Raw genomic sequence first — 67,862 nt, forward strand, 5'->3', positions numbered from 1 at the left:
AGAAATAATAAAGACTAGAGCAGAAATCAATGAAATAGAACCCAGGAGAACTGTAGAACAAATCAATGAAACTAGGAGCTGGTTCTTTGAAAGAATTAATAAGATTAATAAACCCCTGGCCAGATTATCAAAAAGAAAAGAGAAAAGAAAAAAGAAAAGAAAATCATTAAGGAAAGAGGAGAGATCACAACCAACACCAAAGAAATACAAACAATTATAAGAACATATTATGAGCAACTATATGCCAGCAAATTGATAATCTGGAAGAAATGGATGCATTCCTAGAGAAGTATACTACCAAAACTGAACCAGGAAGAAAGAGAAAACTTCAACAGATCATAACCAGTAAGGAAATTGAAGCAGTAATCACATATCTCCCAACAAACAAGAGCCCGGGCCAGATGGCTTCCCAGGAGAATTTTTTTTTTAATTTTTATTTATTTATTTGTCAGAGAGAGAGATCACAAGTAGGCAGAGAGGCTACAAGTAGGCAGAGAGGCAGGCAGAGAGAGGGGGAGAAAGCAGGCTCCCCAGTGAGCAGAGAGCCCGATGTGGGGTTCGATCCCGGGACCCTGAGATCATAACCTGAGCCAAAGGCAGAGGCTTTAACCCACTGAGCCACCCAGGCACCCCTTCCCAGAGGGATTCTACCAAACATTTAAAGAATTAATACTTATTCTCCTGAAACTGTTTCAAAAATAGAAATGGAAGGGAAACTTCCAAACTCATTCTATGAGGCCGGAATTACCTTGACCCCAAAACCAGACAAAGACCCCATCAGAAAGGAAAATTACAGATCAATATCCCTGATAAACATGGATGCCAAAATACTCACCAAGATACTAGCCAATAGAATCCAGCAGAACATTAAAAGGATTATCCACCAGGACCAAGTAGAATTTATTCCTGGGCTGCAACATCTGTAAATCAATCAGTATGATAGGTCACATTAATAAAAGAAAAGACAAGCACCATATGATCCTCTCAATGATACAGAAAAAGCATATGAGGGGCGCCTGGGTGGCTCAGTGGGTTAAAGCCTCTGCCTTCGGCTCAGGTCATGATCCCAGGGTCCTGGGATCGAGCCCCATGTTGGGCTCTCTGCTCAGCAGGGAACCTGCTTCCTCCTCTCTCTGCCTGCCTCTCTGCCTACTTGTAATCTCTGCCTGTCAAATAAATAAATAAAATCTTTTAAAATTTTTTGAAAAAGAAAAAGCATTTGACAAAATACAGCATCCTTTCTTAATTAAAACTCTTCAAAGTGTAGGGGTAGATGGAACATACCTCAATGTCATAAAAGCCATCTATGAAAACCTTACAGCGAATATCATTTTCAGTGGGGATGAGTGCTTTTCCTCAAGGTTAGGAAAATTACAGGGATGCCCACTCTCACCACTATTGTTCAACATCGTACTAGAAGTCCCAGCCTCAGCAACCCAACAACAAGAAGAAATAAAGGCATTCAAATTGGCAAAGAAGAAGTCAAACTCTCACTCTTCACACATGACAGGATACTTTATGTGAAAAACCCAAAACCTACCCCAAAATTGCTAAAACTCATACAGCAATTCAGCAACATGGCAGGATACAAAATCAATGCACAGAAATCAGTTGTAGGGGCACCTGGGTGGCTCAGTGGGTTAAAGCCTCTGTGTTTGGCTCAGGTCACTGGGATCCAGCCCCGCATCAGGCTCTCTGCTCAGCAGAAAGCCTACTTCTCTTCCTTTCTCTCTGCCTGCCTCTCTGCCTGCTTGTGATCTCTATCTGACAAATAAATAAATAAAATCTTAAAAGAAAGAAAGAAAGAAAGAAAGAAAGAAAGAAAGAAAGAAAGAAAGAAAGAAAAGAAATCAGTTGCATTTCTACACACTAACAATGTGACTAAAGAAAGAAATTAAGGAATTGATCCCATTTACAATTGCACCAAAAACCATAAGATAACTAGGAATAAACCTAACCAAAATAGTAAAGGACCTGTACTCCAGAAACTACAGAATAAATATAAAAGAAATAGAGGAAGACACAAAGAGATGGAAAAAGCTTCCATGCTTATGAATTGGAAGAATAAACATTGTTAAAATGTGCTGTCCAGAACAATCTACACATTCAATGCAATCCCTATCAAAATGCCATCAACATTTTTCACACAGCTGGAAAAAACAATCTTAAAATTTGTACAGAATCTGTACAACACCTGAACACCCTGCGGGGCTACTACAACCAGAGCGAGGCCAGTGAGCGACAGGGTCGGGTGCAGATCACGACCCCCATTCCCCACCCACGTACACGGTTCCGAGTTCCAAGCGTCACCGGGAATTGAGAGAACCCTACCGGGAACTCTGGCCCTCCCCGAGCCAGCGGTAACGTTTAGGCAGTTTTACTTGTGTTTGGACTTAAAACCCTGCCTGTTGGGGCGGGGAGGGTCTCACACCTACCAGTGCATGTACGGCTGTGACGTGGAGCCGGAGGGGCGCCTACTCCGCGGGTACAATCAGGACTCCTACCACCGCGCGGATTAAATCGTCGTGAGCCAGGACCTGCGCTCCTGGACCACACTCCGCTGGTGACGCGGGGCTCTATAGGAACTATAGGAACTACGTGGAGGGCAGGGGCGTAGAGTGGATCCCAAGGTACCTGGAGAACCCAAAGGAGACCTTGCAGCGAGCAGGTACGAGGGGCCACGGGGGCCTCCCTGATCTCCCCTCCCCTGGGGCTGGCTTCCCTCCAGGGAGAGGAAATGGACTCAATGTCAGAACACCACCCTCCCACGGGTGGGGAGAGGGAGGTCCGCCTGGGTGTTCAGGTTCCTACTGGAGAGTGACTCACCCAGAGGGCTGCTTTTCTCTAAAGGACAATTGAGGAATCCAGTCTCTCCCAGGAGGCAGGTGGAGGCCATTCCTGAAATAACCCATCAGCCTTTCCCTTTAACCCTGGCAGCTACCTTGGAAATCATGACTTTCCCCTCTCAATGCCTTTTTCTCCAATGATAGCATCTTTGGTGTTCCGACTCTGGGTTTCCTGACTCATTCACCCTGCACCACAGTCAGGACTACTAGTGTGGTCTCCCTCTTAGACCTCCTACCCTGGGTTCTCTCCATGATTCTAGAATTCCTAGATTAGGAGATCCCAAAAGTTAGGTTGATGACTGGGCTTTGTGCTTCTTCAATCCAAAACAGTGGCCCAGCATTGGTGGTATAGTGGTGAGCATAGCTGCCTTCCAAAACAGTGGCCCTGGTCACATGAATGCCCTTTCAGTGGCCGATAAAGGTAAGCCCGAGTGTGGTGGATTTTCTGATTCTCTTCCTCAGAAGCCCCCAACACATGTGACACCCACCACCCCATCTCTGACCGTGATGCCACCCTGAGGTGCTGGGCCCTGGGCTTCTACCCTGTGGAGATCACCCTGATCTGACAGCAGTGAGGGAGAGGACCTGACCCAGGAAACAGAGCTTGTGGAGACCAGGTCAGCAGGAGATGGAACTTTCCAGGAAGTGGGCGGTTGAGGTGGTGCCTTATGGAGCAGAACAGATAAACATGCCATGTGCAGCATGAGGGGCTGCCCGATCCCATCACCAAGAGATGGGGTAAGGAGGGTTTGGGGTCGAGCCTCTTCTCAGGGAAAGCAGAAGGCCTTCTGGAGAATTCCAGCAGGGTCAGGATTCAAACCAGAGGTCTGGAACCCCCACTGTCCCTTCCCTTTCCAGAGCTGCCTCGTCCCACCATCCCCATCATGTGGATCATTGCTGGTCCGGCTCTCCTTGTGGTCGCTGTGGTATTTGGAGCTGTGATCTGGAGGAAGAAGTGCTCAGGTAGGGAATGGAGTGGAAGGATCTGAGGTTTCTTATCCCACTGGGGGTTTCCTAGGTAGCAGACCGTCCTGCCTTGTAACTGGAAAGTACCATCCCTTGCACATGTACTTGCCCACTCTGGAGCCGATCACTAACACTGACTCTGTAGCAAACACTTGTGACAATGAAGGATACATTTTCATCTTGACAGTTCTGGTGATGGGGACCTGACTCCCAGCAGTCACAGGACAGAGAGGAAGGATCCTGCTGAGAACAGACCTCCAGCAAGTCAGGTAACCCAGTGACCCCACACCTCATTCTTCATGTTTCCTGATCCTGTCCTGGGTCTTCAGGCACAATTCTGGAAACTTCAACTTCAACCAGGACTAGGAGTTTCCTCTAGGATCTCATGGCCTCTCCTTGTCCTCAGCCTCTAACATGATATTTTCTTCCCACCAGAGGAAAAGTACCAGCCCGATACCAGGCTCCTTGCCCGATACTCTGCCTCTCCTTCTCTCTCTGCCCCTCCCCCTGTTCGTGCTCTCTCTCTCACTCTCTCAAATAAATAAAATATTAAAAAAACAACAACAAATAGGGGCGCCTGGGTGGCTCAGTGGGTTAAAGCCTCTGCCTTCAGCTCAGGTCATGAACCCAGGGTCTTGGGATCTAGCCCCGCATTGGGCTCTCTGCTCGGCAGGGAACCTGCTTCCCTTCCTCTTTCTCTCTCTGCCTGCCTCTCTGCCTACTTGTGATCTCTGTCTGTCAAATACATAAAATATTTAAAAAAAAAAAAAAAGAAAGAAAGAAAGAAGAAGAAGAAAAGAAAAGAAAAAACAAATAGAGCGCCTTGGTAGCTCAGTGGGTTAACCCTCTGCCTTCAGCTAAGGTCATGATCTCAGGGTCCTGGGATCGAGTCCTGCATCAAGCTCTCTGCTTAGCAGGGAGCCTGCTTCCCCCTCTCTCTGCCTGCCTCTCTGCGTACTTGTGATCTCTCTCTCTCTGTCAAATAAATAAATAAATAAAATCTTTAAAAAAAAAAATACTATTCAGCAAAAATACTCAGCAGTGAGGGGCATATGGGTGGCTCACTGGTTAAGCCTCTGCCTTCTGCTCAGATCATGATCCCAGGTCCTGGGATTGAGCCCTGCATCGGGCTCTCTGCTCAGCAGGGAACCTGCTTACCCTTCCCCTGCCTGCCTCTCTACCTACTTGTGATCTCTCTCTGTGTGTCAAATAAATAAATTAAAATCTTTAAAAAAAAAAAAAAGGCAGTGGAATTACCGATAGTTCTATTTTAATTTTTTGAGGAATCTCCATACTGTTTTCCATGGTGGCTGTACTGATTTACATTTCTGCTATAATGCATGAGAGGGGTATCTGGGTGGCTCAATGGGTTAAGCCTCTGCCTTCAGCTCAGGTCATGATCTCAGGGTCCTGGGATTGAGCCCCACATCAGGTTCTCTGCTCAGTGGGGAGCCTGCTTCCCCCTCTCTGAATCTGCCTGCCTCTCTGCCTACTTGTGATCTCTGTCTGTCAAATAAATAAAATCTTAAAAAAAAAAATAGTGCATGAGGGTTTGCTTCTCTCCACATCATCCCCAACACTTGTTATTTCTTCTTGTTATTTCTTATCCTTTTTTTTTTTAAAGCAAACTCTATAACTAAAGGGGGCTCAAACTTACAACCCCAAGATCAAGAGTGGCATGCTCTACCGACTGAACCAGTCAGGCTCCCTCTTGTGTTTTTGGTACTGGCTATTCTGACTGGTATGACATAATATCTCAAAGTGGTTTTGATTTGCATTTTGATGGGTAAGGAAACACAAATTGGTAAGTACAACATGTATGCATGCTTGATGGACAGATACATAGACCACAAGCTCTAACCAAGAGTCCCAAAACCTCATAAAAGAGATAACATGTGAGCTGCATTTGAGGCATGAGTAGAAACCCAAAGGACACCCAGCACAAGTGAATGCTGTTCAGAAGTGTCTTTGCCTGGACCAGGCCTGGATTCAGATGAAGCCGACCGAGGTGCCAGGTGCTTTCGGGTTAAGAAAGTGTCCTGAATTCTGACTATTCAGAAGTCACAGCTACTACATGTTGAAACGTGAAAGTCTGATTTTTTCTGAAAAGCAAAATCCTGCTAAAAGGCATGTTAAAAAGCAGAGTGCTGGGCCCTGACCCCTGGACTTTCTGATTCTATAGGGCCTGAAATCTGCATTTCTCACAAGTTCCCAGTTTGGGAGCTTCCCAGCTTGCCCCAAGTCCACACTTTGAGAACCTTAGTCCTAAGCCTGTCTGGTTTGGTTTCTAGTATCAGAAGAGGTCTGGAAAAGGACTGGGGCAGAGGCGTAGGATAAACTAAACCATACCTGCCCCTCCCTCAAGAACCCTACTCGCACCGCAGATATCCAGTGTGGATTGCCTTGGGTTCCAGGAAGGGCAGGCACCCAGGTCACACCCAGATGCAGAGGTCTAAGAGTGTCATCCAGAAGCAGTGCTTTACACACAGCACCTGGGGCTTCCTAGGACTCTACAGATGGGCTCCTGCCCCTCAGACCCTTCCCTGCCCTCACAACATTGACCTCCAGGCCTTGCTCTATCATACCTCAGCTGCTGGGACCTATGATGTGACTGGAGGAACACTGAGCATACTTTCCAGTCCAAATATAGGGTAACGTAGCCTGATAATTTTTTTTCTTTTTCATAGCCTGACAATTATAAGACAGCTAACAAAGATAAAAGAATGGGCTAACAATGATGGTCTTGATATTTTGGCAAAGGGCTTCAGTAAGATGTCCTAGACTAAAACCACCGAAGTGATTTATTTTTGAGTCACTGGGACTTTCAACCCACTTGGACACTAGAGGGCGTCCTGAGATTTATAAAGCTACAAGGGTTGTGTCTAACTACCAAAAAAGTCTTGGAGATTGGGCTTTCCTGCTTAAACCAAGATTTGGTCCACTTCCTTGACCAAACAAATTGCATTTATTGAGTAATCATGCCCTTATTTTACCCTTTTATGAATGAAAGACAATTTTTTTTACATAATGTATAAATTTTAATTTAATTTTTTTATTATTAACATATAATGTATTATTTGTTTCAGGGGTACAGATCTGTGATTCATCGGTCTTATAAAATATGCAGCACTCCCCACCACATATGCTGCCCTCCCCAATGCCCATCACCCAGCCACCCCATTCCTCCCACCCCCTCCACTCCAGCAACCCTTGGTTTGTTTCCTGATATTAAGAGTCTCTTGTGGTTTGTCTCCCTCTCTGGCTTCACCTTGTTTCATTTTTTTCCTCCTTTCCCCTATAATCCTCTGCCTTGTTTCTCAAATACCATATATCAGTGAGATCATGTGATAATTGTCTTTCTCTGATTGACTTATTTCACTTAGCATAATATCCTCTAGTTCCATCCCCGTCATTGCAACTGGCAAGGTTTCAATTTTTAGTGGCTGCTTAATAGTCCATTGTATATATATGCCACTTTTTCTTTATCCATTCATCTGTTGATGGACATCTGGGCTCTTTTCATAGTTTGGCTATTGTGGACATTGCTGCTATAATCATTGGGGTGCATGTGCCCCTTTGCATCACTACATTTGCATTTTGGGGGTAGATAGCCAGCTGTTCAATTGCTGTGGTGGTAGAGTAGCTCTAATTTCAACTTTTTTGAGGAACCTCCATACTGTTTTCCAGAGTGGTTGCACCAGCTTCCCACCAGCAGTGTAGGAGGTTTCCCTTTCTTTTTTCTCTTTTTTTTTTTTTTAAGATTTTATGTATTTGACAAAGAGAGATCACAAGTGGGCAGAGAGGCAGGCAGAGGGAGAGAGAGAGAGAGGAGGAAGCAGGCTTCCTGCCTAGCAGACAGCCTGATGTAGGACTTGATCCCAGGACCCTGAGATCATGAGCTGAAGGCAGAAGCTTAACCCACTGAACCACCCAGGCGCCCCAGAGGTTTCCCTTTCTCTGCACCTTTGCCAACATCTGTCGCTTCTTGACTTGTTAATTTTAGCCATTCTCACTGGTGTGAGGTGTTATCTCATTGAGGTTTTTTTTTTTTTTTTTTTTTTTTTTTTTTAAATTTAAAGATTTTATTTATTTAACAGACAGAGATCGTAAGTAGGCAGAGAGGCAGGCAGAGAGAGAGAGGAGGAAGCAGGCTCCCTGCTGAGCAGAGAGCCCGATGCGGGGCTCGATCCTAGGACCCTGGGATCATGACCTGAGCTGAAGGCAGCGGCTTAACCACTGAGCCACCCAGGCGCCCCCTCATTGAGGTTTTGATTTTTATTTCCCTGATGCCAAGTTACGGCCCTTTTTCACGTGTTTGTTGGCCATTTGGATGTCTTCTTTGCAGCAATGTCTGTTCATGTCTTCTACCCATTTGTTGATTAGACTGTTTGTTCCTTGAATGTTGAATTTCGTTAATTCTTTTTTTTTTAAGATTTTTATTTATTTATTTGACAGAGAGAGAGCACAAGTAGACAGAGAGGCAGGCAGAAAGAGAGAGGAGGAAGCAGGCTCCCTGCCAAGCAGAGAGCCTGATGCAGGACTCAATCCCAGGACCTTGAGATCATGACCTGAGCCAAAGGCAGAGGCTTAACCCACTGAGCCACCCAGGGGCCCGAATTTCATAAATTCTTGATGGATTTTGGATGCTAGCCCTTTATCTGACACGTCATATGCAAGCATCCTCTCCCATTCTGTCAGACTTTGAACCTATATGGACATCCTGAGATTTATAAAGCAACAAGCGATTGTGTCTAACCACCAAAAAAGTCTTGGAGATTGGGCTTTCCTGCTTAAACCAAGATTTGGTCAACTTATTTGACCAAATTACATTTATCGAGTAATTATGTCCTTATTTTACTTTATTTTAAAGAATGAAAGAAAAATATATAAAGAAAGATAAAGCGTTTAAAAAGAAAATAACGAGGGGGTGCCTGGGTGGCTCAGTGGGTTAAAGCCTCTGCCTTTGGCTCAAGTCATGATCCCATGCTCCTGGAATTGAGTCCTGCATCGGGCTCTCTGCTCAGCAGGTAACCTGCTTCTCTGTCTGCCTCTCTGCCTACTTGTGATATCTCTCTGTCAAATAAATCAATAAAACTTTTTTAAAAAGAAAGAAAATAAAAGAACATGCTGAGTTAAAATGGTAGTAAACACCCTTATTCAAGGACTGATATAATTTTCAATTGTTTATCTTAACAAAGGTGAAGGAATTATTCCTGTCATGTATTTTCCAGTTTTTTTATTTTAAGTTTTCCAATTTCATTTGTTTTGTCTCATTTGGAATTATTATTTGTTTTATGTTTTTTTTTGTTCTTATTTTTGTTTTATGTTTTGATTTAGTTCAAAATTCAAGAGCTTCAAAAAGGTAAGTAGTCTCTCTCTCACCCTTCTCCCATTCCTGACAAGCAACCACTGATATTAGTTCCTTGCTTATTTTTCCAAAGACACATTATGCTTATGCAAGCAAACATTAATTAATATAATAATGTCTAATATATACATTTTCCCTTTTACACAAATTTTGACATTTGCTTCCCCACACCTTGCTTTTTTACACTTAACCATGTACCATGGATACCCTCCCATAAGGACATCTTAAGAGTTTTCTGTGTCTTTTCTATTGTTCATTTTAAAGATTTATTTATTTTTTTGAGAGAGAGAAAGCAGAGGGGAGGGTGGAGGGAGAGGGAGAAAAAAAACTCAAGCAGACTTCTCCCTGAGTGTGCAGCCCTACCAGATCTCAGGACCATCAGACCTGAGCCCAAAGCAAGAACTGGATGCCAAACTGAATCAGCCACCCAGGAGCCTCATGTCTTTATTTTTTAATGGTACTCCATTGTATAGATAGACAATGCTTCTTTTTTTTTTTTTTTTAAGATTTTGTTTATTTATTTGACTGAAAGAGAGAGAGAGCATGCACAAGCAGGTTCCCCACTGAGCAGGAAGCCCAATGTGGGCTCCATTCCAGGACCCTGGGATGATGACCTGAGCTGAGAGCAGACACTTAACCACTTAACTGACTGAGCCGCCCAGGTGCCCCAACACACAGTGCTTCTTAACCAGTTCCCTACTGAGATTATTTATGTTTTTCTGTTTTTAAAATAGATGCTGCAGGGGCGCCTGGGTGGCTCAGTGGATTAGGCCTCTGCCTTTGGCTCAGGTCGTGATCTCAGGGTCCTGGGATAGAGCCCTGCATTGGGCTCTCTGCTCCGGGGGGAGCCTGCTTCCCCCTTTCTCTCTGCCTGAGTCTCTGCCTACTTGTGATCTCTCTCTGTCAAATAAATAAAATCTTAAAAAAACAAAACAGAACAACAACAACAAAAAAAAAAAACAGAGCAAGCAGCCAAGATACAGTTCTTAAACATGCCAGTATTCAGAGGAAAGTGAGTCAGCAAAGGGAGTCAAAGAAAACTAGAGCTGTATAAGGCACACGGGTTTGGACTGGGGGGCGGGGAAGCAGAACTCTACAATAATAGGGCCACTTCAGAGAACAATTTAGCATCATGAGGTAGCAATGTGCAGTAATTCCACTCCTATAAATATATCCTAGGGGAACTCCCACAAGGCACCAGAGAAGCCCCAGAACATTCATTATAGAAAAAACTAAAGGTCCGTGGAGGGGATAAACTGTAGCATATGCATAGCATGGATCCCTTCTCACAGTGAAAATACATGAACTATTTGTGCAAACATGGATTCATCTCATATATAATGTTAACTGAAAAAGCAAGGTATAGAATGATACATTCAGAGAGAAACAATTTATACAAAGTCTTAAAACATGCTAAATAAAGGAATTCTTTAAAAAATCTTGGTAAGGGGTGCCTCGGTGGCCGGGTTAAGCAACTGCCTTTTGCTCAGGTCATGATCCTGGAGTCCTGGCATCGAGTCCCACATCTGGCTCCCAGCTCCATGAGGAGTCTGCTTCTCCCTCTGACCGTCTGCTCTCTCATGCTCTCTCTTACTGTCTCTCTCTCAAATAAATAAATAAAATCTTTAAAAAAAAAAAAAAAAAGGTCTGGGTAAGGCGGGGCACTTGGGAGGCTAGTTGGTTAAGCCACTGCCTTTGGCTCCTGAAGTCCCTCAATGGAGTCCCACATGGGGCTCCGAGCTCCAACAGGAGTTGCTTCTCCTTCTGACCTTCTTCCCTCTCATGCTCTCTCTCACTCGCTCTCAAACAAACAAACAAATAAATAAAAATCTTAAAAAAAAAAAAGTCTTGGTAAGGGTGTCTGGGTGGCTCAGTTGTTAAGTGTCTGCCTTCAGCTCAGGTCATGATCCCAGAGTCCTGGGTCCAGTGCCACATTGGGCTCCTTGCTCAGCAGGGGGCTCCTACTTCTCCTTCTGCAGCCACTCTCATTCACACTCTCTCTCTGACAAATAAATAAACAAATAAAGTCGTCTAAAAATAATAATAAATAAATAAATAAAATACTTAAAAAATAAAAAATAAAAATTTTATTTAACCAAGAGCAAGAGCTAGAGCACAAGGGGTGGGGACACAGACAGAGAGGGAGAAGCAGACTCCCTGCTGAGCAGGAAGCCCCACCAGGGTTTATCTGAGCCCAAAGCAGTCCCTTAACTGACTGAGCCAAACATGTGTCCCTAGAGTTTACTTTTAAGGAATAAAATAGAATGAAAGTCTTCATAAAATCATAGATATAGGAGTGCCTGGGTGGCTCAGTGGGTTAAGCCTCTGTCTTTGGCTCAGGTCATGATCTCAGGGTCCTGGAATTGAGCCCTGCATCAGGCTCTCTGCTCAGCAGGGGGCCTGCTTTCCCACCCCCACCCCCCACCCCCGCCTTTGCCTGCCTCTCTGCCTACTTGTGATCTCTATCTCTGTCAAATAAATAAATAAAATCTTAAAAAAAAAAAAAAAACCAAAACCATAGATATATACCAAATACACACACACACACACACACACACACACCAGGCAGCCCTTGCCTATGCAGTGTTAACAAAGCACATGCATATTACAACCATGCAAAATGAGGACATATATCTCTATTACTCACTATGTATACTACATAGAGGACATAACATAAAAATGTTAAAAATTGACAAACCTGATTGGTGACTCCATAAATCTTTCTTAGAATTCTTTACAATTTTCTTACAGCTAGAATAACTTTGTAATAAAACTTTTGAAGTAAATCCAAAGGAATTAAGCAAAATAAGTAAAATGAAAGAGTTGTGAGTGCAGTTAAAGCCACTGAAGAGGACGCCATTTGAAGTGACAATACTGGGTATGTAAATTCGTGATCCTGACCAGCGCAGAGTTCCTGAGGAAATCTAAGCAGAAGCCAGAATGAAGAGGACAAGACCAAGAAAAATGAAGAAGTGTGGACTACAGGGGCCTCACACTCTGGGGGTGTGGTAAGGTGTGGAGGACTGGGAGACAGAGTTGGGATTCTGAGCTTTCTTCTTTGGGTCCAAAACTTAGAAGAAAAGAAATGAACATTTACTTAGTTCTTTCCAGAACATTCAAAGAGATCTTCTGAAATAGGTTGTTTTTTTGTTTTGGTTTGGTTTTTTCTGAAGTAGTTTTTGCAAACTGAAAGTTTACAAACTGTTTCTCTAATAGTTCCTGGGTCCCTGAAAGAAATTAGGTACTTTGGGAGGCCTGGGTGGCTCAAGAGGTTAAAGCCTCTACCTTCCGCTCAGGTCCTGATCCCGGGGTCTGGGGATCAGGCTCTGCGGCAATCTGCTAGGTGGGGGGCATGCTTCCCCCTCTTTCTCTCTGCCTGCCTCTCCACCTACTTGTGACCTCTGTCTGTCAAATAAATAAATAAATAATTTTTTTTTTTTTTTAAAGGAAAGAAAAGGAATTAGGTACTTTGTCCTTGCTTTCTGAATACAAAGAAGTTCTTGGGGCTGGACCTCACAATTTGGGCAATCTTTTTTTTTTTTTTTTAAGATTTTATTTATGTATTTGAGAGAGAGAGAGAGAACATAAGCAGGGGGAGAGGGAGAGGAACAAACAGACTCCCAGCTGAGCAGGGAGCCTGATGCAGGGCTTGATCTCAGGACCTTGGGAACATGAACCAAGATGATGGCAGATACTTAATGCACAAGCCACCAGGTGCCCTGGGCCATGATTTTTAGTAATGTGTGGAAAAATCAGTAGATTTTGTCTTCTCGAATAATTTATTTTATTTTATTATATGTTTGTTTGTTTGACAGAGATCACAAGTAGGCAGAGAGGCAGTTAGAGAGAGGGGGGGAAACAGGCTCCCTCCTGAGCAGAGAGCCCGATGCGGGGCTCAATCCCAGGATCCCGAGATCATGACCTGAGCCGAAGACAGAGGCTTTAACCCACTGACCCACCCAGACGCTCCTCGAATAATTTTTTTTAAGTTCTTTATTAGAATGTTTGCAATATGTCTGTGACAAAGGATTTGGATGTGGAGTATACAAACAACTTCTATAATTTGACAATGAATAAAACAAAGGCAACAAAAATAACAAACATGAGTAAAAGACACTTTACAAAGGAAGATACATGCATTGTCAATGGTCAATATGTATATGAAAAATGTTTCAACATCAATAGTCATTAGAGGAAAATGCAGAGTAAAACCACAATGAGAAACCAGTGCACCTCCGTTAGAGTGGCTAAAAGTAAAAAGATTAATATACTATAAATGTTTGTAAGGATGTGGAACCACCTGAACTCTCATCCATTGCCTATACATAAGAATATAAAACAATTGGGGCATGCAGCTGGCTCACTTAGTAGGACATGCTACGCTTGATCTCTGGGTCATAAATTCAAGCCCCACTTTGAGTGTGGAGATTATTTAAAAAAAAAAAAAAAAGGAATATAAAGCAATCACTTTGGAGGGGCGCCTGGGTGGCTCAGTGGGTTAAGGCCTCTGCCTTCGGCTCAGGTCATGATCTCAGGGTCCTGGGATTGAGCCCCGCATCGGGGTCTCTGCTCAGGAGGGAGCCTGCTTCCCGCTCTCTCTCTAACTGTCTCTCTGCCTACTTGTGATTTTTGTCTGTCAAATAAATAAATAAAATCTTAAAAAAAAAATCACTTTGGAAATCAATTTTCTTTTTTTTTTTTTTAAGATTTTATTTATTTAGTGAGAGAGTGCACGTGAGCTGCAGGAGGGACAGAGAGAGAGGGAGAGAGAGAACCTCAAGCAGAGACCCCGCTGAGTGTTCAGGCCCTCTTGGGGCTCGAATCAATGACCCTGAGATCCTGACAAGAGCCAGAATCAAGAGTCAGACACTTAGCTGACTGAGACACCCAGGTGTCCCAGTCTTGTATCTTTTAATAAAGTTAAACAAAAGGACTCTATGACTAGCTTTTTTGTTCCTAAGTATTTACTCAAGAGAAATGAAGACACGTGTCCATAAAAATGGTGTACACCAAAAAATGGTGTTCATAGTTGCTTTATTTCTAATAGCCCCAATCAGGGAAAACCTCAAAGGTACAAAATTTGTGTACAATCTACAATGGAACCCTACCCAGAAAAAAAAAAAAAGAAAAGAAAGAAAGAAAGAAAAGAACTACTGACCTATGCAAGAACACGGATGGATTACATAGATATTATGGGAAACGCAAAAAGCCAGACACAGGGGCGCCTGGGTGGCTCAGTGGTTTGGGCTGCTGCCTTTGGCTCGGGTCATGATCTCAGGGTCCTGGGATCGAGCCCCGCATCGGGCTCCCTGCTCCGCAGGAAGCCTGCTTCCCTCTCTCTCTCTCTCTGCCTGCCTCTCTGCCTACTTGTGATCTCCGTCTTTCAAATAAATAAATAAAATCTTTAAAAAAAAAAAAAAAAAAAAGCCAGACACAAAGTAGGCTATATGCTATGAGTGCATTTGTATGATGTTTTTATTTATTTTTATTTATTTATTTTTAAATTTAATTTAATTTTTTAAAAATGATTTTATTTATTTATTTGACAGAGAGAGATCACAAGTAGGCAGAGAGGCTGGCAGAGAGAGAGGGGGAAGCAGGTTCCCCGCTGAGCAGAGATCCCGATACGGGACTTGATCCCAGGACCCCAAGATCATGACCCGAGCCGAAGGCAGCGGCTTAACCCACTGAGCCACCCAGGCGCCCCAATTTTTATTTATTTTTTAAAAGAATTTATTTATTTATTTGACAGATAGAGATCACAAGTAGGCAGAGAGGAAAGCAGAGAGAGAGGAGGAAGCAGGTTCCCCCACCCTGAGCAGAAAGCCAGATGCAGGGCTCCACCCCAGGACCCCGAGATCATGACCTGAGCCAAAGGCAGAAGCTTTAACCTACTGAGCCACCCAGGTGCCACTGTATGATGTTTTCAAAAAGGCAAAAATACTCTATGCTGATAGTCCTTAGATCAGTGGGTGTTGGTGGGGGGAAAGGGAGACTGAATGAAAGGGGGCAAAGGGAACTTCCTAGAGTGAAGGAAACATTTTACATATATATATGTTTTTAAGGATTTTATTTATTTATTTATATGACAGAGAGAGATCACAAGTAGGCAGAGAGGCAGGCAGAGAGAGAGAGGGGGAAGCAGGCTCCCTGCCAAGCAGAGAACCCGATGCAGGGCTCCATCCCAGACCTTGAGATCATGACCCAAGCCGAAGGCAGTGGCTTAGCCCACTGAGCCAGCCAAGCGCCCCAACATTTTATATTTAGATACAGATGTGGGTAACATCACGGTATGTATTTGTTAAAACTTCATTGATAGGGACACCTGGATGGCTCAGTGAGTTAGGTGTCTGCCTTCAGCTGGGGTCATGATCCCAGGGTCCCAGGATCAAATCCCACATTGGGCTCTCTGCTCAGTGAGGAGCCTGCTTCTCCCTTTGCCTGCCTTTCTCCCTGTGATCCCCCTGCTGGTGCTTGAGCTCTCTCTGTCAAATAAATAAATAAAATCTTTATAAAAACATAAATACGGGGGCGCGTGGGTGGGTCAGGGGGTTAAGGCCTCTGCCTTCGGCTCAGTTCATGATTTCAGGGTCCTGGGATTGAGCCCCACATTGGGCTCTCTGCTCAGGGGGAAGCCTGCTTCCCCCTCTCTCTCTCTAACTGCCTCTCTGCCTACTTGTGATCTCTGTCTGTCAAATAAATTAAATAAAATGTTTAAAAACAAAACAAAACATAAATACGATCCTGGGATCGAGCCCCACATTGGGCTCTCTGTGCAGCAGGGAGCCTGCTTCCCCCGCCTCCCCCACCGCTCTGTATGCCTCTGACTACGGGTGATCTCTCTTTCTCTGTCAAATAAATAAATAAAATATTTTAAATAAATAAATAAACAAACTTCATTGATAGATTCACTAAAAATCTGTTCATTTCACCATATGCACACCATACCTGAATTTAAAAATGTTTATAATAAAATTTTTAAAATTCTAATGATAAAAATGAGCTAATTACAGGTAAGATGTATTGTAAAGGCAAAAACTGAAAAAAAAAAAAATCCATTATTAAAGAGCCAGTTGAGTAATTAAGAATGTGATAGGGTTCTCAATTTTTGTGGCTTCTTTATCTTTTTTTAGAATGTAAACTTGAATTGTTGTGTACCTTTTATTTACTTAGTCTTTTATTTTAGATTATTTATTTATTTATATGGGAAAGAGAGAATGAGAGGGGGGAGGATCAGAGGGAGAAGCAGACTCCCGGCTGAGCAGGGAGCCCAGTGACGACTAATCTGGGGACTGCAGGATCACAACCTGAGCAGAAGGCAGTCAACCAACCAACTGAGCTGCCCAGGTGCCCCTGTGGTGTACCTTTTACAATATTTATCTATCTCCTCTCAACTGCAGATTCTTTGAAGGTAGGGGCCACCCCCATTTTTGCTAGTCTGAAAATCAAATATTCTGCATTGTTATGCCTATAAACACGCGAATCATTTCTTTTTTCATTTTGGGACTCTCTTTGGGCCCCACTCCACTCCCTTTCAATCTATCACATACCATCTGTATGGGGCTGAAGTGCCACAGAGAGTGAAGAGGCGGCACAAACAGCTTTTCCAGGGTGCATTCACAACTGGTAACAATGCCTGATCTCTAGTACCTCCACATTTTAAGAGAAAAGAGAAAATGTACCAAACAACCACAGGATGACAATAAAAGATCATATATGTCTGCAAGCCAGCATTTTGTGGTTTGTATGATTTGGGGAAAAGAAAGAGATGAGTGTCGCCAGAAGAGCCATGGTGGGGGCGCAGAGGGAGGAACTGATGTAGGTTGATTCTTTGTAGTATATACTCTTTGCCAGGAACTTTATATTAATATCTCTTTTAATCTTCACAAGGTTCATGCGAAGAGGAACCTCCCATTTTAGAGATCTATAACTGAGAGTCAGGGGTTTAAATAACCATTCTACAAAATCACCAGGAGCAAATCTGGATTGATACCCAGGGCTCCTGCCTCCAAACCTGCCTTGTTTCCATTATCCCACCTCAGTACTCCTAAAAAGGAGAAGATTTTGAATGGATCATGAGACTGGGGCTAAAACACAAGCTGATCTCCACAAAAACCATAGAGAAGTCCCCTCTTCACACATCCCCAAGCCCTCCTCAAAGAATTGGAATCATGTCATCTGCCCCACCCAGTACCCCTTCCTCTCCCTCTCCTTTTGGAATGGCTGGAGGAATAGGGGAGGAAGGAAGAAGGAATTGCATTCGCCTTTCTTGGGCCCTCCCCCTCCTGGGATCTCAGCCTTTCTACCATCTACCTTTCCCCACACCAGCCCATTCACTCCATAATCAAGTGCTTATTGTGTGCCAAGAATAACTGTGCTTGCCTCTAGGGATAGGAAAATGAATAAGACAGCACCTGTTCTTAAGGAGTTTAGGGTCTGAGACAGGAACAAAGACACTAGACTAGATTGTAATAACCTATATAATCCCCATCACTGGAGGGAGGACGAGGAAATGCAGGGAAAGGGACCTGAAGAGAGCTGACAAAGCGGGTGTAATAGGTCTGGAACTCTCTTTACTGAAGGACAAATAATGCCCTTCTGACTAAATTCCTTTCCTCCTCCTCCGGGAGGAAGCAGGCTCCCCGCTGAGCAGAGAGCCCGATTCAGGACTCCATCCCAGGATCCTGAGATCATGACCTGAGCTGAAGGCAGAGGCCTTAACCTACTGAGCCACCCAGGCGCCCCGGGAAAGTGAATTTTTAAAAACGTGATATTTAATTGGTGAGGAGGAGTCCCAACATTAAAACCCTCAAAACCCCACAGTGACAGTGGCGGTTAAATCCAGAACTGCAAAGGCGAGCTGGACCAAAGCACCCCTCCCCACCTGCGGAGCACGAAATCCCGCCTCTGACTGGATTTTGTTCAATGGGATACAAGGAAAGGGGAAAGTCTCGCCTCTCAGGCAGATACCACCCAATGGAAGCCTTCTGGGTGGTGCCGCTGTAGCCTTGACAGTGGCTGGGCAGGTCTCAAGTGCCCCCCACCCCCACCCCGAGCTCTGAGCTCGGCCTCTGAGACCCAGGCCTCAAAGACCAGGAAGAAGTGAGAGCCTGAGGGCCAAGCACCCCCACCCCCACCCCTTCGGCCTGCAATTGTGCTGGTTGTAGAAGCCAGACCAGTGAGCCTCCTCACCACCAGCCTCCCTAATGCCCAGGCCCAGAGCCGGAGGCTTCACCTCCTGGGAAACTGAGGCCAAGTAGTTCACTCCCATCACCAGAGGCCCGACAGTGCCTCACCTGAGCGTTGAGCTGTGAGGAGGCTCATTTGTGTAGAAACCTCCCCTTCACCCCAACCACACCCTCCCCCAAACTGTGGCCTTTATGAGTCTCTTTGTGACCACTTCCTGGAGCGCCCCCAGTGAGGGCTGGGGAGATAGAGGTTGCCAAGTCTGAGAGAAGAGAACGCCTGGCATAGGGGGTAGGGTTTCCTCTGAAACTAGTTGCCTCGCATAAAAGATTACCCCAAATCCTCTCCCCCACTTAACCCCTCACTTGGTCTTAAAGCAATGAAATTTTTATCAGATTGATTTTTGCAACCCACACTTACTGGTTACTTCTTGCTGGGCATGAGGGACACAAAGAGGAATAAGGTCTGGTTTTAAACGGTGTCAGTCTGATGAAAACTGAGCTGATTAGTGTACTATTAGACATAGATGCTATCACAGCAGAATGCATAGGGTCTGGAGGCTTTCCAAAGGAGGAGTGACTTCCACCTGTGGAGGTGCAGAAAGGCTTGAGAGGAGGCGGCTAACCTTCACCGTTAGAGATGAGTAGGGTCTTAAGTGGACAAACAAGGGGTGGGGGGGTAGAGCACTGTAGGCAACTGCACTACCAAAGTGGGGTTCTGGCAACCACAGGTAGATGGAAAACCTGACTGCTGGTGGGAGGATAAAGGACGTATCAGAGCAGGGTTGTTAAAGTGCTCACTCTTGGGGCACCTGGGTGGCTCAGTGGGTTAAAGCCTCTGCCTTCAGCTTAGGTCATGGTCTCAGGGTCCTGGGATCCAGCCCTGCATAGGGTTCCCTGCTCAGCAGAGAGCCTGCTCCCCCCCACCCGCCCTGCCTGCTTCTCTGCCTACTTGTGATCTCTCTCTGTCAAATAAATAAATAAAATCTTTTTTTAAAAAAAGTGCTCGCTCTTGCCATTGCTGTCTGGCCACTTAATAAACTCTTGACTCTCAGCCATACAGCTTTAGGGTCTTATTTTCCTGGGTTACAGATGAGAGATGCAAGCTTGGAAGTTAGGTTATTTCCTAAATTCACACTGTGGGTATGTTAGTGAGTAAGGAATGTCAACCCAGGACTTTAAGACTACAAATCCTAGGCAATTCCCAGTTCCCCACAGGAGGCAGGCCCAGAAACTGTTTTTCGAAGGCAGTGGGGGAGGGTCTCATTGAAGGATTGAGGCAAGGCAGTAAAATGAGTAGACTTGTATTGACAAAGCTGCTGCTAGAGGAGAGATGGTAGAAACTGCAAGAGAAGTCCAGAGATGAATGGGTTTCTTCAGGCAATCCTTGCAAAATGCCCGGAGGGTAGAGCTTGAGGAAGTGATTCCGTGTACCTGATGTCACTGCTGAAGCCAGTCAGGGAGGCTGGAGGAGAGGAATCCGAGCAGGAGAGTGACAAGAGAAAGAGAAATCCAGGGTCACACGCTCAGATTAGGACTGCAGGAGTCGGTGGATTCAGCGATTAGGAAGTGACTGGTGACCTTAGCCATATCACACAGAGGTGGAGGCAAAAGCAAGATTCGATGAGATATGTTGTCACTAAGTGAAAAAGAAGTTTAGACTAGAATCTTATTTTTATTTGTTTAAGATTTTATTTATTTGACAGAGAGAGATCACAAGTAGGCAGAAAGGCAGGCAGAGAGAGGGGAGGAGCAGGCTCCCTGCTGAGCAGAGAGCCTAATGGGGATTCGATCCCAGGACCCTGAGATCATGACCTGAGCCAAAGGCAGAGGCTTAACCCACCCAGGCACCCCTAGAATCTTATTATTTTTGTTTGTTTGTTTAGAAAAGCAGGTTACTATGTTCCTGAGCAGTAACCTAGAAGAACATTCACCAAGGTGACAACAGTGGTGGTCTTGGGAGGAAAGGTGTTGGAGGGCCTATTACTTCTTTGTGATATTCTGAGATAGTTGGTATTACTTCTTTATCAGAAAAAAATCAATCAATTAAAATATTTTGTGAACTAAAAGCAAGTGGATGCTGGGGGGCAGAGAAGGACAATTTATTCTGGAAGCTTCTTAGAAAAAGAGAGGGTCAAAAGGCAGATATTTCTGAAAAAGGAGCCAGTGATAGCAGCAGCAGCAGCAACGTTTGATTAAAAATATTTTAAAATACCTTACTAGGTGCTTTTTGAGGGGGCTGGGGGATATTATCATGAAATGTCTAAGGCATTCTTTCCTCATTTCTACACACGAGGAAAACAAGGTTTGGTGAGTTAAAACCTTGTCCAAGGCAGTTCATCTCCTAAAAATTATCAATGGGGTGCTTGTTAAAAATAGATTCTTGGGCTTCCTCCAAATTGTCCTGAGTCAGGTTCTGGAGAGGAAAAGCCTGGAAAACAAATAACCCAGGTGATTCTTGGGTTCTGTCAAGCTTGGGGAGCACTGCACTGAACCATTCCAGCTCTCTCAAGAGCTGATACTAGGGAGAGGCTTTCCCTGCTGGAGAGAAGGGAATAACCAAGGGGTCAAAGAGAGGTCAAGGAGTTAACTTTGAACAAGAAAAGGGATGGCCCGTTGGGGAAGTACAGCCATAGAGGAGTGTGGAGGGGTATATATCATGGATTAGCCCTGACCTCTGAGTCAGAGAGCTCATCTCTGAAATAAAGGGCTGCTGCAGCATAGTAGAGGGTTTGAGGCCAGGGTAAGGTTTAATTTGGCTTGTATGGGGAGCAGAAAGTAGGAATGACTCTTTCCTCCACAGCGGACAGTCTCAGAAAGTGGGACAGGGAACAGCAGCAGGACTACCGAGATGCCCAAACATTCTTGTTCTAGGATGGTCCAGTGAAGGCAGGGAGTAGTGGATGATGGGGTAGAGACCTCAGCCTTTGAGGGGCCTTGTTTAGCCTGCTAAGGAACTTGGAAGTCATCCTGAGGGCAAAAGGGAATCCTTGAAGGAGCAGCAGAGTGGTATGTAAGATTGTGTTTCCAGATAGATCACTGATTGTATCAGGAGGACATTTTAAATGGTTAAGACTGGAGAGAGTGGGGGAAAAAAAGGACTAGAAAGAGGGAGACCAACTAGAAAGACAATCCCAACAAGCACGCTATGGGTTGGTTAGATGGAAATAGGGAAGAATGTCCAGATTCAAGAAATAGGAAGTGAAACATGGGCAAGGCTTGGTAATTATTTGAAATTGGGAGGTGCTGAGGGAGGCAAGCAGCAATCTAGAGTAAGTACCCATGGAAAGTACACCTGCTGATTGTTTGGGAACACCCAGTTCTGCTACAGAAAATAGGAAAACAAATGGGATGGATGGAATTTATCAGAAGTGTTGCATGAGGATAAGTAAATCTGTAAGACACATTAGAATATATTTGTGTGGGGGCGCCTGGGTGGCTCAGTGGGTTAAGCCGCTGCCTTCAGCTCAGGTCATGATCTCAGGGTCCTGGGATCGAGTCCCGCATCGGGCTCTCTGCTCAGCAGGGAGCCTGCTTCCCTCTCTCTCTCTCTGCCTGCCTCTCCGTCTACTTGTGATTTCTCTCTGTCAAATAAATAAACAAAATATTTTTAAAAAATAAAAAATTTTTTAAAAAAAAGAATATATTTGTGTGAACTGAGATAGAAAGGGAGGAAAGGCACGGGCGCCTGCTTGGGTGGCTCAGTTGATTAAGTATCTGCCTTAGGCTCAGGTCATGATGTTGGGGTCCTGGGACTGAGCCCCCTGCGTCAGGCTCTGTGCTCAGTAGGGAACCTGTTTCTCCTTCTCCCTCTCCTTCTGCCCCTCTCCCTGCTCGTGCTCTCTCTCTCTCTCAAATAAATAATCTTAAAGAAAGAAAGAATGAAAGAAAAAGAAAGAGAGAGAGAGAGAAGACCCAGCAGACACTTATGATATTTATGAAGTATGAGCCACCAGAGGCACATGATATTCAAGAAGTCAGTTTGACAGGACAGATGCACATTGAACACCCCAGAATTCAGGATGTAAAATCCTTCCATCCAACTTGTACCCCCCCCCCATTGTTTTCCCCTTGCTCCTCATTGTGTGTTCTACATTTATGCAATACACCATGTGAGTCAAGCATCTTGATTTGGTCTGTGAGCCTTTTTTTAAAGTTCATTTTATTTTATTTTTAGTCGTCTCTATACCCAATGTGGGGCTCAAACTCATGATCCCAAAATCAAGAACCTCATGTTTTACTGACTGAGCCCACCAGGTGCCTGGTCTGTGAGCCTTTTTCTTCTGTAACCTCAGGGATAGCTTCTTGGTACTGCACCAGCAGGCTGCCTGGCATCAGGGGATCACAACCCAGCTCTGACTTGAGTAAATGGGTAGGATTGGATGGTGATGCCAACACCAGGAATATAGGATGAGGGCCAGGTTTTTCTATGATGGGAGCTAGATGTGTTGCGTTTAAGGCAATGAGGACTTGAGGTCAGGATGGCCAACAGGTGGTTGGATATACTGATGTAAAGTACGGGGCTTTAGATACTGTTAGTCATTACTATTTAAAGCAATGAGCTTGGATGAGATCCCATGGAGAAATGAGAGTTTTCCAGGGTATAACTCCTTGGGGTACCTGCGTGGCTCAGTCGGTTAAGCATCTGTCTGCAGCTCAGGTCATGATCCCAGAGTCCTGGGATTGAGCCCCGCATTGGGCTCCCCACTCATAGGGAAGCCTGTATCTCCCTCTTCCTCTGCCTGCTGCCCCCCCCCCCTGCTTGTGCTCTCTCTCTGTCAGGTAAATAAATAAAATCTTTTTTTTTTTTTTTTTTAAGGATTTTCTTTCCCACTGTTCACTCCCCATTCCTTTTATCCTCTCTTCTGGTGCCCTAAAAATAGTCATACAGCCTCACCTTTTCACAGGAACTTTGTGGGCTATCTCTCATGTTGACCCTTCCCACCATTTCTTTTCAGTGATGTACTCTCTGCAGTAGAACTTCATTGCTCTTTCCCAGCTCAGCCCTGGGCAAGCCCCTTAGGAATTCTCAAGCTACTTAAATGACAGACTTTCTTGTGGTGCTGCAAGGAGAGCACGTGAACGGAACCCCAGGCTTCTAGGTCCCAGGTCAGGGTCTCAGGGCTTGGGAGAAGTTGATTCTCAGACTGAAGGTCAGAGCCCAGCACTTTGTCATCATCCCAAGGAGGGCAATGAAGCAGAACAGCTAGAACAAAGGTGACTGGGGGCCAGGGCAGGCGGGGAGCGGGCGGGCGGTTTGGGGAGGAGGTGGTTGTTGTGGAAGATTCAGTACAGTCCTAAAGATGCAGAGCCATGAATTCGTTATCATTTAACTATTGAGTGATTCAGTTTGGGCACTGAATAAATATACCGGGCACCCTTCAGTGAGATTTGATATTATCTCCTCCTTCTGTCTAAGGGATCATATCCCTGACTCCAAACCCTTTTATGTACCAGAAAGACTGGATATTAGGCATTTAGTATTGGCAAATGTAGGACATAATTGTAACAGCCCCACTTTACCCCAGCCAAGGAATAGGGCTAGAGAACTCCCCATTGCCTCTGAGCTCGCAACCCTTCTATTCAGATGGGGAAAAAAAAAAGAAAAATCTACCTTTTTCAAATCCAAAGTCTGGAAAATAACTGATCTTCTGAGGGTCACCTCCCTACCCCCAGCAGTAGTTTACAGGAACCCTGGAGACCGGTCAGGGTCTGAAGGGAAGTATACTTCTTTCTATTTATTTATTTATTTATTTATTTGACAGAGAGAGAGAGAGAGAGAGAGAGATCACAAGTAGGCAGAAAAGCAGGCAAAGAGGGAGGGCGAAGCAGCCTCCTTGCAGAGCAGAGAGCCTGATGCGGGGCTCGATCCCAGGACCCTGAGATCATGACCTGAGCCGAAGGCAGCGGCTTAACCCACTGAGCCACCCAGGTGCCCCTCTTTTCTTCCTTTTTTAATCTAGCGAACATCTGAGGGTCTACTAAGTGCTGTTCATTGTACATCACCAATAAAAAACATTACAGTAGCAGCTGCTAGTTCTTGAATTCTTCTTGGTGGGTTTTACATGAACACCAGCATGCATTCTCTCGTTGGATCTTTACTTGTAAGGTAAGGACTGTTATTATCTCCAATTCCCAGTTGAGGAAAGTAGGGCTTCGAGAGGCTCATTTACATGGGCCATGGGCCGTGAGGGCTGCAGAGCCAGAGGTAGCATTTAGATCTGGGATGTCAGCAGGATGCCGTGCTGGGCCCCAGGCATGGGTTTCTGCCTTCAGCAGGTCTCATTGTGGTGCAGTGCAGAGCTGACGAGACTCAGTGCCATCAGTGTAGTCAATGTTGTCAGTGACGTCACTGTGGCATGAGCAATGCCTTCAGGGAACACCAGCACTGGAGGAAGCCACCGGCTGCAGGAGACAGACAGAGGTGGGGGTGGGGGGTGGCGGGTTGTGGGGGTGTAATGCAAGAGGGAGAAACCCTGTCTTCCAGAATGAGTGAAGGTTAATTAGTTGGAGAAGGGAATTCCAGGCATTCTGGGAAGTGGTGGGAGTGGAGGCAGAGAAAGCCACCGTTTTGCTCTCCTTTAACTTTGGAGTTTAGGAGCTTCGGCATTTCAGAGTCACCCATCCTCCAGACAGTGGTCATTTGTGAGGTGCTAGGGAACCAGGGCAGCCGAGAACACTGGCCAGGACTTCCTTCTCAGCATGTTGGAGTCTTTGCACTTCGGCAAAAGCAAGTCCAGGAAAAAGCAGAACTGCCAAATGAGGAGAAGAGAAAAGAGCAACCAGCCCTTCCTGACCCAAAGCTTGCGTCCACTCTCTCCAGAAATGCCTGGAAGCTGGGGCGGGGCCCTGGCCTGGATGGGAGTGATAGGTGTGGACCAATCTGTGTGGGGGGAGGGGGCGGGGAAGAGGGGGCAAGCCGGCCTCCCAGCCAACCATGACTCCATTACTTCCATAGCATTACCAGTGCCCTTTGTGAGTATAGTTCCATTGCTGAGCTGCCTGGCCATTCTGCTTGTCTTCTCTCATCTGTATTTGGTGAACCCTTTCTCCACTTGTTCTGACGCAGTGCTTAGCACCCACAAGCACTCAGGGTAGGGCATGACCTGCTGTGGATGCATGACAGTTGGGCAAAACCAGGGGCAGCAAGTTCCCTGGTCCCAAACTGGTCTCCTTTGCCACAGTGTGTGTGACTGTGACTCCCGTGCCACTAGTGTTTGTGACTCTCCATAAAGCCCAGGGAAAGGAGCCCATCCCAACACGTGGGGCCCTTGGCTTCCGTCCTCCAGGACTCCAAGCTAACCTAGCAGAGGGACAGGCCGCCTCTGAACCCTGAATCCTGGGGACCTTAAGCCACCTGATCCCCAGGGGATGGGACTGCTTGCAACCAGTAGGCCACTGAGATGCCCTTTGACAAGAGTAGAGGCCCGCCTGTCTTGGGGAGCACCAGGCCAATGCCGGGGGTCTCTGCAGGACCTCAGATGCGCAGTCAGGATGGCCCAGGGAAAGGTGGAAGACAGGGGAGTCCAACTGGTCTGTCAGGGGCCCACATGCCCTCACTTTCAGAGCCTGCTTGTCCTGAGCACCCCTCCAGCACACGCACATTCTGGATCTTCTGTGGGCTCCTGCCTTCCGTGGTGATCACTGTGGGCGCTGCAGTGCACCTTTCTCTGGACGAAGGGCAGGAGAGCAGGAATGCTCAGAATTTGAGAGCTGGGTGTGACCCTAAGTGTCCTAGCATCCCTCTCTCTAGGGTGCTGAGCAAGAATTCAAAGAGAGCAACTGAAAGAATATGAAAAGAGGAGGGAGGAGCTTAGGATGTCTGTTTTCTGTCTAGCTTTTGGCCTGGGTGTCTCCCTCCCTGTATACATGCATCCACGCATCCACGTACACACGTACCGCCCCCTACCAGCTCTGTTTTCCATGAAAAGTTTTACCTCATGAAGTGTGTTTCTTGTAATCTCCCAAGCCCTCAAAACCAAGTCCAAAGTGGCATCCCAAAATCCTTGAACATAACTTGATCAGACTGGGTGGGAACACCTGACAGGTCTCTCAGGAAGGCTGCTTAGAGGAGGGAGGTGGGGTGCAGAAAGGCCTGTGCCAGCATCTCACTGGGTTTCTTCTCCCCCAGCCCTCCAACCCCAGTTTCTCTTCACAAGTGTGCAAACTGAAATCTATATTCCCACGGCGAAGACGTGACACAGGTAGATTGGAGGGTGTATGGGATTGGAACAGCAATTTTATGTTGGTGCTGGAAGGAAATGTAGAGTTCTTTTAGTTCAATTCCTCCATATTAAGTGAGGAAAATGAGGCTCAGATGGGGGAGAGGCCACTGGTTGGGGAGTAAGAGAAGGGCTGAGCATCCTGCTCTACAGACATTCCGGTTACTCCTGGCTACTGCTCTCGGGCCTCCCACCCCTCCCGCTTTCCCCGCAGAATGCAGCCCGAGACCGGGCTCTTCTATTCAAGGTTAGAGTGTCTGGACTGGGCCAAAGAAACTTCAGTTTGTGGACTTTGGTCGGGGAGAGATGGGAGGACTGTGAGAAGGAGAGTTGGTTTGCAGGGAGCAGAGGAACGTGTGTACATTGAGATTGAGATCATCTTCCAGAGGAGGCAAAGCCTGAACCCTTCCCTCCTCAGCCCTCCTCACTTTCTTCTGCCTCCAGAGCCATAGAACCCAGAGATCAAAATAAGTTGTTTGTTATGCTTGTGTGGAGCATCTCCACTGGTCTCCATCTGAGCCCTTCCTGCTGGTTTTCCTGACCAAACCGCACCCCGATGCCCGCGCAAGGGGATGGGGGTCTGACACCTCTTTCTGCAGCCATGCTGGCCAGCCATACCTGGGGAGTGCCGGCCCTTACTGCCCTCCCACGGTCTCCCTGTAAGGCCCTGCAACCAGAACCTCCCATTTGTCTCTGTGAAGGGCCTTGACATTGCACTACAGTTAAAGGTGTATGCAGAGAGTTTCTGCGCCCAGTTCTAAATTGTCTTTGGGACTTGAAGTTTTTTGGTGATTCTATATGACGCAGGGAAGTCAAGCCAGGTCTGGTGACTCAACCTCACTTCCAGTCTCCTGGAGGCCAACAACCTTGGGCTGCCACCCTGCAGACAGCCCCCTACCCTTCAGGCTCAACAGTAGGGTGGGGTTGGGGAGGGGAGCAAATCTCAGCCTGGGTCAGCCCTGAGAATCCCAGGAGGGACTGGCTGGGGCTCCAGACAAACTTCACTTGTTGTGAAGCTTCTGGGTCAGACTCCATGTAAGCAGGCTGGCCTGGCTCAGGGGTCCCACTGCAAGCCAACCAGGGATCCTACCACCCGCCTTCTTCTGGTTCTCCCTCTGGAATGGGCCTCTTCCCCAGACCAGAAACAGCACATAGAGCAACTGCAAATTGTAATCTAAAAAATAAGAGGGCGGTGTTGGCAGGGAAAACGGAGGGTATGTGAGGAGTCACTAGCTGGGAAGATGGGCAACAGGGCCCTGGGGACTGGCATGGGAGGAGAGGTTTCTGGGAACGGAGAGTGTGGTGAGCTGGGAAGCACTGGTGTGGGGGATTTCAGCCAAGTCCTAGGACTGCCCCTCCCCCCCTCCTCCAGGAGGCTGTCTTCTTGGCAGACAGCAGATAGATGCATGACAAAGGTGCCGTGATGGCTCTGTCCTGGGGGTGGAGGAGATGACTGGGGAGGGGCCCCCTCCTGTTCTAAAGCATGTCTCTCCACCCCCACCAGGCCTCTTAATCTATCTGCCTTTTGGGCAGTTAGTGGCTTAGAGGGTGAGTACAGTTTCAGATTCACTGCCCCGTAGATTTTTCAACGGACATATGTCAAGTATTGAAATGCATGCGTACACTTAGTTGTCCATAAAGTTTATACAGATGGGTGCTTGAGCAGTACTGTGTTATATAGGCACAGGAGAAAAAAAAAAAAACAGGCTCAAAAAACTCACTGATAGCAAGGTAAAGACAGAAGGCCACAGTCAGGAGGGCCCCTGCAAGATATCCAGGCTCTCAGAATACAGACACTGAGCCACTGACACCAGCAAACAACTGCAGACAGGGCTGAGCTGAAGAGCTGCCTTAAGGTTGGCGGAGGTCAGTGTCCCTAGGCTCAGGATTCTGACCTTCCAAGCTGTGGAGAACTCTGATCTAGCCCCTCAGTTTGCCCTAGGGCCTCCATCTAGGACATTTTTTTTTTTTAGATTTTTATTTTTTTTTTATTTTTTTATTTTTTTTTAAAGATTTTATTTATTTATTTATTTGACAGAGAGAGAGAGATCACAAGTAGGCAGAGAGGCAGGCAGAGAGAGAGAGAGGAGGAAGCAGGCTCCCCGCTGAGCAGAGAGCCCGATGTGGGACTCGATCCCAGGACCCTGAGATCATGACCTGAGCCGAAGGCAGCGGCTTAACCCACTGAGCCACCCAGGTGCCCCTAGATTTTTATTTTTATTTATTTATTTGACAGAGACACAGAGAGAGAGGGAACACAAGCAGGGGAAGCAGGAGAGGGAGAGGCAGGTTTCCCGCTGGGCAGGGAGCCCGATGCGGGCCCAATCCCAGGACCCTGGGACCATGACCTTAGCCTAAGGCAGATGCTTAAGGACTGAGGCACTCAGGCACCCCAAGACAAGTTTTTGGAGCAAACATCATTCTTCATAGACGGGAACTCTGAGGGTTATTCTCTTGCAAACAGAATCAAGCCCTAGGCCAACAGTGTGGGCCCTCAGGACAGTCAGGGAGGCCCAGTAAAATAGACCCTGGTGGGGGAGAGCTTAGGAAAGGCCTCCTGCACCCCCTCTCCAAATGATTCTCCACCTCTTCTGCATCTTTCTAGCTGCTCCACTAAACAAAGTGCATCCCTTGGCCTAGGGGTCTGGGGGAGGGGTGGCTGATGAGGCTGGACGCCTGAGTCTACCAGAGGAAGGGGAGCAGGCTACCTAGGTCCCAGTGGGGGGCCCTGTCTGAGGCTCAGGCTTTGAGGGGATTGGGGGGATGGTGTTGCTGGAGTTCTTTTCCCTGTTCAGAGAGGGATTCTGTGGGGGGGGATTGGGGCTGGGGGTTGGGGGGCAGGAAGCTGTCCCCAGGGGAGCCATCCAGGCCCATTCAAGGGTTGAGCACTTGTTTAGGGTTAGAGCTGCCCCCTCTGGGGACTGGGATTGTCCAGCCAAGGCCATTGTCCTGCCCCCTTCCCCCAGTCCCTTCCAAGCTTCTTTGAACCTGAAGTCAGATATTTTTTCCTGCCCAGGTCTCTCCTTTGGCTTTCCCCACCCAGGGCCTAGGAGGGCTGGAGAGGCCTGGGCTGGGGAGGTGGAGGAGGAATGGCCAACGACGGGGCTACAGGCTCGGGTCCCTGATGGGGGACAAGGAGCCTGAGGTGGGGGGTCTCCCAGTGGGGGGCCTGTGGGGTAGATGTGTCTGATCCCTCCGTCTGGACAAAGTTAGAGAACGTGGGCCCAGTCAGTCCAGAGTCTGGCCCTTAGAAGGGGAAGTGGCGGTCAATTCCTGGGTCTGGTAGGTTAGAAGGGGCTCTGGAGCAGAAGACTCCAGGCGTGGAAGAGAGCCCTTGGAGATGGGGTAGTCAGCCCACTTGGCTGAGGAGTACAGGGCATCTGTGGCTTTGGGGTGACTTAAACATGGCCAGTAATTGGGATGGGAATGCCAAAGCCCCGGTGGGGGCGGTGGGGATTGGGAATGAGGGAGGACAGCAGCCGGTGGCTGTTAAGCAATGAGGGGTAGCTCCAACAGTCCTCTACACATGCACACTCAGAAATGTTTGAGGGGCTGAGAAAATGCCTAGGCCCCAGTCAGGAGATGGGGCCCCGGTCTTTGGAGAGGGGTCAAGCACCGGGGCTCCTGAATATCGGGGAGGAAGTGTCCCAGCGAGCCCAGACAGTTCTAAGGTGTGCAGAGTCCTAGAGAAGACGGGCAGCCCCTCGCGAGTTGGAAGTGAAGGTCCGAATGGGGGCCTGCGTCAAGAGTCCAAAGCCTGGAGAGTCACTTAGCTGGAGCTCCCTGGCTTCCCGCTCGCGCGACGGACCACAGTCACCATGAAGCAAACACCCTCCGCCTCAGTTTCTCCCACCCCCACCTCCCTCTCCTCCACCCATCCAGGGGGCGGGGCCAGAGGTCAAGGCTAGTGGGTGGGATTGGGGAGGGAGAAAGGTGTTGAGCAGTTTCTTGGAAAGCCCTTATTTTTCCAGGCCCCCGGCTTGGGGCGCCTCCGTTCCCCATGGCGGGACACCTGGCTTCCGACTTGGCCTTCTCGCCCCCGCCGGGCGGTGGAGGCGATGGGCCGGGAGGGCCGGAGCCCGGTTGGGTTGACCCTCGGACCTGGCTGAGCTTCCCAGGCCCTCCCGGCGGGTCGGGAATCGGGCCGGGAGTCGGGCCGGGCGCTGAGGTGTGGGGGATTCCCTCGTGCCCCCCGCCCTATGAGTTCTGCGGAGGGATGGCGTACTGTGGACCTCAGGTTGGAGTGGGGCTGGTGCCCCAAGGCGGCCTGGAGACCTCCCAGCCGGAGGGCGAGCGGGGAGCCGGGGTGGAGAGCAACTCCGAGGGAGCCTCCCCGGAGCCCTGCGCTGCACCCCCTGGGGCTGTGAAGCCGGACAAGGAGAAGCAGGAGCAAAACCCCGAGGAGGCGAGTGAGCTAACACGGGGCTGGGAGGAGGTGGCCGGGCTGGCGGGAGGGGGAGGTGAGGTGGTAGCCTACAGCTGCCTAGGCCTGGAACCCGAGGGGAGCAGGCTGGGGCCGTGCTCAAGTCAGAGATGGGTGTGTGGCCTGAGAGCAAGGGCAAGGTGGGAACCAAAGCTGGAATTCAGAGTGAAGGTAGGTGAGGGCTGGGGCAGACCAGGGAGGAATCGGAAGCTGCCCCAGGCTGGCCTTGCTTCCTGCCTGGCCCTTGTCAAGTAGCCCCTTTTAGGCCTGTCCTGACCAGGGTCGCTCACTTAATAACCAGCCCAGCGCCATACCCAGCTTGGGGTTTGAGCCCCTTCTCCCACCCTTAACCCTTCTTGAAAATTTGATCTTACCGATTCAGGATCTGGGCCTTAGGGTTAAGTGTGGCCTAAGGGTAAAAACAGTGCTTATCCCAGGGTTATTGTTCCTGAAAGTCTAGGGTGGGACTGATTTCTGATAGAAGCTCCTGTTTGGGCTGTGTGTGTGGACGTGTGGGGTTGGGTTTACCTCCCGTCAAGTTTAGGGCTTGTCTTCCCTTGACCTCTGCCTTGGGGCTAGTGAGTCACCATTATGCAAAGTGCACACCCTGGCACCAATTTCAGCCTTAATTCTGTTAGTTGTGGGCAAGCCAAAAAGCTAAGTGGAAGAAGTCCTCCCCAGGCCATTCCCCAAACGGAGGGTCTGCCGAGGCACTGAAAAGACTTCTGTGTCCAGCACTCCTGAAAGACGACTAAGGCTGTGACTTCCAGTCCTCCAAAGACCAGTGTAAGCAATTAGAGATCAAGTACTAAGCCCTTAGACCTCACAGAAGGAGGTGCGAGCGCTTCAGCCGACCCTGTGGCCCTAGACTTTGTAGGAGGCGACTGAGCCTTGAATGATAATGGCTGCCAATTGTGGTCCATTTCCTAAGTGCCTGGCTGTGTGCTCAGTGCCTACATCATTATCTCATTAACCGGCACAAAATCTCCCAGGGAGGTATTATTGGCCTATTTCACGGGTCTACCTACCAAATGATGGAGTTAGGATCTGCGCTGAGGTTGCCTTATTTCAGATCCCATAAGTAGGATTTACACAAGCCAGTTCAGGGAGCGGAGGACATTTAGAGCTCTGAAGCATGTACTGAGCGTTGGCCTATTTGAATTTGATGTGATCAACCACCCTTGGAACCCTTCCCTCAAAGCTTCCAGGACTGCACATAGGTTTAGCTGCTCTTCTGGTCCCTTTGGCCACCCACCAGGGAGTGCCCCAGGGCTCAGTCCATCACCCTCTGCTCTATCAGTACCTTTCCTTCCTCTTACCTACCCTCGAGCTCAAATGCCTTGTACACGAGACTACCACTGTACACGGGACTACCACATTTTCTGTCTCTTGTCGGGATGGCTCCATGAACTGCTCCACCTGAACCTCACTATCACCCGTCGCTCAAGGCCCCAACCGTTAGTCGTCAGTGCTTTCACATTTTACATCCCATCTTTTGGAAACCCAGCTACCTTTCCCTTGGAAAAATACCATAAAGCTATTCCTACCGGCCTGGTCCCAGCTGCCCAGTGAATGGGGGGTGGGGGGTGGGGTGGGCGGACGGTAGTTGCCTCCTTAGTCTGTTGTCAACACGTCATTTTAAAATCAGGTCATTTTACTCCACACCTCCATCCAGTGGCTCCTCATTTCATGGACAGCAGGATCCACAAGACTTGCCCTGCACCCCCTTTGATTTTGTGAGTTCCTCACCCTCCTCCCTTCCCACCCTCGGTCTTCATCCTTCTCCACCCACTGCAGGCCTTTCCACTTGGCTCTTTCTCTTTGCTCAAGCTTCAGTTTTCTTTTCTTACTCTTTTTTTTTTTTTTAAGATTTTATATATTTATTTGACAGACAGAAATCACAAGTAGGTAGGTAGAGAGGAAGAAGCAGGCTTAGCAGAGAGCCCGATGCAGGGCTCGATTCCAGGACCCTGGAATCATGACCTGAGCCGAAGGCAGAGGCTTTAACCCACTGAGCCACCCAGGCACCCCAAGCTTCAGTTTTCTTTTTTTTTTTTTTAAAGATTTTTATTTATTTATTTGACAGAGAGAGATTACAAGCAGGCAGAGAGGCAGGCAGAGAGAGAGGAGGAAGCAGGCTCCCTGCTGAGCAGAGAGCCCGATGCGGGACTCGATCCCAAGACCCTGAGATCATGACCCGAGCCGAAGGCAGCGGCTTAACCCACTGAGCCACCCAGGCGCCCCAAGCTTCAGTTTTCTTGATCCTCCTTAAAATTGTCTGCATCCCCATCATCTCCTACACTGCTGTACTCTGTAATCCTCTACCCTGCTTCACTTTTTTCCACAGTGCTTATAACATAGTAATGAACTGGATAATTACTTGTCTCTCCACGTGAGAATGGAAGCCCCCTGAGGCCCGGCCTTCTGTCCAGTTTTCGGAGCTGCTGGTTTATAGAAAGGGCAATACATCTGTCGAATTAATCAAGGAGCATGCCTATGTGTTGCAAAAAGATAGAGTAAAAATACAGAATAATCCAATTTGAAAAATGAGCACTAACTATATACCCTTCACTTAATTCATACCTTTTTGGGACACTACTTTGTAGTGTGTTCGTGTGTATGCATGCCATGTCGTACCCTGGAAGCAAACTGGGGGAGAGTATAGGGAAATGAGAATTAGAGACATGGTGCCCTTTTACTTTCCTAGTTTGGAAACTCCCTCCGATTGGGGTAATGCTTGAGTCAGAAATCTATTGTGAGTATTAAGTGAGCTAATAGGCAGCAGCTCCCTATATAAGCTGACAGGTGTTCTCCTGGAGGAAGGCCTGCCTTTCTGTCTGTGCACACGTGGTGCTGTGTCTGTGGGATGTGTTGCTTTCTGGGGTGAATGACATTTGTAGAGAGGTTATTGCTAGATACTTAGTAGGCATTCTGGTGCAGATACTCCCATGGACCATTCCTTGAGGCCCAGATGGGAAGGGGGGTTGACCACTGATGTGTTTGTGTTTTTACATGTCCTCTGCCTTTTTGACTGCAGTCGCAAGACATCAAAGCTCTGCAGAAAGACCTGGAACAGTTTGCCAAGCTCCTGAAGCAGAAGAGGATCACCCTGGGATATACTCAGGCCGATGTGGGGCTCACCCTGGGGGTTCTCTTTGGTGGGTCTCCCTCAGTGTGTCCCCCCCCCCAACACAGGGACCACATCTTCCCTGGAAGAACATGCCTGAACTTGGAGTATTCTCCCCACCAGTGGGGCAAGGGGAAGGGTGTTTCTGGGGCAGGCTTTACACCTTCCGCCTCATGAAAGAGGGTAGAGAGTGGGGGAGGAGGAAAACGTACTTGGACCTTGAGTTCCCTCTGGGAAGAAGTGGGACCCTGTTTGGGGTCTTGGGGTCACGAAGGTACTGCTTTCTGCCTCACCTTGCTTGCTTCTCTCTCACCTGGCCTCCCCAGGGAAGGTGTTCAGCCAGACCACCATTTGCCGCTTTGAGGCTCTGCAGCTCAGTTTCAAGAACATGTGTAAGCTGCGGCCCCTGCTGCAGAAGTGGGTGGAGGAAGCTGACAACAACGAAAACCTACAGGAGGTGAGGGTGGGAAGGGAGGCTCAGGGATCTGCCAAGTCTTGGGCCGGTTGTCCATGCTTCCTTTCCTGGTTTGCCGCTCTCCTTCATGGGGCGCGTGATCCTCAGTGGGGTGGAGTAGAATTCCTCCAAATTCTCCAGAACCGCCTGGATTCTTCACACCATCTGGTGCTGGCGACCCATCCGGGCAGTGCCCCATAGCAGTCTGCGCTTTTTTTTTTTTTTTTTAAAGATTTGTATTTCTTTATTTAACAGAGATCACAAGATCACAAGTAGGCAGAGAGGCAGGCGAAGGGGGGGTGGAAACAGGCTCCCTGCTGAGCAGAGAGCCCGATGTGTGGCTCCATCCCAGGACCCTGAGATCATGACCGGAGCCGAAGGCAGAGGCTTAACCCGCTGAGCCACCCAGCTGCTCCAGCAGTCAGCTCTGAGTCACTACCTTCATGGTGCTCAGCACGCTCCAAGCCTGCCAATCCATGTCCTCCCTTGGCCACTTCTTCCCCTTCCTCCCTCACCAGATATGCAAAGCAGAGACCCTCGTGCAGGCCCGAAAGAGAAAGCGAACAAGTATCGAGAACCGCGTGAGAGGCAACCTGGAGAACATGTTCCTGCAGTGCCCGAAGCCCACCCTGCAGCAGATCAGCCACATTGCCCAGCAGCTCGGCCTTGAGAAGGACGTGAGTGCCTGGTCCCTGGGTGTCCCCCTCCTTCCCGGTTATTACCTCCATTTCCCTGGCTCTGCTTCTTGCCCCCCAGCCACTGCTCTAGATCTGGCTTTGGGCCAAATGACTAAGCAGAACCAGCCCCACTTCCCATAGCTTAGGATTCGGTGTCACTCTACCTTGTCTTCCATCCCAGGTGGTCCGAGTGTGGTTCTGCAATCGTCGGCAGAAGGGCAAACGGTCAAGCAGTGACTATTCGCAACGAGAGGATTTTGAGGCTGCTGGGTCCCCTTTCTCAGGGGCACCAGTATCCTTTCCTCTGGCACCAGGGCCCCATTTTGGTACCCCAGGCTATGGGGGCCCTCACTTCACTACGCTGTACTCCTCAGTCCCTTTCCCTGAGGGTGAAGGCTTTCCCTCTGTGTCTGTCACCACTCTGGGCTCTCCCATGCATTCAAACTGAGGTGCTGGACCTTCCCAGGAGTGGGGGCCCGAGGAAGGGGGAGAGTGCGGGGAAAGAGAACCTGGGGTTTGTACCAGGGCTTTGGGATTAAGTTCTTCATTCACTAAGAAAGGATTTGGGAACACAAAGGGTGTGGGGGCAGGGAGTTTGGGGGGACTGGTTGGAGGGAAGATGAAGTTCAAGGATGCTCTTGTTTTTAATCCCCACATCACTTTCCTAAATAAAGAAGCCTGGGACACAGTAGGTAGATACTCTTGTCTTCGGTTTGTCCTCCTCTGGTTACTGAAGAAGGGATGGGGATACCCAATAGTTAATAGCTTAGACCCCAGTGACCCTGACACCGAGGTGCCATTTAAACTGCTAAATCATACGATGTCAGAGGGAGAGCCGGTATTGGAACCCACTGATGTGTAGAGGGCCCCTATAGGTGTGAGCTAGTTCCTCAGAGCCTGTGACTTAACAGTTCTGGGGAAATTTAAGTGGAAGCCTTGTTTTATTCATTTATTTAAAAAGATTTTTTTTTTAAAGATTTTATTTATTTATTTGACAGAGATCACAAGTAGGCAGAGAGGCAGGCAGAGAGAGAGAGAGGAGGAAGCAGGCTCCCTGCTGAGCAGAGAGCCCGATGTGGGACTCGATCCCAGGACCCTGAGATCATGACCTGAGCCGAAGGCAGCGGCTTAACCCACTGAGCCACCCAGGCGCCCAAAAAGATTTTATTTAATTATTTGACAGCATAAGTAGAGAGGAAGGCAGAGGAGGTGGGGAAGCAAGCTCCTGGCTGAGCAGAGAAAGCCTGATGCGGGGCTTGATCCCAGGACCCAGAAATCATGACCTGAGCCACCCAGACACCCCTTACTTTTTAAAGATTTTATTTAAGGGAGAATATGAGCAGGGGGAGGGGCAGAGAAAAAGAAGCAGACTCGAAGGTGAGCTCCAGCCCAAGACCTTAAGATCACAGCCTGAGCTGAAATCAAGTGTCACTCAGTTGAGTGAGCCACCCAGGCACTCCTGGATTGTCTTATTTTTGTAGCCCACTCACTGTTAGGAGCCGACTTTGCTTTCCTTACTTGAGTCTGGAAGTGTCCTTTAGTAGCTTTATACTAAGGAATCAACTTGAGATCCTTTTCTTCTGCATATTGTCCCAACTAGAAACAGTTGTGCTTTGTTGATACCAAAGTCCATTTGGTTTCAACCTAAGGGATTTGGCCTACCCTGTCCGTGAGTGATGCACCAGACCCCCAAGTTTTGTCCTGGTTCTGCTGTTACTTGGGCCCTTGCTTAGAGCTGTGTCCTTGATGTTGTGGTAGGGGGACTTGGGTTGGTAAGTCTAAGTAGGAATGGAAGACCATGGACTTAAAGATTGTAATAGGTTAAGATGAGGCTTTCCTAGTGAGAGCTATAAAACCTGTTTGGACCCTATGTTGGTTTGGTATGGCTTGGTGTAGGCTTACAGAAGAGAACCTGTGAGCTGTACTTGGGTTCCACTGCTCCACAACTAGACCAGGTGAGCATCTCCTCTAGCTGGTGTATCAGGTTTTCTCTTTTCAAAGGTTCTGCCATCCTCCTGAACTTGACCAAATGCCATCTACCTTATTTTAATGGCAATGGGTCTGTTTTTCCTTTAAACTAGGAACCTTAATTACCTTTTCTCCAGTCTCCCATCTCCAGCCCATTCTAAACCAAGTAAGCAGGTCTAAACTTCCCTGTGCTGTGCTCATCTCTTCCCCTAAAGAGTCAAGTTTTCCAGACCATACCCTTCAGAACTCCAGGAGTATCAGACCTGGAAAAAGAATAAATATCTAGGAGTGAATGAAGCTGCTTATTCTTTATTTGAAAATAGAAGCAAAGCTCTGAAAAGCCAAGTCATGATCGTGGTCAGTGCCAGTGGTTGACTCAAAATGTAAAATTTTCGAGGCTGTGCCTTAGGTTTTCCCAGAAGGCCTTAGTGATGCCATCCAAGAACATGTTTGCTCCAAGACCTGAAGCTTGTATCTGCCCAGGGATTCTATAATTAACGGGTGCTCTGACCACAGACACTCTAGTACCCATGACATGGACCTGTAGCTTGTAACGGAATTTTCAGGTTGCTGGCAGCTTCCTGGAGGCAGCAATTTCTTTGGCAGGAAACCATCTCTTCTGTCACCTTGGCCGTCAGGGCCTGCTTCATGCCTTGAGTCAATATCCATAGCAATGGACACTTTCCCTGTAGTCATCCCCACTGGAGAGGCAAAGGAAGAAGGGGGCATTTCTTAGGATCCATCGGTGCCCCACCCTGTCTACCTATGGCGTGGAGGTGGCAGCTTTCTGTCCTCTGGTGCCTTGGTGGTGGGTCTTAGGTCTGGATACCTATACGACACCCTGGGCACCGGAAGTCAGCCTCCCTGGCAGCCTGGATGCTGTAGCCAACACAGGCCACATGGAACCAGAGGTCACAACCATCACACTGAACCCAGGCAACTGTTTGTTCTTCCGGTAGGTAGCAACAAGGGGCTGCACAGGGCTCCCCACTCCCATCTGCTGGGGGAGCCCTGGGAGAGCGCACTGGGTGCTTCCGAGGTCGTCCACGCCTATTTCTAAAGAAAGTGACACAAAAACCAAGTCACTGGAAACCTGCAGAAGCAGCCTAGAACTTTACCTAGATAATCCTAGAGTGAGCCTAGATAGATTAGGGACCAGAATAGTAGAGCTGACCCAGGTCTTGCCAGTCCAGTGTCTGTTCCAGCTCCGTCTACTTCCCATTCCCATCTCTGTTTCCATCCCTGTTCCTATCCCCAGAGCAGATGGTCACCTCCCAGCCTGGGGCTCTACAAAGGGATCAAAAAGGAGTTAAAAATTGAGAAAGATCTCTCCACTTACCCACCAGGTGTCTGTGGGGTTGTCTCTACACGGAGTTTCTTCCTGGGCTCCATAAAGACTGGTGGGGGGCCCTCAGGAATCTCTCCCTCATCATCCAGCTCTGCCAACACTCGGTGAGCCGATTTCCTCCGATTTCTTGGGGGTGGGGCAGGAGTGGTCCCCACCTCCCTAGGAGGAGTGGGAATAGGCAGGCTCTGTGGCTCACCCCCACTCCGGGAGAAGGTCAGGGGCAGAGGTCTGAGCTTGCTGAGACTACCGATGGAATTGAGGATCAGTGTGGCTTTGGGGGCAGGGGAAAGGGTGCTGAGGGGGCGCTGTGGGGCCCCCTGGGGGGGCAGCATAGGCCAGAAGCCAGCCTTGGTTCCCTCTTCACTAGACCGCGGGATGGTAATGGCTGCGAAGTCTTGAGGTTTGACTCGGACTTGCTGAAACATGAAGTAGAACTCCGAAGGGCTGGTTCCTGGGGGCCCTTCAGGACCAAAAGTCACAAGGTCCCCATCACTCAACTCCAGCCTGTGACCCCTTGGGAGTCGGACATTATTGACCAGAGTCCCTGTTGGTGGCAGGGCACCAGACAGATACAGAGAATGACAAAAACAAACGACAAGAGTTAGGAGTGGAGAAATCTGGCCACCTCTGATTTTCTAGGGAACATGAGAACAGGACACCTGTCATCAGATTCTCACATTTGAAATCCCTCAGCAGGTGATACCAGATATTAAGCTCTTTGTGAATTGGGAACAAGTTTCTTTTTTATGCCATCCCAACAGGGCACATGGAAAGAATGGACTCCTTCCCTCACTGCTGAGGTCCCTTTCTCCGACACCCAATGCAAAAAGTTAGTGAGTACCCTAGACTGACTGGGTTGAGATCTTGGCTCCACCCTTACCAGTTCTGTTACCTGGGCAAGTTAACCTCCCTGTGCCTCATTTTCCTAGTCTGTAAAATGGGAATGATAATAGTGCTCTCCTACATTCGATGCACTTAAAAACAGGGCCTGGCTCAGAGAGTAAGCACTGAACGAATGTTGGCTACTATAGTTATCTAATCTCCACAACTCTCCCCAGACAGTCTTTACAAAGCCTTACATTTTACCTATGAGGAAACTGAGACCCAGAAAGGTGAAGGGACCAGGCCTTTCTCAGGCTGGCTGCAAATGCCTGCAAGTCAGGGAGTAAGACATGCCCAGATCATTAAGATACAATCCAAGGTGCACCTCAAGTCAGTTAAGTGTCTCCATTGGGTTTAGATCAGGATCTCAAGAATTCCAGGATCTGTCCTGTATCCAGGCTTCCTGCTCAGCAGGGAAGTCTGCTGCTCCCACTCCCTTTGCCCCTCCCCTGCTCCTCTTTCTTTATCTCGCTCTTACTCAATAATCTTTTTTAAAAAACCATAATCCAACACATAACTGCCTTCAGATAAGAACAAGGTGCCTCAGCAAATTTGGAAACTGAGTCATCTGAGCTTGGCCCCCAGTGGCTCCAGAACATCCCCCCTGTGATGCTTCCCTAATGACCCAGTCCCCGGATCTACCAACTCCTGTTCAGATGGTTCCGACTAGGCAGGGATCATCAGGGACCAGCCCCACAGAGAGCTTCTGACAAGCATACCTTTAGTGGGAAGATGCAGGTCTGGACTAAAAAAACGGTCCAACCCAATAGGGAGTTTGGGAGGCAGGCAAGGTCCCAGCGGAGCCCCTTAATTCATTCCAGCCTAAGAACTGCAACTGCCCAGGCATAAGAGCGTCCCGCTTACTGCTCACCTTGGCTGCTATGGTCCTCCAGGCTGACCCTCCAGTCATCACCCCTGCGCTCAGCGTGCAGCTCTGCGTGGACTCCAGAGATGAGGCTGGGTTCCTGCTGGGGCTGCAGCGGCACATCACACAGGTCCGCCCTACGGCCCAAGCGGTAGGTGCAGCCAGCCCCGCTAGGGTGGAAGGTGTAGAGATCACCACCCCTGCCTCCCCCTATGCGCAGCAGCTGGAAACAGGGCAGCATGGGCGGTGCCCCCTCTGCACCACCTCTTCCACTTCAGGAGTCCATACACCTTTCTGACACCTGAGCCATGCACGCTCGCCTGAGTTCACTTTCCTTCTGATGCAGATTTTGAGCTGTGCTTTGTGCAATTTCAACTTCGAGCACAGGCCTGAGTTTTCACCAGGGGTCAGTGGCAAATTTCACATGAGAACCCAGGCCCGAGTAGTCCAAATTCAGAGTGCAAGGAACTTAAGGCATGCGATGCCAACAAAACTGTCAAGCAGCTTTACAAAGGAAAAATTCAGGATAGGTCCCAGCGTAGTGCAAAAACACGTCCTACTGCATGTGAGTTGAACTAGATCCTCAGGCCGTGAAGTATTCAGGGAGATTCGATCTGTGCGGGGCAACAATATATTAGGGAGCTTCCAGGGAAATGCAAACTGTAGATGTGTGTATAGGGTTTCCTGCTTCTGTACAATATTAACTTGCCACCTCAGTGTAATTTGGAGAAAAACTTCCTGTCAGACTCGCTTACCCAAATAGTGTACCCCTCCTGCTTGCTCGTGCCTCGCCCTTCGGGCCAATCTTTCCTAACTATCTTTAACCCCAGTGGGAAGGGAATCCATTGTCATCCCCGAAAAAGCAGTGGAAATAGTTCCTACGTTCTCCGACAAAACAGATCTAATCCTGATTTCCCAGCTTCTCCGGGTGGGATATAAACAGGGAAAGAGCGCCCCGAGATCCTGCACAGCAAGCCCAGCCTTTTCCTCCCCTGCCCAGTCCCGTTTCCGATCTACCGCGGTGCGGTCTCCAAGTAGTCTCTCCAGGCAGTGCCAGCGTGTGCGGTGGCCGTGGGACTCCTCCGGCTCTGGCCGGAGCTGGCGCTACCGTGGCTGTTTGACAGCGAGGAAGCCGGGGTCCAGAGGGGCGCGGTCTCCGCGCGCGGGCAGCTCCCGCCCCGCCTTCGGAACTCCCGGGTCCGAGGTGCGCGCAAAGCGAACCCGCCCCGTACCATTCCTGATTGGCCAGCTCATTTATGCCCCCTCCGCTCCATTGGGCGACGCTCGGGGAGTGCCCGGACTTCCCGCCTTCCGCTTTCTCTGATTAGTTCACAGGTTTTCCCGGGTTCCCGGAGTTGGGAGGAGCCGTCAGGGCGCGGAGACGTCCCCCAATGCCTTAATTGGGCCGGGCTTTAGATACGACTGCGCCTGCGTCCATCTTTTTTCCCTCCTCCCTGGATGGAACGGCGTTTTAGAGCGGCCCGCCAAGCTGCCCGCTTTGCGCAGGCGCGGTCAAGGGCGGAGGCCGCGCCCAAGGAGCGAGGTGTAGGGGTTGTGGCTTAAGGGCAGAGGGCGTTCTCGCGCTGGGTAAGGGGCGTTCGGCAAGAGTCGGTTGGGGGCGGGAAGGGGCTGAGAGGGGGTACGGGGGTGGGTTCAGGGGTCCATAGGGGAGAGGGCTATAGGGACCAGGTAAAGGAACAGATGAGGTGGCCCTAACAGCCTTAGAGCCCAGGGTCCAACAGGTTGAAGACTCGGGTTTCTGGGGGAGAGGTGGTGGGGTGGAAAGAAGTGAGAGCCTGCTAGAGTGCAGGGAAGCTCGAGCAGGCAATTGGGAGATGAGGGGGAAGTGAGGGACCAGAATAATTCCTTCAGGAAAAAAGCAGATGAGGCCGTACCCAGATAGGGGGAGGAAACACGTGAATTCTGGTGGGAGGATAGGGAGACCTTGAAGAGATCTCTCTTGTGCTCTGGGACTCTGGAGAGTGGAGGGGAGGCGACAGGAATGTCAGCTGAGGGCACAGTAAAGAGAAACTGAGGAAAGTTGCTGGAAGGGTTTGGATGAGATGTCAGAAAGCTGGCTTTTCTGCCAAGAGGTGTAGGCTCCCTGGATTCCCCGGGTACCTGGGAAGATGTCTTGCCCTTCATGTGGCCATATTCATCTGGGGCCAGGCCTTGGGCCAATGCTTTAATAGGGAAGGACCCAGGAGTCATGGCTTGGTGGTGTCTGGATGGGCTTCCGGAAGGCCTTGCTGAGCCATGGAGAGAACTCTGGAGATTGGGCTCACAGCCCCTGCACTGCACACCTCCGTTCTCACCTACAACAAGGAACAGCAGAGACTATAGAAACTTAAGGAGGAGGGTAAAGGCTCTGCCTGGAATTCTGAAAGTATGAGTAAAACCTAAGAGCTCCCTCTCAGCCTGTCTCAAGTTAATTCCCTCCCACGGTTATTGCCATAGTTCTGTCAGGAACCGGGTTGGGTAAACAAGTGAACTTCGGGTATTTCCTGCTTCTCTTGGGAAGTTACTAATGACTTTATTATTGTAGGAGCTTTCTAAGATATCCTGAAAATTGAACCGGGGTGTCCTTGTTTCTCCTACTGTCCAGGGAAGCATAGATGGCTGTACACAGAATCTAGAGACTTCATATAATGTGGAGATGTTTCGACCTCCAGGTCAGTGGAACCAGGAAAGGGGACTGGTGATTGTCTCTCCTTAGGAAACTGACCATCTTTGTCCTTGTGATTCCTCAGGTTCCACTGGGCTGATTCCCCCTTCCCATTTCCAAGCTCGTCCCCTTCCAACTGTACCAAGAATGGCTCCCACCTGGGTTTCAGACATTCCCCTGGTCCAACCCCCAACCCATCATGATATCTCAGAGAGGCGGCCAGACAACAAGAGACCTCCAGTGATGTTGTGGGAACAGGATGTTTCTGGCAATGGGAAGGAGCCAGGGCGGAGAGGCAGGTAGGGATTCATTGTTGCTCTTTTCATGGGCTTGCTTGCCAGCGCCCTTTCTTCCCTGAAATAGATTCCTTACCCTGTTTCAGCCTTTAGTTCCCTAATTTGTGCGGTAACCTAAGCAGTTACTAAAAGTTATAATGTACAAGTAATAAGGCAGTGTGCTAGGTGCTAGGAATGGGGGTAACAAAAATGAATGAGATTCTGATATCAATGAATTAGAAATCCTAAGGGAAGAGGTAGATTGACCAACAGTTGACAGTAATAAGCATAATATAAGGCAAGATAAAGAAGTGCAAACTAGTAGGAGTACAGTCTGTACTGTGATAGGGTTGGATTCATTCTAATGGAGTGCTTGCCATTAGAGCTGGCCATGCTGTTTGTTGATGTTTTGTTTGTAAAGTTCTGATTCTTAGTCTTGATGTTTCATTGTATGTCTTCCTCCAGTGTACCAGAATGTCATTCTGCCATTTCGCTCTAGATTGGGATTGCACATGGGACCCTGTCCAAGAGGAAGGAGCATGATGAAAAAAAGGGGAGCCCTGGAGTGGGTGTCAGGAGACAGAGACTGATGCTACCAACTAGGGTCCTTTGGCCAGTCAACTAATATCTCTAGGCTGTAGATCTCCTCCATTTTAAAAGAAAAATCTTGTGGTTCTGGGCCTCAGTGAGGGAGTTATGTCAAGAGCCATGTTATCATAAGCTGCTTTAAACTTTACAAAACACCAGTAGACTATGTAATTTATTGATGTGCTGTTGACTCCTCATACAGGATACATAACACTCAATAAATACTTTTAACTAGCACCTGGTCTCACTGTATTGATACTGGAAGCCATGACCTCTCTTCCTTGAAACTTCCTCCAACTTTTCTTTGCCCTTAAATCAGAATTCAAAGTCTCTGGCTGTCTTCCAATCCCTCCATTTCAGAATGTGTGGCCTAATGATGTGCACATTTGGTGTTTAACACGTCTCCCTGTGTATAGCTCAGCAGAGATCGTGTTCCATGATCTCAGCTAACCTTTAAGTCCTTTGAGCCCAGACAGTGAACCTAATATGCTTAGTAGGGCCATGATAAAAAACAACAGTGATGCAAAGGCGGAGATCCCCGTAGACCAACTTCATCCCCACCATCTCCACACACAATAGCAGAGGGATCCTTTTCTTCTTCCCATGTCCCTTTGTGCCCTCTGCCACCCTCCCAGCACCAGCGATAGGTCTCACGTGTGCTAACCTGTCTTTGAAGGTCTGTGGAGCTAGCGGGGTCACATGCTCTGAGCCAGCAGGCTGAGCTGATCTCTCGGCAGCTGCAAGAGTTGCGGCGGCTTGAGGAGGAGGTCCGAGTCCTACGGGAGACCTCACTGCAGCAGAAGATGAGACTGGAGGCCCAGGCCATGGAGCTGGAGGCTCTGGCACGGGCGGAGAAGGCCGGCCGAGCTGAGGCTGAGGGCCTGCGTGCTGCCTTGGCCGGAGCTGAGGTTGTCCGAAAGAACCTGGAAGAAGGGAGCCAGCGGGAACTGGAGGAGGTTAAGAGGCTGCACCAGGAACAGGTGAATGTGGTGGGGGAGAAGGGTTTAGCTTCACAGTGAATGAACTGGGCAGAAGCTTCCCAGCAAAGAGTGGGTTCCACAGAAGAGGTCCCATGAGCAGAGGAGTGATGAGATGTTTGGTGAAGGTGAGAGATCAGAGGACCTGGAACGATGAATTTGGGTGTCTTGGTCTTTATTCAGGTTGTACTTTTCTCCCAGGACTCACTTGAAGCCCTCCTTCCACTTCCAGTAGGAAGTATTTTGTCTTCCTACCTCACTCTGGGTACTCACTTCATGTGAGAGCATTGTAGAGGTAGTGAGGAAGGTGGGAGAGGGTGGACTGGGAAGGGAGCTGACTCATTCAGGAAGCATTTATCGTGTTTACTCTTTGCCATCTTTGAGATAGGAACCAGGACCCTGAGGTGGGCAAATCAGCCTGAGTCCTGGTGGGTGGAGCTGACAGCCTAGTGGGGGACATGCACATTCAGCACCTAATTTAATCCTAATTAATCAATTGCAATTGGGAGAAATGCCATGCAGCAGAAGGACAGGGAGCTCTAATGCACACAGTGCGGCGTAGGAACACCACCCTAGTCAATTGACATGTTAGGAAATGAAACTATAAAGATACCAAAAGAAATCATTGGTGAATTTTCCTTTTTTTTTAAGAGTTTATTTATTGTTATTGTTGTTGTTTTAAAATATTTTATTTATTTATTATTTTTTTTTAAAGATTTTATTCATTTGTTTGACAGACAAAGATCACAAGTAGGCAGAGAGGCAGGCATAGAGATAGGGGAAGCAGCCTCCCTCCTGAGCAGAGAGCCCAATGTGGGGCTCAATCCCAGGACCCTGAGACCTGAGCCGAAGGCAGATGCTTAACCCGCTGAGCCACCCAGGTGCCCCTAAAGATTTTATTTATTTATTTGACAGAGACACAGAAAGGGAACTCAAGCAGGGGGAGTGGGAGAGGGGAAAGCAGGCTTCCCATGGAGCAGGAAGCCCAGTGCGGGGTTCCATCCCAGGACCCTGGGATCACATGACCTGAGCCGAAGGCAGATGCTTAACAACTGAACCACCCAGGTGCCCCAATATATATATATTTTTAAAGATTTTATTTATTTATCAGAGAGAGAGGGAGCGAGCACAGGCAGACAGAATGGCAGGCAGAGGCAGAGGGAGAAGCAGGCTCCCTGCTGAGCAAGGAGCCCGATGTGGGACTCGATCCCAGGACGCTGGGATCATGACCTGAGCCGAAGGCAGCTGCTTAACCAACTGAGCCACCCAGGCGTCCCCCAATATTTTATTTTTTAAAGTAATCACTACACTCAGCATGAGGCTTGAACTCATGATACTGAGATCAAGTTGCACACTCTACCAGCCAAATCAGCCAGGTGTCCCTGGGTGAATTCCTTTATAACCTCTGATTGGTGAAAGCTTTTCTCCCTATGAATCAAAATCCAGCATTAAAGGAAAGATTGATACATTGGCTTTATAATGTTAAATTTAGAAATGACAGAAGTAAAATTAAAGAACATAAAAAACATTTGCAGTTCATATCATGGGAAAAGTTTGATGTCCCTAACATACTGTGTGCCTAGAAGTTGATAAGGAAGGATAGTAATCTAGCCAGGTAATGGACACAGGAGATAGTTCAAAGAAAAATATAAATGGCCTTTAGATTTATGAAAGATGCTTCATAAGAAGTTGTCATTTGAGCTGAATAGGAGTTGGCTGGTGAACTAGCATATGGGGAGGTGATGGGAGCTGGCAACACCTGGCAGCACATGAATCGTGAGGAGGCCAGAGGGGCTTGAGTATAGATGAGAGGGGCCCTAGATGGTGTGCGCATGGGGAGGCCTCGGGGTCTGTTCAGATCTTTGTACTTTACCTTGAGAGCAATGAGCAGCTGTTGAAAAGTATGTTATAGGGAAATGACATGATCAGATTTGTATTTTATGTCTAAAAAGGCCAGTTTTGTGGAGTGCTTGGCTGGCTCAGTCAGTGAATTTAAGCCCCAGTTTGGGTGTGGAGCTTAGTTTAGAGATGATAGATGGTAGATAGATAGATAGTTCGATCGATCCATTGATCGATCGACCAACCAATTTTGTGATTTCCTTTTAAAATGATGACTTCGTGGTATGAAGATAGGGCTAGAGGGCAGCCTCTCTCCTTCCTCCACCACCTGTCCCCCAACTCCTGCAGTGTCTCCCACATACTCATCACTGTTGGAGGTAGAGTGAGAAAAGGATAGGATTCCTACCTTCTTAGAGCTTCCTTTGGAATAGAGGGTAGCAGACACTAAGCTGTGCAGAGGATCATTCCAGATGATGATAGGAGCTGAAAATGACTTGGAACAGGTGATAGGATGGAGCAGGTGGTGGGGGGCCCAGTGAGGCCTTCTGAGGAGGTGACATCACCTGAGGTCTGAGGAATTGGGAGAAGCCAAGTGATAGGAGCTGAACTGAGAGAAGTGGCAGAGGCAAAGGCATGTCTGGCTTTGCAGGCGGAGGGAAGAAGCTGGGCTTTGTTGTCAGTGCTGTGATAAGCCACTGAAGACTTTATTTATTTATTTAAACTTTTTTCATCTATTTATTTGAGAGAGAGAGCATGAAAAGGGAGGAGGGGCAGAGGGAGAGGGATAAGCAGACTCATGGCTAGGCCTTGGAGCTAAGATCATGACCTGAGCCAAAGTCAGATGCTTAACAGACTGAGCCACCCATATGCTCCCCACCTTGAAGGCTATTAAAGACTGGTCAGGAGTTTGTTGCATTTGTGCAGGCCCCAGATGAGGGTTGGTGATGGTGGAGACAGAAGATGATCTGTTTAGTAGGGACCTGGCAGGAACTGCTGATGAACTGGCAGGTGAATGGAGGACAGTGAGGCACCAAGCACTGTCTGCATTTTGCCGTGTGTGCAGCTGGGCCATTTGCTGGGTTGTTGTCTAAGGTGACAGAAGATGGGAGTGCAGGGGCAGGGCCCGAGCGGAAGCAGATTTGGACAGTCTGGATGTAGGAGTGAGCTGGCCTCTGCTGTGCCCCTTCTTCTCTCCACAGCTCTCCTCCCTGACACAGGCTCACCAGGAGGCTCTTTCCAGTTTGACCAACAAAGCTGAGGGCTTGGAGAAATCTCTTAGTAGTCTGGAAACCAGGAGGGCAGGGGAAGCCAAGGAGCTGGCTGTGGCCCAGAGGGAGGCTGAGGTGCTGCAGAAGCAGCTGAGGTAAAGTGGGGGTGGGCAGCCGGGGAGACCTGGCACGTGGTGGACACGGTGACTCTCTCAGCTGCCTCACTGATGGCTGCCCTGTTCTCATCCCAACCCTAGCAAGGCCCAAGAAGACTTAGAGGCACAGGTGACTTTGGTTGAGAATTTAAGGAGATATGTGGGGGAGCAAGTCCCTCCGGAGGTCCACAGGCAGACCTGGGAATCGGAGCGCCAGGAGCTTCTGGAAACCGTTCAAGTCAGAGAGTATAGGGTGCATCTGGGTAGGGGCTGGAGGTTGGGGGGTGGTGCTCAGGGACCAGATCCCGGGAGAGGGGTGGCCAGGATAGAAGGCAGTGCTGACAAGGAGCAGCATCTGGATGCCGCTTGTGGGCCTGCATGGACGTCCCACAGAGGTCACTGCTCTCCCTTCCTGTCTGGTCCACAGCACTTGCAGGAGGACCGGGATGGCCTGCACACCACAGCGGAGCTGCTGCAGGTGCGCGTGCAGAGCCTCATGCACATCCTGACCATCCAGGAGGAGGAGCTGAGCAGGAAGGTGGGCCCCTTGCCCCCAGGGGCTCCCTGTGGGTACCAGCAGTTGGCGTACTGCCAGAACCTGCTGGCATCTTCTTTTCGGTGAACACCTCTTCTTGCTGTGGCTCTTTGTTGCTTGGGCAGGACAGAGGAAAAAACCCCAAACATGCCTCCTTCCTCTTCTCCCCCAGGAGCTCATCTTCCATCCCTCTTCCACCCTGCAGGTTCAGCCTTCGGATTCGCTGGAGCCTGAGTTCACCAGGAAGTGCCAGTCCCTGCTGAAGCGCTGGCGGGAGAAGGTGTTTGCCCTCATGGTGCAGCTAAAGGCCCAGGAGCTGGAGCACAGAGGATGCGTGGAGCAGCTGAAGGGACAGGTCACTTGACTCTCTCTCCCCCCGAATTCTCCCCCAGCTCCCGGCTCCTTATGTCAGGGATGGTATTAACCCGACAAAGATGTAGTGAGTGGTTTCCGTGTGCTGGGAGCACAGCCCCGAACAGAGGCAAGCTGTCGTGGAGCTCACATTCTGGAGCAAGCAATTAGACGCTGTCAAGAAATTATGTGTGCTTTAAGGAGAAGTGTGAAAGTGTGACAGAAAGAGATCGTGGGGTGGGCCAGCTTTAGACAGGATGCTCAGGAACGGCTTCTCCGAGGAGGTGACAATGGTCAAGCATGGGTGGCATGGGCGGAGGTGGTGAGTCTTTGTGGGTATGTCACAGCGAGCTTCCTCAACATGTTTCTGGAAGGAAACCCGGACTCAGACTCCATTCTCAGGAACCCAGGCTTGTCTCCCTGCATGTTGTGCTATCAGAGACTTGGGCACCAGCCCCTCCGTACCCAGTGCCCCCCTCCAGCTGTGCCCTGTCCCGCCAGGTGGCAGAGCTCCAGGACCAAGCTGTGGCCCAGAGCCAGGAACAGGCCATCCTGCAGCGCTCCCTACAGGACAAAGCTGCCGAGGTGGAGGTGGAACGGATGGGCGCCAAGGTCTGTGTGCCAGGCAGGGGTGATGAGGCGTCAGGGATTCCTCCCACCTCTTCCCGCACAACCTTGTAGAGGGGACCCCTCTCCTCCTGGCATCTTTGCAGGCCCTGCAGCTCGAGCTGAGCCGCGCTCAGGAGGCCCAACGCCGGAGGCAGCAGCACGCAGCCACAGCCGAGGAGCAGCTGAAGCTGGTGGCCAACTCTGTCAGCAGGTACTGGGACAGAGGGTGCGTGGAGTAGAGTTCTGCTTCCCCAGCTTCCCGGCACCTTGGAGTTTAAGAGCCCAGGCAAGCGGCAATGAAAAGCTGGCAGTTGGAGGATGCAGGGCGAGAAGTTTCTAGCCCCAAGAGTGCCTGGGCTTGTTCTTCCCTGGGACAACCTGCTCCACAGTCCCCTGAGGATCGCTTGTTAGGACTACCATGCGTATTTGGTTGGAGGTGAGGCCATGCTTCCTCCTGTAGTTCAGTTCACCTGGGAGGATCACTACCTTCAGAGTTGTTCGAGGATGGAGAGTGTGGCTACACTTTCTTTCTTTAAAATTTTACAGGCACACCCTATTTTGTTGGAACCAGATTTAACCCGTATTTTAAAGCTGTACACCTGTGGCTTACTAGATACTCTATCTAAAATGTATGCCAGTTTCCTTCTTAATTACTTGCCAGCCTGTGTCTCTCATACCAACTTCCTGGGTGTTTCCTTCTTGCCACCTGTTTTATAACCTTTAGAAAGACCTCTCTAAGGAGGAACACACAATTCTTTAGGCTGGTAATAGCCCGTCCTCGGCTTTGGACTTGGGATGCTGATGTGGTCCTCGTAGACCTCCTGGCATGGTGCCTGGCGTGTCATCTGACTCTGTAAATGTTTACTGTTACCAGGAGGCTGTTCAGGATGGATCACGGAAGAATTATTGGTATAGCAAAACTGGTGCCAGATAGGTCCTTGGTGGGGTGGCTGATGGTCCCCACCATCACTTTGTTTTTTCTTTTCTTTCTTTCTTTTTCTTTTTTTTAAAGATTTTATTTATTTATTTGAGATAAAGAGGGAGAGAGCACAAGCAGGAAGGGGGGCAGAGGGAGAGGGAGAAGCAGGGAGCCCAACACGGGGCTCAATCCCAGGACCCTGGGATCATAACCTCAGCTGAAGGCAGACGCTTAACCGACTGAGCTGCCCAGGTGCCCCTCCACCATCACTTTCTGTTGGGTTAGTACCTTGAAGACTAATTTTACTTAAAAATTATGAAAATTTTAAAAAATCATGAAAATTTTCCACTTTGCACGGAATTAGACTAGTTATAATGAACCATCCATATTTGATTCGTTGTGCATGCCTCCTACTTCCACGAGAATGGGAAGGTACACTGTACACAGAGTTTTAGTTTGGCACCAGGACATCACTGAAATGGTTCTTGCTAATGACTCATGGCCCACGAGGCTTAAAACAACCCACACTCAGACTGTTGTCAGGTTTGTTAGATAGTCTCTTGATGGCCTGGAGACTTTATCTGAAAATGGCTTTCTTTTTTTTTTTTTTTAATGTTTTTAAAAAACATCAGAGACACAGTGAGAGAGGGAACACAAGTAGGGGGAGTGGGAGAGGGAGAAGCCCAATGCAGGGCTTGATTCCAGGTCTCTGAAGGCAGCTGCTTAACTGACTGAGCCCCCCAGGCGCCCCAGAAAATGGCTTTAGAAGAGTCACGGGGTGTCGGAAGCATCTGCTCAAACACTTTAGGTAACACATCTCTGCCGTGCTGCTAGGAATACAACTGTCAGCCTTTGTCGTCTGCTTGTTTTTCAGTTGATAAAGACTTGGACCCTCCTGGAGAACTCCACCCTTGCCCTGAGATGCTGCCTCACCCTCCTCCCAGGGCACCTATGTAGGCTTCTCAGCTTTCATGAGCCGTGCTGGTCCCGGTTGGGGCACAGCCAGCTGATAAGGCACCTGGATCTGGCCTTCACTGGCATCAGGGAATGGTTAGAGAGGATAGCTTTGATCTCTAGTGCATATTAGTGATAAAAAAATAGGTTATGAGAAATAAATGTGTCAAGTTGCTTGCAAAGGTCTGCTGCCACGTAATGCCTTCCTGGGGTAAGGGCTCCTTAGAAAACTGATGGAAGCTATGTGCTTTGTTCTTGAGGAAAATGCACATAAGTTCATACACCCAAACGTGGCATACGGCACCAGGAGATTTCCAGAACCAGGAGACATGTCCAGCGGCTTGCTGGCAAAAAAGTCCAAGTCAGCTAGAGATGAGCTAGCTTTATGACACTCGATTTATTTAGCCTCTGGAGAATCATTTGTGCTGAACTCTGCTGTATTATGGGCTTGGGTCCAGATCAGATGTGACCCCATGAAGCTCGTTCTTGTTTTTATTGCTCTTATTAAAGATAGTGATTGCTAGGACCCAAATGAGAAGTTCACCCTGGATTTTGGGACTAAGCATAGCTGTGCTGTCCTTATGAGTAACAGGATCATTTTTTTCTAACACTAACAGGCTTAAGCTCTCAGGTTTTCTTCATTGGCTGAGAGAGCTCAGACATAACTGGCCCCACCCCTTGGCTTCAGCTTCTCTCTTCCCTGCTATGCTTTTCCTTTCTGTGCTCCCCACATACTTCAGAATATAGGATAGAAGGAGTTGTCCTGACAGGTCACATCAACCCCTTTAGGGAATGAGGTGGGGTTGAAGGGTCAGTGACCTTGTGCCTTCTCCAGCTTTCAGACCTGGCTCCAGAGCACCATGGCTGAGGTGGAACGAGCCACCACCCAGCTTCCCTGCCTCAGCAGCCGAGTCAGCTACGCAGTCCGCAGGGTCCACACCATTCAGGGTGGGTAGGACGACTGCCAGCCCCGCTGTGCTCCTGCTCTCTCCTCCCACATCCATCTTCATGCCTACTCGTCACCAGCCTGGGCATCCTTCCCCTTCCTCCCTTCCTCCCTTTTGTCCTCCTCAAACTCCTCTTCATTGCTTTCTGCCTTTTCTCCCCCAGGCCTGATGGCTCGAAAACTGGCCCTTGCTCAGCTGCGCCAGGAGAGGTGAAGTTTGGGGCGCTGTGAGGTGGACAGGAGGGGGTTAAGTGTTATTTGCTGGGACCCCAAACAGGAAGGACTGAAAAGGGGTGGGGGCTTAGGGATCAGGCTGGGTGATCTCCCTGGACTCTGTTTCTCTTCCCTGCCCCAGCTGTCCCCCACTCCTGCCAGTCACAGATGTGAGCCTTGAGTTGGAGCAGCTGCGGGAGGAACGGAACCGCCTGGATGCGGAATTGCAGCTGAGCGCCCACATCATCCAGAAGGAAGTGGGCCGGGCCCGGGAGCAAGGTACGTTTGGTCCTAGAGTCCCGGAGCTGGAGCAGGCACCAGAGCTGGGTGTGTTGGGGACAGAGAGAAGAGAAGAGCTGGGGTCTGGGGCACAGAGAGACCCTGGGAGTGCCACCTCTTTCCAGGGGAGGCTGAACGGCAGCAATTGAGTGAGGTGGCCCAGCAGTTGGAGCAGGAGCTGCAGCGGACCCAGGAGTCCCTGGCTAGTCTGGGGCTGCAGCTGGAAGCAGCCCGCCAGGGCCAGAAGGAGAGTACGGAGGAGGCTGCCAGTCTCCGGCAGGAGCTGACCCAGCAGCAGGAGATCTATGGGCAAGGTGTGCAGGAGGGGCAGTGGGTTTACCATGGAGGGCTGGGGGAGACAGAGGAGTGACGCTCCCTGCGACACACTCCATCTGCCCCTTCCCCCCAGCTCTGCAAGAGAAGGTGGCTGAAGTGGAAACTAGGCTGCGGGAACAGCTCTTAGAAACAGAGAGGAGATTGAACGAGGCTCGGAGGGAGCATGGCAAGGCAGGTGAGATTTGTTGGGATGGATACGGGCATCCGGGAAGAAGGAAGTGTTAGACGTGAAGTTTTTTGGTTGTTTTGTTTTAAAATTTTATTTATTTGAGAGAGCACGAGAAGAAAGGGTCAGAGGGAGAAGCAGACTCCCTTCTGAGCTGGGAATCCAATGTGGAACTCGATTCCGGGACTCCAGGATCATGACCTGAGCTGAAGGCAGTCTCTCTTTTTTTTTTTTTAAAGATTTTATTTATTTATTTGACAGAGATCACAAGTAGGCAGAGAGGCAGGCAGAAAGTGAGAAGGGGAAGCAGGCTCACCTCTGAGCAGGGAGCCTGATGCAGGGCTCGATCCTGGGACCCTGGGATCATAACCTGAACGGAAGGCAGAGGCTTAACCCACTGAGCCACCCAGGCCCCACTGAGGGCAATCTCTTAACCATCTGAGCCACCCAGACGCCCCCTACATGAGGTTTTAAAAACTGTTTTGAATCCTGCAAATAGTGAAGTTACAAGAAATGGTACAGATCAATTCTCATGGTGTGAACACACTCCTGTAGCCAGCCCCCGTATCCAGCACCAGCATGAGCCCCACCCAGCCACTCCCCTCCATAAAGGCAACGGCCATCCTGACCTCACACCAACCGGTACCCCCAACTTTTTTTTGCCTTGGAACAATAGAAATTTATTCTCTCACAGTACTGGAAGCTGGAAGCTAGAAGTCTGAACTCAAGATGCTGCCAGGGCTGGTGCCTGCTAGAGGTTGAGAGACACTTTGATGACACCCCGCCCCTGGTGGGTGGTTGCCGGCAGTCTGTGGCATCCTTTCATTTGCAGGCACATCATTCCCTTCTGTCTTCATCTTTACATGGTGTGCTCTGCTGTGTGTGTCTGCCCCCAACTTTCTTTTTTTTTAAGATTTTATTTTTAAGTAATCCTTACACCCAGCATGGGGCTCAAACCCACAAACCTAAGATCAAGAATCTTACTCTCTACCGCTGTACGGACTGAGCCAGTCAGGTGCTTCCCCCTCTTTTATTAGGACAGAGTTCAAATACCTGGACAGATTACAAGAGTCACATAATGCCCACTTGTTTACCTCCTCTGACTAGATGGAACAGTTAGTAACCAATTTTTTTTTTTAAGATTATTTATTTATTTATTTGACAGAGATCACAAGTGGGCAGAGAGGCAGTCAGAGAGAGAGGGGGAAGCAGGCTCCCTGCTGAGCAGAGAGTCTGATGTGGGGCTCCATGACCTGAGCCGAAGGCAGAGGCTTTAACTCACTGAGCCACACAGGCGCCCCTAGTAACCAATTTTTAAAAATATTTTATTTTTTGAAATAACCTCTACGCCCTGTGTAGGGCTCCAGGCCACAACCCCGAGATCAAGAGTCTCGTGTTCCACCGACTGAGCCAGCCAAGCACCCAGCAGATGTTAATCTCTTGCCATATTTGCTCTATCCACATATATATACACACTGGTACGTGCATTTTTTGGGAAATACTTTAAGTTACAAACATCATGACCACCCAGCTGCATCTCCTATGAAGAGGATATTTTCTTACATAACCTCAGTGTCATTGTCATACGTTAAGAAAACATTAGTGGCACAAAATGGAATATCTGGTTCATATTCAGATTTCCTCTACACGACTCCAGGAAGTCTCCGGGATGAGGAAGGTACTTTGGGTTCACAGAGTCAGAAGGTCGTGGAGCATCAGCCACTACTCCCACCACACAGAGGAGACAGCCCTGGAGCATAAGTGGCTTCGCTAAGCCATAGAGCTGAGGGCCCAGTGTTCCCACGATTGCAGTCCTGTTCTCATGGTGCCTCTCTGCTTCTGGGCTGCCCCACACCTGTGCCCTCTGTGCCCTGGCTTCCACGTAGTGGTCTCCCTGCGCCAGATGCAGCGCAAAGCCACCCGGGAGAAGGAGCGGAACCAGGAGCTCAGGCGCCTGCAAGATGAGGCCCGGAAGGAGGAGGGGCTGCGGCTGACCCAGCGCCTGCAGGAGCTAGAGAGGGACAAGAACTTTATGCTGGTAGGGGAGAGAGGGAAGAACAGAGACCGGGGTCTGGTGGGGGCGGGGGGGGGGGGGGATGAGGAGGGGCGGCTCTGCCTGGGCTAGGTGGCGTTTAACCCTCTCCTTCCCAGGCCACCTTGCAGCAGGAGGGTCTCCTCTCCCGTTACAAGCAGCAGCGACTGTTGGCAGTTTTTCCTTCCCTGCTGGATAAGGGGAAGTCTGCAGAGTCCAGCCCCTGGGCCCCAGGGTCTTCACTGCCTGTACCTCCAGGAGCAGCACCCATCTCCAAGGAGTCCATAAGAGGTATGGGCCATGTAGGAAGGGACAAATGCGGGGGACTTTAGGAATCTCTCCTTTAGGCACTCTGAATGCATGAGCATCATTCTCTGTGACCCTTGGAGGCCCACAGCCTCTCATCTGTGCCCGCATTGGGCCAGGGAACCTCCAAGCTGATGGCAGCCCTGTTTGCTGCACTGGAGCTGAGCTGCCCTCTCTGCTCAGCTGCTATCCCTTGGGGTCTTCTTTCCCAGGATCCCTCTCTGTCCTGCTCGATGATCTGCAGGGACTGAGTGAGGCCATTTCCAAAGAGGAAGCTATCTCTGAAGGAGACAACCAGAACTGTCCTGCTCCAGTCTGCCTCTGAACAGTTCCCTCTGAACAGCTCCGGGCACTCTGTGCAGCAGGGGGCTCAAGGTGGGCGGGGTGGCCCCCAGAGAAGTGGAGTGGGGGTGGGGAGGTCAGCCAGCTGCCCTTGTGGACACCGTGGACACCGGCCACCAAGATGCCTGTGAATCCTGTGGCTTAATAAAGACAACTGCAGCAGGTGCCGTGTTCTCTTGGGGAATGGGAGGGAATTCTTGCTGCAGCTATCTCTGTCTGGAAAATGCAGGGAGTGGTCTCACACAGCTACTTCTCTAGGTGGTACCTTTTTCAAAACCCCTTTCTCTGGCTGCTTAGGAAGTTTTTTGAGGTGCTCCAGAAGTTTATTCTCAACTTTTGTTTGAAAACTCTTCACCTCTGGAAAATGATCACTGCCGGGAGTCAGAATATAAAACATCACTCATTTGCTGGGAATCTCAGTGCCAAGCAGTTTCCTTGCTCAGGGACCACAGTGGTGGATTTGATGGGTGGGTCCCTGTTCCCTTGGTCTCAACATCCCAGCGCGGGGGCCGGAGATAGATGATGGACAGGTACCTAAGTGAACAGAGCAAGCGTTGCCATGAAGAGAAAAGAAATACAGTGATGTGACAGAACCTGGCTTGGGAGGGACAGCTAGACCAGAAGACAGAAAGGGCTCCCTGGGGAGGGGATCTGTGAAGATCTGCCTGCCAACAGGAGCCAAGAGGGCCAGCAGAGGAGTCCTGCAGCGGGCAGGCAAGCACTGAGGCCCAGAGCGGGAGGGAGGGACTGGTAGCACGGGCGGGTTTATTTTAAGTCAATAGAAAGCCCTTGGAGTGCTTTTCAACCAGGTGCAGGCACACAGTTAAGCTGATATGTTTATGAGCTAGGTTGGCTGGCTGTAGAGGATGGGGCTTGGGTGGGGGAAGGGTGTTGGGGGGGGACCAGTTAGGAGGGTGCTGGGGAGGCTAGGGAGAGATGAGCTCCCGAATGGGGACATGGGCTGAGCTTGCCTTGGGGGGTATTGGGGTTGGGGAAAGGAGCAGAATGAAGGCTTCGAAGTGAGCCACAGGGGAGCAGACCAGATGGAGAACAGCCTGGGGAGGAAAGGAGTTCTGTTTGGGAGGCATTACTTCTGAGAGGCGAACTAGAGCTCTAGACCAGTGGCGGCCTTCCTGAGGTGGAGGTTCCAGGGTGTCTGAGACACTTAGACAAGACTCGCACTGAGCTCTGAAGGATGGGGGTGGGAAGGGCACAGAGAGCTGGCACCCAGAACCAGGGCAGCAGCCACCTTGAGCAGGATTCCAGAGGGAGGAGGAAGAGGCGGGGATTGACAGGAAGCGGAGGCAGCTTCCTCCTGAGGCTCTGGGCTGTGACTGTTGGAAGCTGCTCTGGGGAGGGGGTTAGGAATCAGGATGTCCTCATACTTCCTCACCTGCCATCACCCCAGGCGGCTCCTGGATGAAATTCTTCGGATGTCACTGCTTGGGAGGCCCCTTAGGTGCCTGTGGAGGCATGTGGGAAGGCAGCATGTGGTTCCCAGTCCTGAGAGGAGTGAAAGGTCCAAGGACAAAACTGAGTCCCAGGGGGAGGCTTGGGGTACTGGCTGAGACCACTCTAGTTGCATCCTGTGTGTTTATAACAAGCCCCTGTCCTTGCTCTTGCCCGGGCGTCCTGCCTCCTGACCCCTGTAATTACACTGCTTCCCCACGCATGGTTGGCTCCCATTTCTTGGCTTCCCGTGGCTTCAAGGGATGAAAGGTGGACGTCCTTGTGATTACAGAGATGACAGGTGGGTATTGATCGCTGCAGGGTGTGTGTGGAGGAGGATGTGAACATAAGGGTGGGATGACCAAGGTCTAGGTCACTGATAGAGCTTGGGTGGCTAGATCCCAAAATGGGGGGGGGGGCTAAAATGAGGGACGCTGCTGTCAGAGGTTAAACATTAGCCCTGGCCTTCCAAACGGGTTTGACCAGTTAGGTTCTGATGGGATTCCTTGTGTCACTGGGCTGGCCACTCCCCAGAGGTCGGACACTGCCTCTCACTCCTCCCTTATAAAGCCTCTTGGGGTTCCCAGGCACCTAGACTCAGTTTACCCCCAACTTCGGGGGCCAGGAGACAGCCATGATGCTCACCTGGAAGCTGCTGGGGATCCTGGTCCTTTACCTGTGTGCCGGAGGTAAGCTGGGAACAGGCCAGGGTGCAGTTGGAGGTGATGGAGGATGGTCAAGAGAGGTAAGTGTGAATTGGATGCATAGGAATAGAGGAGATTCTAGAAGATTCCCATGAGGGGAGGAGTTAAGAGTTAAGAGATTGAAGGTGATGCAGGAAAGTGCATTTTAGCTCAATGTTTTTACTGGTTCAAGTGTAGGTTCATGTGGCAATCTAGATCAGAATCCAAGTGTGGGTGAGTATTCATCACAGCTGAGGACTATGTGTTTGCAGAGGGTGGGGTCTGGCTGCCACATGGGCACAAGGTGTGGATGGCTTTGGAGGTGTAGACCAGCACAGAGGCTATGCCAGTGGGAGTCCCAGCCAGGGCTGAATGGAGCTTACTTAGGTCAGTTCCTGTCGGTTTAAAATTGTTCAAGTCAATGATTCCGGTCAAGGTTTTTATGTCATTTTAAGATCCCTTTGGGTATTTTGTAAATGTGTGGAGAGCTCTTTGAGAGTTACCTTTCAAGTTTGTGGTGTCAGCTCAGGCTGTGGTCTATCCCAGAGAGGCTATGCCCCCTGAGTCTGCAGCTAGGGGAGGAGGGATCTGGCCCTCACCACCTCTTACCTTTCTCCTTCCTCCGCAGGCATCTCAGGCAGTGGAGAGCACCCCCCTCCCCCACCCACAGAGGCTGGAGAGGAGGAGGGCTCCCCAACATTGCCTCAGGGGCCCCCAATCCCTGGTGATCCCTGGCCAGGAGCACCCCCTCTCTTTGAGGACCCTCCACCTCCAGGCCCCAGTCGTCCCTCGAGAGACCTGCCAGAATCTGGAGTCTGGCCTCCTGAGCCCTCGAGAACCGATCCTCCTCAACCTCCCCGGCCTGATGACCCCTGGCCAGCAGGACCCCAGCCTCCAGAAAACCCCTGGCCTCCTGCCCCTGAAGTGGACCATGGATCTCAAGAGGAGCCAGACCTTGACCCACCGCAGGAAGAGTACAGATAAAGGGATTCCCCCACAGATATCTTGGGCCTCCAGGCAGAGTGCCCCTCAAGCCCATTTGTACCATTCTGATTCCTCTTCAATTTTTGCATCAGCCTCAATTTCCTTCCTCATTCCTTCAATTTTATGCTGAACTCTGAAAGTGTCATTCTCAATATTTTCTGTCCATTCTTGAGATCCACTCCACATTTTTCCTCCCTTTATCTCTGACAGCTAAAGCATACAACCTTACCTCATGTCCTGTCCTCTCCCCTCTACCTGCTTCCCACCTTTTCCCCACCCCTGGGGCTTCTGGGGCCAGGCTTGCAGCGCCTTTTTCTCTGCTGCCATCTGGTGGCCTACAGCTGGGAACTATCCGGAGACCATGACAGTACTTCCCATGAAATGGAAAAATAAAATCCATGTTTTCTTAATTTTGATTCTTGGCTCCTTCTTTGCCAGTGATTAGATCTTTGAATATTGAGATGCCTTCCTCAGGGCACAAACCTACAGAGGTCTGGAAGTAGTCTGAGTTCCTGTCTTGTCCATATGCATGTAGAGCCCAGCAGGAGGAAATTGGAAATGTAACTATCAGAGTAACAAGGACATTCAGACCCACATTTCTCCTGTTCTGAAACCCCTATTTTGGAGAATGAGAAACCAAATTAGGTCTCTCTCTCTCTCTCTTTTTTTATATTTTTATTTTTATTTATTTATTTATTTTTTAAAGATTTTATTTATTTATTTGACAGAGAGAAATCACAAGTAGATGGAGAGACAGGCAGAGAGAGAGAGGGAAGCAGGCTCTCTGCTGAGCAGAGAGCCCGATGTGGGACTCGATCCCAGGACTCTGAGATCATGACCTGAGCCGAAGGCAGCGGCTTAACCCACTGAACTACCCAGGCGCCCCTCTCTTTTTTTTTAAAGATTTTATTTATTTGACAGAGATCACAAGTAGGCAGAGAGGCAGGCAGAGACAGAGAAGGGGGAAGCGGGCTCCCTGCGGAGCAGAGAGCCCAATGCGGGGAGCTATCCCAGGACCCTGGGATCATGACCTAAGATGAAGGCAGAGGCTTTAACCCACTCAGCCACCCAGGCGCCTGTAAATCTCTTTTTAATAGCTTATGGTTTGCACACTCCTGACTGAACGTGAAAACTTTCCTAAGGGTGTGTGTGCAGGAGTAGGATCTAAGGAGATCAATTTCCAGAAGTATGTGTATCCTTTCCTAAAACGAATCTGTCTGAGGGCTGTACTGTATTATTTCCCCATTTCCACCTGCCTCCATTAACAAACCATACTTCTCCCTCTAGAAGGAGAAAGCCCCAGCTCTCTTGTTCACCCTGAACATGACTTGGGTGCTCTTCCTGGAGTTGCTAAACAAAAGTCAGTGGGGAACAGAAATCAGCCTTTTCCATCTCATTTAAGAGATGCATCTTAAGTAAGAAGCTACTTTTCTGTTTAATCAATATTTGTAGTTTTGACAAATTGTGCCTTGTAATAGTTGTGGTAATAAACCCACTGCAGAATAACTGTTTTTAACACATAGGGTCTTATAGTCACAGGAAATAAATTTCAATTTTATACATATTTTTGTTATGGAGATATACAAAAGGACTTCCCCAAAATACAATAAGATACCAAAAAAAAAAAAAAAAAAAGATGATACAATGGAAATATATTTCATTAGGATAAAACTGTAGGGAGAGTGGAATGGAGAAAAACTAAACAGAAATATAAGTTAACTTTGCTGACTGGTTAAAGGGCTTGCTCACTTATTAAAAGGGCATTGTGGATATGAAAATGTTGTGGTATTAAATTCCACCTGCTATATTCGAGTGATGTAACTTTTAATAGGTCAGTGGGTACAATTCCCTGGAAAGTATACTCTTTGTAATATTTAAACTTATGATTTAAAATGTTAGCTGTTGACTTAAAAATGTGTAAGGCATACCTAATTTTAAAAAATTCTTGGGCACCTGGGTGGCTCAGTGGGTTAAGTCTCTGCCTTTGGCTCAGGTCATGGTCCCAGGGTCCTGGGATTGAGGCCAGCATTGGGCTCTCTGCTTAGTGGGGAGCCTGCTTCCCCCTCTCTCTCTGCCTGACTCTTTGCCTACTTGTTCTCTCTCTTTCTCTGTCAAATAAATAAATAAATGAAATCTTTTTTAAAAAAATTCTTTAAGGGCATATTTGAACAGTAAATTTCAAAAGTCAGGAGCCAAGCGATGTCGATGGCCTAAGGTCAATTCAAGTGGCTTACCAGGATGGGGGCTGAAGAGGGGTTGAAGGAAACTGAATGTTCACCACTTAGGACCCAATTTGTTTATGTGGCAACTTTAATCAAAACCTGTGTGTGACTAGTTTGAAAAACTAAAACAAAACTTATATTTTTTAAAAAGATTTTATTTATTTGAGAGAGAGACAGTGAGAGAAAGTATGAGAGAGTAGAAGGTCAGACGGAGAAGCAGACTCCCTGTGGAGCTGGGAGCCAGAAGTAGGACTCCATCCTGGTACTCCAGGATCATGACCTGAGCCAAAGGCAACTGATTAACCAACTGAGCCACCTAGGCACCCCGAAACCTAATTTTTGAGTTTAGAAATGATCCTAGAACATATAAGAATTGTAGGGGAGGGCCTAGTAGAATTTAATAAGTCCCAGAGTGGACTAAATTCACGAAATTCATTCCTTTAATATGTCCATCAATGCCAGGTGCCCTGAGGAAATACAGAAAATAAAAAATATACAGTTCCCACTCTCAGGAAGCTTAAAATTGAGCTGGGGAAGAAAGGATTTGCATGAAAAGTTAAGTAACAATATCACACACCTAAGGATGCATGTAACTAATTATATGAGTAAGTACCAAACAGCCTTGGCAATAAACGCTGTGAGCTCAGAAGGGAGTCACCGCGAGGTGCGCTAGTCAGGGGAGGCTTCCAGAAGGAAGCATCCCCATCTCGCACCAAGCCCTGCGGCTGGGGGTCCGGCCAGGAGGGGGTGGCCAAGGATGGGGAGGCGGGGCGGTTGTGGGCTCCAGCCAAGGAGCGGGCCGAAGCTGCCCACCGCCCACTCTGGGCAGGACCTGCCCCTGCGCCTGCCGGCTCGGGGGTCGCGGGCTCCTGCCTTTGTCCGTGTTGCTCGAGCTGTCTGGAAAGGCCTTCCTCTCCCGGGCCGGTGGTCATTCTCTTCAGTGACTCCGCTCCCGGCTTGCCTGCAAGCCCTGCCCTGCGCCACCGCTCTGCGGTGCCTGAAACAAAGCTCAGAAGGGAGAGGCTTTATTCCCTCTGTTCTCCCCTCCTAGGCCTCGAGCCTCTTGCGCGCATTCTAGCTTCCCATCCCTTTGTTCATCTGTGTAACCCTGACACTGCATAAGTGCCTTAATAGGTAGTATTAGGGTTCTCCAGAGACACAGAACGAATAGAAATATATGGAGGTTTATTATAGGAATTGGTCCTTGAGATTGTGGAGGCTGAGAATTCCCAGAAATTGTCGTCTAGAAGCTAGAAATCCAGGACAGCCAGTGGAGTAATTCCAAAGGCCTGAGAACCAGGGGAGCAGATGGTGTGGGTCCCATGCCTTGTCTCAAGGACTGAGAACCAGGAGTGCCGATGATGGCTGAGGCCAGGAGAAGATGGATGTCCCAGCTCAAACAGAGCACATTCACCCTCTTCCTGTTTGTTCAAGTCAGCCCTCACAGATTGAGTGATGCCCACCCACACTGGTGACAACAAGCTTCTTCCCTCAGTTCCCCATTCAAATGCTAATCTCTTCCAAGAAACAACTTAACAGATGCACCCAGAAACAATGCTTTACAGCTATCCGGGCATCCCTTAGTCCAGTCGAATTGACACATAAAATTAACCATTGCTTACATGTTTTATAAATGGCTGAATTCATTAATAAATGGCAAGTTTGTGGGGGCACTGGAGTGGCTTAGTTGGTTAAGGGTCTTTGGCTCAAGTCATGATCCTGGGGTCCTGGGATCTAGCCCTGTATCGGACTCCCTGCTCAGCGGTGAGTCTGCTTCTCCCTCTCCCTCACCCCCTGCTTCAGCTCATGCATGCTCTCTCTTTCTCTCCCTCCCTTCCTCTCAAATAAATAAATAAAATCTTAAAAAAATAAATGGCAAGTTTGGGCAACAGAGAGTAGACTGCAATGGTTAGAATGAAGGGCTTATAACCTAGAAAAGAGGGGGATATTGTTAGACAGTGAGCTGGGGGGAAACAAGGGAAGCTTGAGAGCTTAGATCAAATGTCTTTCTCCTCTGATAGAATAGTGCCCAATGGTGGGGAGGCTCAGACACAGGCTTGGGTGTGCTGTGGCCGTGAGGTATGGGAGGGAAGGGAAGAAGTCTGGACCCTCAGACTGACCTCAAACTGGCCTGAGATGAAGCTCATTGGGAAAAGAGAAAAGAATATTTAAAGGAGAAAGGAAGTGAGGGAAAGGAACTGCGTTCTTGGTGTGGCCCAGGCAAGGACCTAGGGCTCTTTACATCAGGCTGTCTTACTTTATTCCATAACATTATTGTGGTTTTCATGTGTTCCTCCTCTTGAAAAGTATGAGCTTCTTGAGGATAGAGACTGTGCCTTGTCTGTGTTTAATGCCTTAATTCTCCTCCTAGTCCTTGGCCCAGAAGGTGTTGAATAAAGCAAATTAAGAGCCCCATTTCACAGATGAGGGAACTACTCTGACAGAGGTAACTCATCTGTCTAAGACATCACCCAAGTGCCAAAGTCAAGGCGATGCAAGACGTCTTGGCTCCAGACCAGTTCTTCCCAGTTTGACACAACAAGTGGGTGAGTGGGAGAGAGAAGGGGGAGGCATGAGGTAATTGGAGGTTTTAAAGCTATTAATAGGCTGCAGGTATTGACACCCAAACACGGTATGTTTATTAGCAGGGAAGAGACTGAGTGGGACTGAAGGGTTGGGAGTATTAACACAGGGGAGCCCATTGTGCCAGCTTATCCGTTCAGGTTAGACAATGCTGTTTTTTTCCCTGTCTACTTTGGCTGACCTCACTTAGGAGTGAATGCAGTGTTGCCTCTTATGTCAACATGGAGCCAGAGAATTAAATAATAGTATAGGATCACAGATTTAGAGAACAATAGCTCAGTACCTTGGACATGGGAAGTAGTCAAATAAATGCTTAGCCAATGAAACAAAAGAACCTCGAACTTGTATCGTGGTATAGTCTAATTATAGAAGCTGAATTAATTTGAGAAGGCATCAGGCACAGCCCTTGGCCTTTGGGCAGGCCAATCATGGCTTTGGACTAGACAGAAGAGATGGTTGTCTGCTCTTCTTTGAAGATCTCTTGTCAGGGAAACACCAAACCACTCATTTGTTCATCCGTTTGCCCATACAACAATCATTTATTGAGCATCTACTTACTGTGTGGAGTACTAGGCTGTGATGACCATCCCAGGAAGTAGTTTCATTCCTCCCTGCCCTCAAGGAGCTCTGTGTCTGGGGAGGAAACAAACATGTAAATCATGACAATAAAATGTGATATTAGTTAAATTACAGAGGGGCACACCCTGAGGTAGGAGCTCCTCTGCCAATTTCATGTTTCAAATTCATTTGAAAACTTGCTTTGGTATAGATTTAAGCTCTCTTGGGTACCTGGGCGGCTCAGGCATTAAGTGTCTGCCTTTAGCTCAGGTCATGATCCCAGGGTCCTGGGATTGAGCCCCACATTGGGCTCCCTGCTTAGCAGGAAGCCTGCTGCTACCTCTCTCATTCCTCCTGCTTTTTTCCTTTTCTTGCTATGTCTCTCTCTGTCAAATACATAAATAAAATCTTTTAAGGATTTTTATTTATGTATTTGACAGAGACAGACACAGCAAGAGAGTGAACACAAGCAGGGAAAGTGGGAGAAGCAGGCCTCCTGCTGTGCAGGGAGCCCATTGTGGGGCTTGATCCCAGAACCCCAGGATCATGACCTGAGCTGCAGGCAGACTCTTTATGCCTGAGCCACCCAGGCGCCCCTAAATAAATAAAATCTTAAAAAAAAAAATTTAAGCTCTCTTGCTTTACATTATCTTCCTCTAATCTTCAATTAAGTGCCCAGTGGGTGCCTGGCACTGGCTCAAAAAGCTTGTTGAATTAAGCCAAATCCACCTTCCAAGCTTTCCTCCCCTAACCTCCATATCCTCAAATAGCCTTCCTTTTGGCAGCTTAGACTCAACTCCTATGATGGGGAAGACAGGATGGCATAGTGGTGAGAGCATCAGACTGTGACCCAAGTCTTTGTCCCTACTCTGCTGTCTATCTCTGTGTGATCTTGGGATGTGACTTTAGGGGATTTCTTTAATAATATCTAAATTTTCACCCAATGCTGAGAGCCCAATTCCTTGTGTTGGATATTCTACGTTCTTCCATCAGAGGGCGGCCTTGAGGCTCTTGCAAGGTGTTTCATTCCAGAGTCTTCCCTGTTCCTTGCCTCTAACATCATCTACTCCCCAGGCCTAAGTCAGGCCCCACTGGCACCCTCTTGGTCGCCAAGATGACCCCTCTGAGGTGAGTCAGGCACATGAGGTGAGATGAGGCAGACTCTGGGGCCCTCAGGAAAATTTGGGCACAGGCTGCTTGGTCAAGTGGCTCACATACTCATTATTTCTTCTTTCTCTCATTATGAACCAAGTTCTTTTCATAAGCCAGGCAGTGCTCTAGGATGGTGGGTACAGTGGTGAGTCAAAGAGAGGAGGACCCTCCCCTCATGGGACTCACCTTGTAGTAGAGAAAGGGAACAATACAAAGATGTATCTAGGACATACATAATAGGGTGTCAGGCTGTGTAAGTGCTCTGAAGAAAATTCAGGCAGATTCAGCTCAGGTCATGATCCCAGAGTCCTGGGATTGAGTCCCGCATTGGGCTCTCTGCTCAGCAGGGAGCCTGCTTCCCCCTCTCTCTGCCTGCCTCTCTGCCTACTTGTGATCTTTGTCTGTCAAATAAATAATAAAATAAAATCTTTAAAAAAAAAAAAAGAATTAGCTTCCTTAAAAAAAAAAAAAAAAGAAGGGAAAATTCATGCAAAGGAAGAAAATGGAGCATGGTAGCCCATATATGAGGTTGGGGTGCAATTTTATTTTATTACATTTAAAAGATTTTGTTTATTTATTTGAGAGAGACAGAGAGAGAAGGAGAGAGAACATGAGCAGAGAGAGGGGCAGAGGGAGAGGAGAAGCAGACTCCCCATTCAGCAAGGAGCTGGACACGGGGCTCAATTCCAGGACCCTGAAACCGTGACCTGAGCCAAAGGTAGATGCTTAATTGACTGAGCCCCCAGTGCGTCCCTGGGGAGGGACTTTCTTTAAATAGAAAAGACAGAGTGGGGGCCTCTGGAGGAAATTGCAGGTGACAAGAGGTAATGACATGCTAGAGGGAGTCAGGCATGGTAATACCCAGGAAGAAGAGGAGAAAGCAGCTTGGCACGGCATGCGGAATACAGTATCTGGAGTGCAGGAGAAGCCCCAAGCCATTGGGGGCGGGTTAGACATCACCTTAACTCCCTGGACTTGGGTTTGCAGCTCCAAAGAGCGAGTACTAATTTCCATCTTCTAGGGTCATTGAGAGCGTCCAGATCGATCCCGCATATGTGGATGACTGGGTTGATCTGACTGTTACACAGCGTTGAGGAGTCAGTGTTGTTTTCTGGTCCTAGTCCTGGCATCCAGGAGAACAGAGGTGGACTGGGGATACCAGCCTCTCCGACAGGACTCTGTCTTTTCTGGTCACCTGTGTATGTGGGTGACATATCAGGTGCCAGGGGCAGACACAGGAGAAGCTTCCTGCCAACAGAGCTCCCAGCCAGAGGGATTTAGGCCAGAAGAAGGAGAGAAGATGGGCCAACACAACCCAACCCAGCAGCTCCGACAGCCACACCTGGCCTGGGAGTCCCTCTTGGTATAAGTCCTTCCACCTACTCCCTCAGACTGCGCTCTGGCCTTCCCCTTCACCCTCCCCCACTCCATCCTTTGTGCTGGATGGGAGCTAGGTGACTGATAACAATAAAAAGCATTAATAGCTATGGTGGAAAGAATGACTATTTTAAAGGTGAACATAATGAGCAGACAATGAGTGCCGGTTTCTCTAGCACTCACTCCACAGAACAGAGAAGAAGAAAAATATTATTGTTGCTCTGAGAGCTAATCAAACCTCTGCAGTCACCTCCTCACAAGACAAGAGAGGTGGTGGCGAAATCAGATGTAACTTAACCCAATGGTCTTGGGAGCATGACCGGCACTCAGCTGACTCCCTGTTGCTCATGGGAAGTGGGGAAGGGAAGAAAGGGGGAGCAGAGAGTCTGGTGGGCAGAGCCCCACATACTGAATTCTTTCTCTTCAGGACCCAATCCCTCGGGCTCGTCTTCACTCCCATGTCCCCAGCTGGGACATGGGAGTGGTGTCCCTGGGGACAGGGACTTGTGTACCCTGAGTCATGTGGAGGGTGCCAGCGGGCTGCTGACAGGGTGAGGATGGGGCACGGGAAGAGCAGAAGTGGAGGCTGACCAGGTCACATTCCGGGAGGTCAGTCCTAGAGGAGGGATGGATGGACTAGGGAACTGCTGGAGAAGGAGGAAAAGGTAGAGCTGAGTATAGACCACACCACTGAATGTTTTGAGGGAGCAGAATATAATTTGATGAGGTGTCGATTGCTTCCCAGAACAGTGATTCTTAGCTCAGGGCAACATGTTATCCTGGGTGGGATTCCCAACAAGAATCACCTTAGGGATTTTTCAAATACAC

At 49.0% G+C, this 67,862-nt stretch overlaps 4 protein-coding genes and 1 long non-coding RNA gene across 39 annotated transcripts in view; 4 read left to right on the forward strand and 1 right to left on the reverse strand.

Annotated features, from left to right (window-relative positions):
- LOC309865894 overlaps nt 1-5,306 on the forward strand; it is a 5,521-nt gene extending 215 nt beyond the window's left edge. The window contains exons 1-4 of the long non-coding RNA XR_014312299.1: nt 1-2,668; nt 3,309-3,463; nt 3,705-3,809; nt 4,000-5,306. The exon at nt 1-2,668 is cut by the window's left edge and continues 215 nt beyond it. This is a non-coding gene — a long non-coding RNA (uncharacterized lncRNA). The remainder of the gene's footprint in view (nt 2,669-3,308; nt 3,464-3,704; nt 3,810-3,999) is intronic.
- A 25,239-nt stretch (nt 5,307-30,545) lies between these two features.
- On the forward strand, nt 30,546-35,945 carry POU5F1 (POU class 5 homeobox 1). Its single transcript, XM_082729846.1, has 5 exons — nt 30,546-30,992; nt 34,048-34,168; nt 34,464-34,594; nt 35,110-35,268; nt 35,450-35,945. Exons 1-5 carry the CDS (start codon nt 30,588-30,590, stop codon nt 35,714-35,716), a joined length of 1,083 nt encoding a protein of 360 aa, XP_082585972.1. The 5' UTR covers nt 30,546-30,587; the 3' UTR covers nt 35,717-35,945.
- A 1,580-nt stretch (nt 35,946-37,525) lies between these two features.
- Nucleotides 37,526-41,591, reverse strand: TCF19 (transcription factor 19). Of its 4 annotated transcripts, none has more exons than XM_082732857.1 (4): nt 41,349-41,591; nt 40,338-40,501; nt 38,576-39,128; nt 37,526-37,937 (listed from the first exon to the last, which is right to left on the reverse strand). In XM_082732857.1, the coding sequence occupies exons 1-4, from the start codon at nt 41,564-41,566 to the stop codon at nt 37,895-37,897; spliced, it is 978 nt and encodes a 325-aa protein (XP_082588983.1). In that variant the 5' UTR covers nt 41,567-41,591; the 3' UTR covers nt 37,526-37,894. The 4 variants fall into 4 exon arrangements, with proteins under 4 accessions (XP_082588983.1, XP_082588981.1, XP_082588982.1 ...); XM_082732855.1 differs by having other exon boundaries at nt 37,526-38,292; XM_082732856.1 differs by having other exon boundaries at nt 37,526-38,292; nt 40,338-40,945; nt 41,349-41,526.
- Nucleotides 41,592-41,606: 15 nt separating this feature from the next.
- CCHCR1 (coiled-coil alpha-helical rod protein 1) lies at nt 41,607-56,188 on the forward strand. Of its 31 annotated transcripts, none has more exons than XM_082732825.1 (18): nt 41,607-41,918; nt 42,937-43,003; nt 43,082-43,295; nt 44,536-44,839; nt 47,875-48,038; nt 48,141-48,276; nt 48,466-48,576; nt 48,779-48,928; nt 49,426-49,536; nt 49,638-49,744; nt 52,242-52,354; nt 52,517-52,562; nt 52,708-52,844; nt 52,970-53,158; nt 53,254-53,355; nt 55,233-55,384; nt 55,540-55,669; nt 55,897-56,188. In XM_082732825.1, the coding sequence occupies exons 2-18, from the start codon at nt 42,988-42,990 to the stop codon at nt 56,007-56,009; spliced, it is 2,295 nt and encodes a 764-aa protein (XP_082588951.1). In that variant the 5' UTR covers nt 41,607-41,918; nt 42,937-42,987; the 3' UTR covers nt 56,010-56,188. The 31 variants fall into 31 exon arrangements, 22 of the variants coding, with proteins under 22 accessions (XP_082588951.1, XP_082588967.1, XP_082588966.1 ...); XM_082732841.1 differs by having other exon boundaries at nt 41,658-41,918; nt 55,498-55,669; XR_014312283.1 differs by having other exon boundaries at nt 41,666-41,918; nt 54,983-55,384; nt 55,498-55,669.
- A 759-nt stretch (nt 56,189-56,947) lies between these two features.
- Nucleotides 56,948-59,552, forward strand: PSORS1C2 (psoriasis susceptibility 1 candidate 2). Of its 2 annotated transcripts, XM_082732869.1 has the most exons (3): nt 56,948-57,776; nt 58,063-58,164; nt 58,787-59,552. In XM_082732869.1, the coding sequence occupies exons 2-3, from the start codon at nt 58,110-58,112 to the stop codon at nt 59,140-59,142; spliced, it is 411 nt and encodes a 136-aa protein (XP_082588995.1). In that variant the 5' UTR covers nt 56,948-57,776; nt 58,063-58,109; the 3' UTR covers nt 59,143-59,552. The 2 variants fall into 2 exon arrangements, with proteins under 2 accessions (XP_082588995.1, XP_082588996.1); XM_082732870.1 differs by lacking the exon at nt 56,948-57,776 and having other exon boundaries at nt 57,842-58,164.
- The last annotated feature ends 8,310 nt before the right edge of the window (nt 59,553-67,862 follow it).

The sequence above is a fragment of the Mustela nivalis genome, assembly GCF_964662115.1.
Source record: "Mustela nivalis genome assembly, chromosome: 5".
NCBI classification, from domain to species: domain Eukaryota; kingdom Metazoa; phylum Chordata; class Mammalia; order Carnivora; family Mustelidae; genus Mustela; species Mustela nivalis.

Excerpts from the sequence above, each read along its gene's own strand:
- TCF19 (XM_082732855.1), bottom strand. The coding sequence starts at position 41,566 with ATGGTACGGGGCGGGTTCGCTTTGCGCGCACCTCGGACCCGGGAGTTC. Across the intron at positions 40,502-41,348 it reads TACTTGGAGACCGCACCGCG|CGGGGCTGGCTGCACCTACC; the intron begins GTAGATCGGAAA and ends CTTCCACCCTAG. Across the intron at positions 39,129-40,337 it reads GGAGGACCATAGCAGCCAAG|GGACTCTGGTCAATAATGTC; the intron begins GTGAGCAGTAAG and ends TGCCACCAACAG.
- CCHCR1 (XM_082732820.1), top strand. The coding sequence starts at position 42,475 with ATGTGGCCATATTCATCTGGGGCCAGGCCTTGGGCCAATGCTTTAATA. Across the intron at positions 49,537-49,637 it reads TGGAACGGATGGGCGCCAAG|GCCCTGCAGCTCGAGCTGAG; the intron begins GTCTGTGTGCCA and ends GCATCTTTGCAG. Across the intron at positions 52,845-52,969 it reads GGGCCGGGCCCGGGAGCAAG|GGGAGGCTGAACGGCAGCAA; the intron begins GTACGTTTGGTC and ends ACCTCTTTCCAG.
- PSORS1C2 (XM_082732869.1), top strand. The coding sequence starts at position 58,110 with ATGATGCTCACCTGGAAGCTGCTGGGGATCCTGGTCCTTTACCTGTGT. Across the intron at positions 58,165-58,786 it reads CCTTTACCTGTGTGCCGGAG|GCATCTCAGGCAGTGGAGAG; the intron begins GTAAGCTGGGAA and ends CTTCCTCCGCAG.
- POU5F1 (XM_082729846.1), top strand. The coding sequence starts at position 30,588 with ATGGCGGGACACCTGGCTTCCGACTTGGCCTTCTCGCCCCCGCCGGGC. Across the intron at positions 30,993-34,047 it reads AGGAGCAAAACCCCGAGGAG|TCGCAAGACATCAAAGCTCT; the intron begins GCGAGTGAGCTA and ends TTTTGACTGCAG. Across the intron at positions 34,595-35,109 it reads ACAACGAAAACCTACAGGAG|ATATGCAAAGCAGAGACCCT; the intron begins GTGAGGGTGGGA and ends CTCCCTCACCAG.